The sequence below is a fragment of the Marmota monax genome, unplaced genomic scaffold (assembly GCF_021218885.2).
Source record: "Marmota monax isolate L192 unplaced genomic scaffold, Marmota_monax_Labrador192_F-V1.1 WCK01_AAM20220418_F8-fsc00011, whole genome shotgun sequence".
Lineage (NCBI taxonomy): Eukaryota > Metazoa > Chordata > Mammalia > Rodentia > Sciuridae > Marmota > Marmota monax.
Window position 1 is genome coordinate 22,440,881 of NW_026693082.1, and position 72,089 is coordinate 22,512,969.

At 38.8% G+C, this 72,089-nt stretch overlaps 1 long non-coding RNA gene across 1 annotated transcript; it reads left to right on the forward strand.

The window, feature by feature from the left end:
- Nucleotides 1–21,813: 21,813 nt before the first annotated feature.
- LOC124099075 (uncharacterized) lies at nt 21,814–27,923 on the forward strand. Its single transcript, XR_006853818.2, has 2 exons — nt 21,814–21,945; nt 27,592–27,923. It is a non-coding gene; the product is annotated as an uncharacterized LOC124099075 (long non-coding RNA).
- The last annotated feature ends 44,166 nt before the right edge of the window (nt 27,924–72,089 follow it).

Here is a 72,089-nt window from a genome sequence, read left to right on the forward strand (position 1 = left end):
GAGCAGTTGAGAAAAGAATGAGGTTTCCTGCTTAGGTGACTGTGTAGACCTGGCCGTGCCCAAGATAGAGAATGGAGAAGGAGGAGGAGCTGTTTTAAGAATAAAAAAGGTTATTTTCTATTTTCAGCCTGGTGAGAAGGATGACATTATGAGACGTGCTGATGGAAATACTAGGTATTCAATGAATATTAACTTCTCCCCCATCAAATAAGTTCCCCTTTCCTTCTGAGTTTGGGAAAACTAAATCTTAATTTGTTATTTTTTCCAACTTAAAATTTGTTCATTTACCTAGTTTGAAAACCAATGTCTCTATTAATTCTTTTCAATAATAAAAGAATAAATAGATACACTGATTTTCAGATCATCCCAACTTCTAAAGCTATAGTTAGGATCTAAAGGAGTAGGGATGTAGTAACCTACTTTTTCTAGGTTGTCTGATGTCAATATTCTTTGGTGTTTTTTTAAAGTGAGGAGAATAGATATGGAAACTAAAAGCTCTTTTTTTTTTTTTTTTGGTGCCAGAAACACTGAGTTTACATACAAGCTTTACTCCTAACATGCAATGCCTTTCAGTCACGTTATTGAGATTAAATAAAATCTATAGGTTAAGGGTCGGACACAGTAGATATGTCATAAAGGTTTTTCTTATTATTTTCATCAGCGCTTTCTTCCAATTCTTATAAATTCTAAATTTCACAGAATAGTCAGCATCAGCACTAACAGAAATGTAATGTAACCCACATATGATATTTTAAATTTCTGGTAATCTTTAAAAGCAAAAGAAATAAGTCAAATTGATTTTAAAAGACCCGTATCAAGCAATGAGATTGAAGCTGTAATAAAACCTCCCCAAAAAGAAAAGCCCTGAAAATTTCTAAATCTGAGAAACAAATTCATTCAAGTCAACATACAGAAATTAATAACTTTCCTATACTCCAATAATGAATATGCTGACAAGGAAATCAGGAAAACCACTATAGTCATAATAGCTCAAAAATTACTTGGGAATAAAGCTTAGAAGGTGAAAGACTTCTACAATGAAAGTTATAGAACACTGAAGAAAGAAATTAAAGACCTTAGAAGGTGGAAGAACCATCAATGTTTTTGGATAGGTAGAATTAATATTGTCAAAATGGCCATATTATCAAAAGTGATCTTCAGATTCAATGTAATCTCCATCAAAATGCCAATGGCAGTCCTTACAGAACTAGGGGCAAAAAAGTTCTAAAATTTATACAGAAGAATGAAAGACCCAGAATAGCTATAGCAATGCTGAGCAATAAGTGCTATGTTGGAGGCATCATAATACCCAATCTCAAATTGTATTACAGAGCTATGGTAACAACAAAAAAGAGTATGATATTGGCATTAAAATAGATATGAAGATCAATGGAGTAGAATAAAAGACACAAAGATAAATTCACATAGATACAGTCCTCTGATCCTTGACAAAGGTGCCAAGAACATATATTGGGGAAAAGATAGCCTTTTAAATATGGTCCTGGGAAACCCAGATATCCATAAGTAGAAGAATAAAACTAGATTCTTATCTCTCATCCCGTACAAAAGTCATCTAAAAGTGGATCAACAACCTAAGAATTAGACCAGAAACACTGATATTCCTAGAAGAAAACATAGGATCAACACTCCAACATATTGGTGTGGGCATCAACTTCCTTAATAAAACACCCAAACCCCCAAGATCTAGAATTGAGAATCAATAAGTGGTATGGCTTCAAATTACAAAGCTTCTGCACAGCAAAGGAAACAATTAAAACCATGTAAAGAAAGCCTCCAAAATGGAAGAAAATTTTTGCCAGCTACTCTTCTAACGGGGGCTAAAGTCCAGAATACATAAAGAATTCAAAACCTTAACATGGAAGAAACTAATAACCCAGTCAATAAATGGGCAAAAGGTCTAAAGAGACTTTTCTCAAAAGAAGAAATACAAATGACAAACAAATATGTGAAAAATGTTCAACATCTTTAGCAATCAGGGAAATGCAAATCAAAACTGCATTGAGATTTCATCTCACTCCAGTTAGAATGGCAGTCATCAAGAACACAAATAGCAATAATTGGTGGTGAGGAAGTTGGGGGGAAAGGTACACTTGTACTTTGCTGGGGATGACTGCAAATTAGTGCAACCAGTTTGGAAAGCTGGATGGAAATTATTGGAAAAACTGGGAATGGGACCACCGTTTGACCCACCTATCCTGCTCCTTGGTATTTACTCAGAAGATCTAAAAATCTGCATACTATAATGATACATGCATACTAATGTTTTTAGCAGCACAATTTATAGAAGTTAAGTTATGGAACCAGCTTATGTGTCCATCAACAAATGAATGAATAAACAAAATAGGGTCTATACATACGATGGAGTTTTATTTAGCCATAAAGAAGAATGAAATTATGTCATTTGCAGGTAAATGGGTGAACAACGTAGTGCTGCTATGAAATAAGCCAGATTCAGAAAGCCAAGGGTCAAAATGTATTCTCTCAAATGCAAAAGATAGAGAGAAAGAGAAAAAAAAAAGAAAAAAAATTAAGGTAGGGGGATCTCATGAACATAACGAGGAGAGAGGAGACCAATAAAGAAGAAGCAAATGCTTCCTCCTTTCACTCCAGTCTTTGCCTTAAAAAAATCTGGAGATAGGCTGAATGGGGCCTCAGAATGTCTCTTGAACCAGGAGTCCAAACAACAATTTAAACCACAACTTGAGGGGCCTACAAAAAAAAGTGTTCTGCTTCTTCCCATTGGGGTTTAAAAATATTAATCCTAAAACAAATCCCTAAGCCCCTGAGAACAGCCAAACAGCACTAGTCATGTAACAAATGGGGGAGAAAGAGTCAGTTTTTTTCATTTGCTCCTGCTCAATGCCACTAAGACCCAGCAACTAGATATGAAACTGTTCTTTTTGGAATTGGTTTGGGATGGAGCCAAGGAGAAAGAAAAAAAAATTACATATTGGGTAATATAAGCCAGATATTGGGTAAGATAAACAGTGCTTGGAATAAATGAAAATATATGAAATGATTACTTTTCTCTACAATGTCTAATGGAATCCCTGCCCACATGACAGGGGATTCCTTCTTTGGGTCTCAGGAGAGTGACCAAATGACCGCCCTCAGATCTACTTCAAGTTTGTGAATCTCTTGGAAAAAAAAATTTTATAATTAGATTTTATTTCGAACTTTCCCGGATTTACCATTTTTGAAATACATTTGATTTTTTTTTCTGCCACATTTTTCCTGGGCAACAACTACACAAGTGATAAATGTGAAGCCAATTCTGATGCTGAAAAACTAGAAAGTTAGGATACTCACACCCTAGCTATTGTACTGTAGTTTGGACTTCCTTGAGACTTATTCTGATATGCACTAAAGAAGAGGTGGGGGTAGACAAAGATGGTATTTAATTTAGATTCTATCCAGGCTCCTAGACCAAGTACTTCATTACAATGTTTTCTCACTCTCCAAGAGAATGACGCAGGTCCTCAAATTATAGGGCCCATGGAGAAAGTAAGCTTGGAAAATGTGTGTGGCCTCGAATGCAGTGAGGGTCAATCATAAGCTGAATCTTTCATGCTCAGAGAGTTAGCAGGGACACAGGCTGGCAACAGGGAAGCTGACCAATAGCAAAGAACCCCACATCACCAGACTCTGTCCCCACCCTCTATCCTTCCCACTCATGGACACTTCGGACATCTCCAGAGAGCAGGGAATTCAGCTCTGCCATGCGCATCTTAGGTCAAAGGGAAAAAGCACAGAGTTCCAACGTGTGATTCTCAGCCTGAAAAGAACTAAGTGTCTTCTGATAAACAACACTTGAGTCTTGAGTTTTTTTTTTTTTTTTTTTTTTTTTAACGAAGGCATTAAACTGACTTTCTTTTGAAATGGGCTAGACAGGGTAAACAAGGAGAGATCTTGTTTTCCCTTCATCCTGGAAAAAAACATCTCCCCCTTTCCAACTCGGTACAGTTGACTGAATTGGAAAGGAATCTATTTTCTCTGGAAAGATTTATTTGCCGAACAGTTGTGTTTTTGTATATGTGTATGTGTTGGCAAGAGCCAGTAGATTTTCCAGAACAAGGGTCGTCTTGTTTACAGTTTAAAGGGGCCTAAGAGTTGACGAGGGAATTTAACTTTAGGAAAGCCTTTTGCAAACTTCATTAATGTTTTGTACAAACCCCAAAGCATGTCAGGTTGGCCTGGGGAGTGAGTGTCTAGGACAGAGACTGTGTGGTAACCACACAGAAACACCTCTACTTTATTTACCTTTCTGTATGCAACCTCAGGACATGTGCCAATCTGGGTCTGTTTGGAAGCAACACCTGTGTTTCTGTTTTTCAAGTACAGAAATCCATTTTCCCCAAAGTTACACAATTTTTGAATAAAGATAAGTCTACTTGTAGAATTTTCTCCTTCATCTACAATCACATTTCTTTTACCACCTGGGGACACAGGTTCCAAGATCAAGGGAAGAACAACAAGTAAATTCCTTTCTGGCTGAGTTCTAATCAAAAACTTACAAAAATTGTGTCCCTTTTTCCTGCTTCTTTCTCTACTTAGCTTCACAAAGGACAGACATCCCTTTGGAGATTTTAAAGCAAATATTTTGGACTTTATGAAGAATGATTTTCCCTATTCTACATTTTTCCACATTGTGTGTCAGGCATTAATATAATATAAAATAAAATTCTATGCTTTGGGATATTTTCTTGAGAACATTTCTTTGAAAGGGAATGACCTACTTGTCAATTCAAAAAAATCGAATCCATCTCTTCGAACACCAGAAACAAAATATATGTAAAGCTGAGCTTCTTTCCCCTCACTTTTCTGTTTCCAAATCCCTGCTTGCTCAGCTCCACTGACAGCTCAGCTGGCTTTTGCACAAGTGACTTTTCACTCAGCTGGTCTTTTCCTCGCCAGGTGTGTCTGGCCAATGTAAAGGAAAGGTGTTTTTCCTTTTAGCATGAACATTAAAACTTTTACCACATTTTCCATGGCCCAGTGTCTGTTTTCAAGGAAGCACAGACCAGCATAAAACAGAAGAGTCTGAGATTTCGCCTTTGTAGATGTTGGCTCCCAGCCTCCTAGTGCATTTAATTTAGCAGAAATCCACATAATTAAATGAGGGGGAAACATAATTTTTCTTTGATGGAAGAATGGTTTCCATGAGGAGAGGCTGGCTGATGGCGTCTCCTCTGAAGTGTTGCTGGAGAATTTGACAGCGGCCAGGCACGCCCCTTCAGGCCTAGGCTATGCACATTCCCTGGCCCCGCGACCCTGGGGCTGAATGGCTTTCTTCTTTGAGAACATACATCTACCTAAGGTGTTTTGAACTTTTGCAAAGTCATTCCTAGTGTGCACCATAGTCTATGTATTTGGCAAAATCGGAAACTTCACTAATTCTCTCATGTTCTGTGTTCCCCCAGTTGGGACTGAATTTGGTCTATGTGGGTTCCACACTTGCTTTAAAGTAACCCAGCACTGCAGCTCCAGGATAACCCTGGCATCTTTGGGAAAGAGCCCAAACGTTTCCAGGGCTGGATTCAGACTTTTCCTTCTGTGTCTATTCTTGTGTGTGTGTGTGGTGTGCGCGTGCGCTGCTGGGGATTATACACAGAGCCTTATGCAAACTAAGCACATGCTCTACCATTGAGCTCCATTCCTAGCCCTTTCAAATACTTTCCCCACCTTCAGTGGTGCCACCTAAGCTCAACCTACTTATCCCTCCATCAATATCCTTTCTTTCCCACCCTACAAGGCTGAGAGCTTTCTCAGGTAACCATTTCTCTTGCCTCACTTCCTCTCTCTTCACCTCCAGCAAATGGCTTAAGAGTAATGGACACTTAAAAATGTTTCCTCACCAAGAAGCCGCCAATCTCTGGGATGAAACATCAGTTAAGAGTTAATGAATCCTGGGCTGGGGCTGGGGCTCAGCGGTACAGCACTTGCCTGGCATGTGTGAGGCACTGGGTTTGATTCTCAGTACCACATATACATAAATGAATAAAATACAGATTTACAAAAAAAAAAAAAGAAAAGAAAAGAAAAGAAAAAAAGTTAATGAGTCCTGTATTCTGGGTTTCTGAACAAAAGAGCAGACAGAAACTTTTGCCTTCAAGTGTAAGAGGGAGAGTTAAGGTGTATTAGTCAGCTTTTCACCACTGTGAACAAAATGCCTGACATAAACAACATAGAGGAGGAAACGTTTATTTTGGCTCATAGTCAAAGAGGTCTCAGTTCATGGTTGGCTGACTCCACTGGTTTGGCCTGAGGTGAGGCAGAACATCATGGCACAAGGGTGTAGCAGAGGAAAACTGTTCAGCTTATGGCTGCCTGGAAGTGTGGAGGAATGGGGTGTGAAGAAGGGCCCTGAGGGAAGATTGACCCTTCCAGGACACACACTCAGTGACACTTCCTCTAACTAGGTCCCACATCCAGCACTCCATTCTGCTGACCATGGATCCACCCATCTATATAATAGATTAATTAATTCCAATGAGGTCAGAGCCCTCAGGATCCCACTGTGGCCTAAAAGCCCCACCTCTGTACCTTGCTGCACTGGGGACCATGCTTTCAACATGGCTATTCCAGACTCAAACCATAACAGGTGCTGGGTTAGAATTGTCTAGGTTGGTTGTTCACATCACTCATTTGGTTTGTAGACAAACTTAATGCAATAAAAATGAGGTGAAAATAGACTAAGCAGCTGGGTTCAGAATTTCTCCCCACTTGATGAGCCAGCAGGATGTGAAGAGTAGAGAAGGAAAAGCCTCAGGAAAGTTAGGGAAAGAAAACATGGTACTGAATTGCTATGAAAGAGTACTACTTCATTAGTAGGGATGGAGTAGAAGTGCTGGGGAGAGAGTGAACTACCTGGTACAAGTCCCAGTTGCTGAAAAACAAAATTACATGACATCAAAGTTTCATAATTTGTTGGCATTGGTATGATGTAAACCCTTTGTTTATTTAAGTCTTCATCAAAGGAAATAAATACATACAAATTACAATAAAGCAAATACAAAGATTCTGTGTGTGTGTGTGTGTGTGTCAGAGAGAGAGAGAGAGAGAGAATATCAAGGGAAGGCACTCAATTTTTGACACTCAAATCCATATTTTAGAGAAAGTCCACAGTGAACAATGAGGTGATACCCATATTTATACACGGAGTCAATATTTCAGTGGAAAGAATTGAAATTTCACCAGGAATATTGAAAGGCACACCTTCCTTCTCCACCCAGAATCCAGGTGGCAGACAGGATGGTTACAAGCTTCCCCATGGAAATGTGAAGCAGTTCATTTGCAACTCAAAGGACAAATTTTGTTTTTCTCAAATACCTTGGTTAAATTACGAGCACATTTAGCAAAGTTGGGGAAGGTGATTGGCAGCCATTTGTCTGACTTGGTTTGTGTCTACTATCATGACCTGAGCAGAGACCAAAACAAAAGAATTTTTAAACCTCTGTCCCGCACCTTGGCTATGTTGAAAGTGATCTTGGTCTCTTATGCAAAAACTTATGGATCATACACAAATGGGATCCCCCCAAAATATTAATGTGATGAACACAAATATAACAAAAGCCATAAAAGCACATGAATCCAGGCTCTGGAACCAACTTCAAGAATTTGGCCACAATTACTTGTATAAGTTCCTTAACCTCTCTGTGCCTCACTTTCCTCTTCTGTACAATGGGGATAATCATAGTTGCTAGCTCATTAGGTCCTTGAGAAGATTGAATTAGTGTGCAGGCAACACATGGAATAGAGCTGGCATACTCAGAATATGAATTATTATGTTATTGCCTCACTACAAGAAGTTGGGAAGGAGACTATGCTAGGAAATCCGTATACATCATCCTCCCAACAATGAAATTTAATTAGTTAATTTGTGTGCAATCCTCCCAACAATTAATTTCATAGCAATTATCAAACCTTTTTTCTCTACTGAAGACCAAGGAAAACAATTAAATTGCTTAAGGTCACACAACTGTTGTAGAAGCAAATGCCTTTGTGGGCACTGGTTATATAAGTTTACAGAACAAACTTATAAATACTGTTTAGATATTGTGCAGGGAATAGAGCAACATCTTGAATAGCATTTAAATAGAAATGAAAAACCAAACATGACAAATTATGTGAAATGCATTAGTTTAACCACACACACCATTTTAAATGGGAAAGTATAAAATAAAAGGAAATGGTTACAGTTCATCTCTGAACAGAAAGTGCATGTGGTAAGTGGTACGGCTGAGCTAGAGTGTCTACAGAAGGCTGTACCTCTCAGATTTTGTTCTGCTGCTGCTTGAATTTTGAGACAATTTAAGAATGTATTTAGCCAACATCTCAAATATTAGATATAATCAATTTGTTGAAGAGAATTTTCTTTTCTCCTTAAAGCTATGTCTAAAGCAAAAGTTACTCTTCTCCCATGAGGCAGTCTGGACAGCCAGGTTTATTGGAAGTCAGCTTTCATGCCCTTTCTGTAGCTTGGAGATTGTTATTTATCATAATTCTGGGGTATGCTGAGGTCAAGAGAGGATCCTTCTTCCCCGAATGTCCCTATTGTCAGTTAGATGCTTGGCCTCCATGAACCCTTCCAATTTCCACAATCAACTTCTGAGGGTGGTTCTCCCATCCTCTTTTTGGAGATCAGGAAACTGAGGAAGAGAGAGGTTATTGACTTGTTCATGTTCTCCTGTTAAATGTGCTCCAACCTTCTACCTTAGGACTATTTAACTCCAAAATATATTTTCCTGTTGGTTGAAGATAGACCCAGATTAAATAAAATTCCAGGTCAGGGCAAATTGTTGTAAAACTTCAATCATTCATTCAAATGTGTGTTTAAAAAAAAAAGGCTATTAGTCACTCTGGCAATTATTTGGAGATACCTAACTTCAACCTCTGGGGCATAGGGCACAGGGAGTAGAAAAGATTGGCTTCAAGAACCAACCAGGACCTGCAATAAAATCAGACAATTTCTTATGGATTGACTCAAAATTCTTTGATATTAGTCAAAGAAATCCAAAGGCCCTAATTTCTTAAATCAGTGATTCTCTTACTTTTCCCATGTGAAATAAAGGGCATGCTTTGTGCTAATGCATTATACATCTCCAAGGGTATACTCAAGATTCTGATAAATTTACTATGCCTGCACTCCTTTCTCTTTCAAGAAGATCTTTCAGAATACACATGGATCCTGAATGGTTATTAGAGTCGTAACTTTGAATTCATGTTCATTTGTATAAAATAGTACATTGCTAACTTCAGTGCTTCCACCATTATTGATAATAAACTACCTGCAAGATACCAGAGAGCTTCTATGTGTGGGAAACCTAGATGAAGCAGGTGGGGTGGGTACATATTTTCACATACTCACAAAACAGAAGGTCTGCATCTTTCTCTTCATCTTCCATTTTGTGGTGATTATTTCTTGTACTCCACTTCCTGAGAAGGAACTCACCTCGGGTTATCCAGGCTGGGCCTCTCCTCTCTGGCACACTTCACTGTTTGTCTTGTTACCTTTTCTCCATCCTTAGTTCAAGGAGTCAATCCATTGCTTCTGGATGATTATTGTGTTAACTTGTTTTCCTGAATCTTTTCTCTTTCCTTTGTAGTCTTTGCATTCCATTGCTGCCAGATGAGTCTCCTCAAAATATAGTACAAGTCCCAGTATTGTCACAAAACCTTAAATAGCTACATAGACCCGATACAAACTCCTTACCCTTGCCCCTAATAAACTTTGCTGTCTGATCCCAACAAGTGCTCCAATCTTTTCTACTCCCTGGACCCTATGCCCCAGCCCAAATACAACAGATGACTGGTACCCATGGGTCCCTTTGCTCATCCAAACTCACCTTATTAAAATGCTGCCCACTCCTCAAGGTTCTTTTCATCCCTCACCTCAAAAACCTCCCTCTCAGTTCTCTAAATCAGAGGTAATCATTCTTTCTGTTTTTTATTCTAATTTCTATCATTATCTCTAGTTTTTGGTCTTTTGCTTCTCCCCTCCCCACACCATAAGTGTACACATGTACACACTTTTTTTTATTTGTTTTAATCAGTTACACATGACAGCAGAATGCTCTTTGATTCATTGTACACAAATGGAGCACAATTTTTCACTTCTCTGGTTGTACATGAAGTAGGGTCACATCATTCATGCAATCATACATGTACCTAGGGTAATGATGTCCGTCTCATTCCACCATCCTTCCTACCCCCATATCCCCATCCCTCCCCTCCTTCCCCTCCCTCCTCTTTGCCCTATCCAAAGTTCCTCCACTCGTCCCATGCCCCCCATTATGGATTAGTATCCACTTATCATATATACACAATTGTGTATACACAATTATACAATTTTTCTTGACAGGATGGATGATGTCCATATATACCCATCAGATGTTAAAAATACTGTAGGTTGAGAATGCATTGACTACACCTGACCTTTCCAACATCCTAGCTTGGCCACACAGCACACTGTAGAGGCTCGGTTGTTCCCTAGCTGATCTCCTGACTGACTGGGAACTGGCTCCCTGAGGCTACCCAGAATCTGGAAAAAGAATGGGCTGCATTTCACTCACCCAGGAAAAGACCCAAATTCACCATTCAAAATATGGTTTCTACTGAATGCAATCACTTCCTCATCACTGTAAAGTGGAAAAGTTGTAAGTGGTACCATGGTAATTCAGAGACTGTAGTTTCCTTGTTATTTGAGACCTATGTCCTCTTCAGTCTGTCTGCTGAAGTGATCTTGAATATGTAGTTAAGGACAATGATGAAAAGGGTGAAGGAGAAAGAAAAGATGTGTGGAGATGGCTTCTCCAGTTGTCATGGTGAGACAGCTCTAGTTATTAGAAAGATTTTCTCTGTATTCATCTGAAAACTGCTCCCTTGAAATTCAGTTCCCTAAATGTTTATCCAATTGACTACTATTTGCAAATTGTATCATTTTAGGCCCAAAGTGCTTATAGCCTACCATGCCTGCCTTCCCCACTCCATCAGAGGAATCAGCTTCGTCTCACATCCTGAGAAGGAAGAGGCCTTTCCTGAGCTTATCCACTCTTAGCACCTTCTCCAAGCTTCTTTCAGCTATATGTTGAGCACTGCTCCCAGGTAAATTACTTCAAAGGGTCTTTCCTCATTCATCTCTGGGTTATAAGATGTATGGGGGAAGGGTATAAAAAAGGTTGTTGAGAGATTTACTGGATTTGTTATCATTCTGTGTAGTAAACCCCTGAGGCTGACAGACTCATTTTTCCATCCACATTAGAATATATCTAAGCCTCATAATTAAATCTTCAAATATTTGATGATTTCTACCCTATTTCTCTTAAATCTTTTTTTTTTGGAAAGATTTAGTTTCTTTGGAAACAAAGATAGGGGGATTGGCAAAGGATCTTAATTGAAATACCAGGAGTTGGGCTTAAGGTATTTAGAAAGAGGGAGTCACATATGTATTTAAAACTGAGTGGATATTATGACGGTTCATTATTACCAGGTTGGGAGACATTTGTTACTCAGAGCGTCTTTAGTGGTACTTCTGAACCTACCTTTGGTCTCATACGTTAGTCATGTGGATTAGGCTTTGTGGTGTGCAGTAACTATGAAATGCATTCATTACCTGACTTGGAACATGGACCAGGCAAATCTACCAATGTCTTCATTTCCATTCCTGTTGCCAATACCCTTATGAACTCTCTTCTGGACCATGCAATGAATGACCTCCCAACTGGAATCCTTGTCTCCAATTGCTCCCCTGATCAAACCCAGCCACACAAAGCAGTGAGGGAAATCTTGCTAAAAATGTATTTCTGATCATGTTCTTGCCCCAACAGTCTTATTTTCTTAAACCTCCAATGACTCTACCAACCTCCTCCCTGAAGGCCCTCCTATAACTCCATATAGAGTTGATCACACATACCCAGTCTTTACCTATTATTTATGATACAGATTTGTAGAGTAGTACTTTAAACACCTTACCTCTTTACATCTCTTCCCCACTTCCAAGACTATAGTTTTATTTTTGCAGCCCTCAAGCCTACCTACTGTTGTGCCTAGTAACCAGTAAGTGTCTAATATCTGGTTTTGGATATTAAAATAGGATCAAGCCCAGCCTCCTCTGTAAAACACTGGAGGCCTTCCATAATCTTGGCCTGCCCCTCTCTCCAGTAGTCTCTTCATGGCTGTTATTCTCTTGTAAACCATAAGACAAACCCGTTCCTTCACAGTGTTTGAATTTTTCCACCTTCATGTCTCTTTCCAGTCTGTTGCTTCCATCTAGATGGCCTTTCCTCTTTCTCTGCTTGTTGAAATCCTGCTCATGTTTACAGAGACAATCCAGACATCTCTTGTCCATGGAGGCTGCCCATGTTCTGGTAACACCTGATCTTTCTTTGACAGCATTGACTGGATAGTATTTCATAACCTTATTTGATTTCATTTCCACCTTCTTTGCATACACTGGCTTCTCTCTCCCCAGAACAGGTTTTGGGATGGGGAGTTAGCCAGAGACATGCTAAGAAAATGTTGTATAGTGCAAAAATATGGCTATGTGCCTTTTTACTCTAGGACTCTGCTGACTGTGCTGAGCACACAGTTCTCTCCCAGGTGTGTAGATATTAGTCCCAAGTCAGTACTCAAAAACAGAGCCCAGAATAGACACTTGGGGCATGGTTAGAACAGGGTCAGGTCAAGGTCTTTCCCTGGGGGAGCAGTGAGCCAGTATACATAGCCTAGAGCTTCCCAGTTCATGTTTCCCACAGGGGTGGATTAAAGGTATGAAGAAAGATTCCTCTCACACTTTAGGGTGGCTGGGCCAAGCTTGGAGCCATACAAATCCCCAGGACCAATGGTCTCTGGCTGTTATGCAAATGTGCCTTACAGATACCATAGGTGAGTCCTGTCAGGAAAAAGGTTGGGGATAACTGATTTCCATCAAATTGGGGCAGATCCACAAATATGGGCAAACACACACACACACACACACACACACACACACAGGAATAGGAAATGGTCCATTTGAATACAATGTCCTATCTGTGGACACAGCAGTGAAATCCAGGAACCTAGAGTCAAGAGCTGTATCCTAAACTCATTCTTCATATCTGTGTAACTTGGAGCAAATATTTAAACTTTCTGGGCTTCTGTTCCTCCTGGATTTTTTTTTTTCTTTTTCTTTTTGTTTCTTGTTTCTTTTCTTTTTTCTTTTTTTTTTTTTTTTAAAGCTGGCTTCATTTGGAGCAAGGCAAAAACCATGATTTGAGGTTTCTATCCCCTTCCTCTACTTTGGCCAGAATGGCTCCCTTCAGTCTCCCTTCAGTCTTTTCTGTGTAGCAGGGGACCAGATATGCCTCCCCTAGGACAGAATTCAACCACTGTCAAGTGTCTGGAGGCATCTGAAAGCTACTGGACTAAGTGACATCAATGCTCACATCCTCAGTCTATGAAGACCTGTTTTCCATCACTCTGTGCAAAGTGAGTAAATTAGTATACTTTCGGCCAAAACTTTTTCATTCTTAAAATAGACTGCTTTTCTGGCCTGGTAACTTGATCACTTGGTTTTCTGACAAAGTACAGGCTCTGGGTGAAGTAAAAGCTTTAATGACAGGAGTGCTAAATTCATCCAGTCGAAGGCAAATACTATGACTCCTCCTAGAAAAAGAACATGAACGTCTTCGGGGCATGAAATGCCATGGATGTCATCTGCAGGTGGCTTATTACTCCCCCTCCTGATTAATAGGACTGTGACTAATTTTAGAAAAGATAAAATACGTAGGGTTTGTGCCATTCATTTTTCAACTCGGCAAATAATTGCATATGGTAACCATAATGCTGCTTGTTCACAAACTGTCTAGGTTAGACTTATGGATCACATGATCTCTACTAATAATTTTTAACTCTTTCATTCTGCGGATGAAGCACCTTCTCTCTGCCAGCACCCTGCTCCTCCAAGCTGGGTTGGTAAGGATTCATAATTGACTCAGCTTACTCAAAACAGAGAATTGGGTCAAAACAACCTCCTGAAATCTCTTCCTTGGCCTGATAAATGGAATCTGAGTGACAGAAAGCAGTTAGCAGTAAGCAAAGTAGGTGGGCCCCGAATGGATCACAAGATCTGGAGTCGAAACTTCTAGCTCAGCAGTGAGTCTGGCTTGGATATTAAATATTAGGAGAATCTGAGTTTGTGTTTTCTCCTCTGTTTTTGTGTAACTGTGGCTTATCGCAGTTTAAAGTTCTCATTGTCAGACTGGATCTCCGCCATTACAGAATCCTTCTTGCTTACTCAGAGGCCAGTCCTGGAGGCAGTACTGTCTTGGTGAATGAAGTTCACTTTTAGTTACAAGGCACCTCCTTCAGCATTCACAGGTGTGATTTATTCAGTTATTTGCACACACTGGCTTCTCTCTCTCCCCACAGAACTGGAAAGAAGGGTCTTGTTTATACAAGGTGGTTGTAAAATGAATCCGGTCCTACAAGGCCTCTTCTTTTGCCATGGGAAGGACTCCTGGGCACGCTCTGCAGCATATGAACACACACTTTCGTCAATACCTGGCATACCTTCTCCATTTATAGTCTGCAAACTGTCTTCCCTTATTGTGACCTACTAATGCTTCTTTCTTCGCTTAAAAGCTTGGTTGGGTTTCTGGAATCTTCTATTAATCTCCAGCTGGGACACGGTCAACTTGTGTTTAAACACAACCTCTTTCAAAGCTTTCACTGACTCCCCCCACCCCCCGTATAAATACACTTTCCTTCCTGTCAGCCCCTATGCCATTTATCCACAACCTCTCTCTTGCATTTTTCACTTTTAATCTTGTGATACAGCATTTTTTAGAGAGTCCTCAGTGCTCCTATATAGATAGACCATCCTTAAGACAAAACTCTGAAATCTGAAATGTTTCAAGATCTGAAACTCTTTGAGTACTGATGTGACATTACAAGTGGAAAATTCCACACTATGGAACTGTTTCATGCACAAAATTATTAGAAAATTTGTATAAGATTATCTTTACACTATAATGTATGAGGGGCATATGAAACATAAATATCATGTTAGAATTGGGTTTCATCCCCAATACCTCATTATATATATGCAAATAGTTCAAAATCCAGAAAAATCTGAAATCTGAAACACTTTGGGTTCCAAGCATTTCAAATAAGGGATACTCAACTGTATTAATATGAACTCCAAGACGGCAAGATCTCCTTATTCCCATCAGGTCAAGGACTACCTGGAGGACTTCCAGGTACTTGCCTCATGCACAAAATCTCAAAAAAAAAAAAAAAAACAGTCAAGATAAATAACATTTTAATATATTCTTAAAAACTAAGTGCAAAAATTTATGAAGAACAAAACATGAACATTTCAATAAAGATAGAATGAGCATTTTTTCCTTTTACTTTCCTTTTCATTTTTAATGTTTTTTCCTTTTTATCTCAGGTTCTAATATGGCCTGGCATAGTTATTGATTCTAATTTTATTAGAAATTTTGATCCCTTTTTTATCACAGATTTTTGGTTTGCATTAATTTTGATTTCTTTAAATACTGCCTTCAGGTGTTATCTTAATTCCCGAGTGTTTTTTGTGTTTCCTTAAATGATGTCCCTGAGATGAGCACCTCAACCTAGGCCTGGCTCTGATCGCCATAGCAACTAACAAGGGACTTTACCCGTTGTTATCCACTCAACTAATACTTCATGGAATAAATGAATGAATGCCAGCAGAGATTTTAGATACTTTTCTTTCTTTTTCTAAAGGTAAAATGACACCTAACACAGATCCCAGCATGTCCCACAATGTTTGGACAGGCAACAGTGAAGGGAGTTTTAGCAGTCTCAAGTGGCCCCGAGGGTATAAGTCAGCACTGCTCTGCCAGTTAAAATAACTGAGCCTGAGCCTCTTTAACTGTCACAGAGCATCCTCACCCAGTCTTGTTTTTAATTCATAAGCAAATAATTCTCAAGAAGCTGAAGAGCTATGGAGGCAAAGAATCTGCTTTCTCTTCCTTCTTGTGAATCGTAAGGTCCTAAGAACAAAAACAACCCCTTCAGAAGCTCAGAAGCCTGGGAGCCAGGGTTCTGCTGATGGGATTCTCCAAGGAGCATGGATGCTTCCAGGGAGGGGTGGAGGTCAAGGGCTGGAAGACCAAGTGTGAGGAAGACCAAGTGTGAAGACCCAGCATGACAGAAAGCAAATGTTCATTTCTGTACATTAGCACAGACATATAGGATAGATTCCTTTTCTCAGAGAAAAAAGAAATTGATCACATAGGTCATCTGTGACTAATACATGCCCCAAAGACTACAGTTGATTCCTCAGTGTATTCATCAATTTTTACTTTTAAAGACAAAAATGATTATTCATGAAATCCTTTCACAAAGCATCTCTAGAAAATAGAGTCTGTAATAACAAAATAATTTCTATGTCTTGGTACAGGGCCCAAGAAAATAATGTCTTTGATTTGGTTACAGGAATTCTATTCAGCAAACAATAACGTTAAAGTGTTTTCTCTGGGTTCTATCCACCTACTAGTCCTAAGTGGAAAAAATAGATTTTATTTTGTTATCATTACTATGATTTATATTTTGTCTTGTCATCAAAAATGGTTAGCCTTTATCTCTCCTGTGCTGGCTGATGATTGGCTCACAGCGGCCTGGTTCCTTTTGACCTTTTAAAAGTTAGCTAAATTAACTTTTAAAAAGAGTCTAAATAACATACTCTCCAAGTCCAGAATAGAGAAGAAATGGTTCTTAGAAATATCTTCCTGTGTCTCGGATAGTCTTCAAATCACTTATTTTCCACTTTGGTTCTTTGCTGTTTCACTGTGAAGTGACTGAATTTCTGCTATACCTCTGGAAATCTGGGGATCGGAGATCTAATGATGATCTAGTTGTATGCTTATGTTAACAAATTATGTTTAGACCTTTCTGGAGTGTTTTTAAGTGAGCCTCCATAACTTGTTGGTCTGTATTCCACACTTGGTGGAAACTCTGTGGCCTACTGTGTGCTAGCCACATGCAATATTCCCATAGTATCCTCTTCAACACTTAGAAGAGTCCACATGGAGAGCAGGTATTGTTAGGCTCATTCAGAAGGAATAAAGAGCAAAACTCAAGGAGATTGTTAGTTGTCCAGGGTTAGAAGACTAGGGGTGAGGCCATGGTTGGCCCACATCTCTTGCCTCCGCTGCTTACTGCTTGTCATTGACTGGGTATTGCCACAGCCTGCTGTCATCTTAGAAGGGAAATTCTGCACTATTTCTTCTCCAAGAGATACACAGGATGTGCTGTTTCAATCCAATGTGTCACGTGGTTAATTCGAAATAAATCAGTCCAAAGAAGTCTCAGGCATTACTTTAACCTATTTGAAGAGACAAGCACTATCTATTCAGCCACCCATACTCTGTACACGCCTTCTCTTAGTTCTATATTTATCAGGGACACTGCTTTCTTCTCAAAACTCCCCCTAATTTCCAGAGAAGCTTATCAGTAATAAGTTCTAAATCACCGTAGAGGAATTGGTATAAGAAAGAGAATGATTTGATTCTACGAGAAAGGAAATGCACCAAAGTCCACATGTTGAAGTCAGTGTACACATTTGCATAGTTGTGTAGGTTGGGGTTGGGGAGAGTGTGTGTAACAGAAATTAACTAATGTTGAAAATATATATCCTAATTAATAAGGAACATAATTTTGGTAAACAAGCAAACAAGTAGTCATGGCTACAACCATAATAAATAAAATGACTCAAATTTTAAAAGGTTCAAGGAAGTAAAGAAAAATAGTACATCATAGTAGTTAATTGCCTGAATTGATAGTCCAGTCCACTGTGAGCTGCAAGGAATTTGTTAGTTTGGTCACTTAAAAACAAACAATAAAAACAAACAAACAATACAAACAAGTAACTCTTATGTTATGGTTTGTCTCTAAAATGTCCCCCAAAAGCTCAGGTGTTGAAGGCTTGGTCTACAATGCAACAATGTTCAGAGGTGAGGTCCTGGGGAAGTGATTGGCTCATGAGGACTCTGACCTTGCCAGTGGATTAATCCATTGATGGATTCATAGCTTAATGGATTATTGGGAGGTGGTGGGAGCTGCAGGAGGTAGGGCCTAATTGGAGGATGTAAGTCACTGAAAATGTGCTTTTGAGGGGCATATTTTGTCCCTGTCCCCTTCCTCTCTTTCTCTGTTTCTAGCTGCCATGACGGGAGAAGCTTTGCTCTGTCACACCCTTTCTACCATGATGTTCTGCTTCACCATAGGCTCAGAAACAATGGCTCCAAGTGACCATGGACTGAACCTCTGAAACCATGAGCCAAAATAAATCTTTCCTCCTTTTAAGTTGTTTTTCTCAGGTATTTTGTCACAGCTACAGAAAGCTGACTAATACACTTTGTGTGTTCTGTATTTTCATCTATGAAATGGGCATGATAATAGCAGGAATGAATAATGTTGTGAAGATTAAAAGAAAAAGTGCATGTGAAGTGCCCAACACTTCATAAAAGAGGTGTTCATATCAAAGAATGAAATATCTATAACATTTTTTTAGCTCCTGGTAATAGAATACTTTATTTCTTAGATTCAAGAAGTTGGGAAAGAGTTAATCACAGCAGAATTGTCTTCAAGTTTAAAGATAGAGCAAATAATTTAATAAATAAAAAATAAGTATGACCTCAATAACTAAGGAACATGAGACCTACTAAGCACGAGAAAGAGGACATCTAACCAATAAATAGTCATTGTAATGCAGTTGATAGCTGAACTTTGGAGCATCTATGTTCTTTTAACAATGATTAGGCTTTAAGATCCTGTTCAGTGGATCTGCACTAATCATAGAAGACACACGAGCAAAACTAGAAAAAAACAGCAGCTATCCCTTGTAAAGGAAATTTAATTAAAGTGGAAAGGCCTCTAATAATGTATCCATTGTGCTCTTCACTTAGATTGGAGAGTCAGAGAATTGTGTAAATTCTATAGGCCAGTAGGCTGGTGCAGAAACAGCTAGACACTGTGAGCCCGTTTGGATCCATTAGCCAAGAGAACCTGTGGCTGAGTGAATTGATATCAACTTCTCCAAAGCCACAGTGCTTTCTTCAGATCTGCACTATGCTGGGTAGCAAATGGGATGGGAAGAACGTAGGGTCCTTTCTATGAAGTTAGACACTACACTGAGGATGCAATAAACTCTTTAGAAATAATTCATGAAGGTGAGAAATCGAGCCCCACTCTTTTATGTTCTGAAATATTAACAAGGACCCTACCTCTTGAGAGAGTGAGTAAAATCTATGGCACATCTTCAGCCTATAGTATTTTCTTGCAAAGATGAGAGAACCTAAATTTGGGGAAGGTGGTAGACAGCTCCACAGGGAGACATTATAATGTGATCTGGGCCTGGATGGCTGCCTGATTTTAAATATGGCTTCAATATACCAGCTCCAACATGGTGCCAAGCACATTCCCGTTCCTATATCTCTCAGTTTCCCTATTTACAAAATGAAAGTAATGACAGTGTCTGCCTCATAAAGTTGTCATGTGTGGCATGCTGTAGGTCCTAAATAATTGTCAGCTGTCATGCCCCCTCCCTTTTTTTTTTTTACATAGTTATTTTTTATTTGTAGTTGCTGAAGATTGAACCTAGGGCCTTGCACTTGCTAGGCGAGTGCTCTACCACTGAGCCACAACCCCAGCTGTCATGCCTCTTTTGAGTTTCAGCTCTTCAATCGTCTAGCAAAATATTATTTAGAAAAAAATGACAATTACCATCAAATGCACATTTTATGCAGATAAAATATCTAATAGTATACATTATTGCAAATTATAGGGACTTCACCCATGATGGTGGACCTCACATAATATGGATAACTCTGCAATTCCTGATTGCTATGTGAAGAGGCAGCAGGCACATTCCTCTTCATCTCTGAGTCATATTCTCTTCCTTGGTGAAGTCCATGGCTTTTCCTTGTCTTTGGTAAGTGCTTTTGGGATTCATTTTAAATGCACTCACTGCCTTCATGTAGAGAATACAGATGGATGGTGGTTGCCAATGGGGTCTCTCCTTCACGGAGCTTAAATTCTGGTTAGGCAACGGGCAACAACCAAGATCAAGAAGGATTTGCATAGGAGGGACTCAGGAATCAGGAGCTCTTAGGGAGAGGAAGGAAAGACTTCCCTAGGGAGTAAGGATGAAGCTGAAGGCTTCTTGAGTATTACCTTCACTGGAAAAAATGTACAGGCAGGTGGTAGATACAGTCCCAAGAGCAGAAGAGAAAAGAAGGTGGGAGTTAAGGAGAGGGATGCACGCTACCCACCTGTAGCAAGATGAGGTGGAAAGGTGGATAGCAGCCAGAGCTGATCGAGACTTGAAAGTCACATTACAAGGTAATGGGGAGTCATTTGAAGGGTTTCAAGCTGGGGAGTGGAGCCATCCAAATGATATTAGGAAGGATTATTCTGGCAGCTCTGTGGGGATCCTAGTAAGAGGTGGTGGTCTCCACACAGGTGCTCATGCATTGTCTCCTAGAGATTCAGCACCAGTCTTGGGTGGTTTGGATGTAAAGAAGTAGAAAAATGAGAGATATTTAAATATTTGGCTTAAAACTAAAGCTAGTCCTCCCCACCCACTAAACCAGTAGCCTATCCTGCAAACCACACTCAGAACATACTTAGTTTGGAAAAAGAAGTGAAGTGATATCTCAAGTGCAGTGTGGGGGTTGTCAACTGATGTTAGTTATCTGCACTAATCTTCTCAGCCCATTGCTTCCCGAACTGAAGGACTGTTTGACCTCCTTTCACCCTAATTAAGCTTATCATTGAAGGGACCCACAGTGGCCAGGAATAGCTCCAAACCAATCCCTCTAGCCAAACAATCAGCAAACAAAGATAACTTTAAAGAGTGTCAAGCCCAGTTTTATGACTTTCCTTGGCACCAAGGTCATTGCCTCCTTGGCCTAAACCACCAGACTCAATAGCCCAGACGGCTTGTTAGTTGACCTGCTGGGACCAAATATGACTCATCTATTTACTGCAGAGCAAAGGTAACTGGGGATGCAAAAGCTGAGCACTACCTCCCATGAGGCCACCAGTACTGGAAATGAGGGCACTGAGCTTCAACGGGAAATGTTTCCACAGATGCAGACCCAGGATGGCTGAAGGATTACAGACAAGAAGGCACACCAGGAGGACATGAGTGAGCGCACGCACATCCTTTAAAAATCTGGGGTCCTCAGAGCTGACTTTCAAGTCACTGTCATTATCATCTCACTGAGCAGCCTAGAGACTAGCTCCTTATTTATAATTTGGATATCTCAGCCACATAAGAGGAATTCCTTTTTTGGAAGAAGTAAGATTAAGGGCCTCAGTAATATAATAATAACATTGGCATCATTTACTAACAGAACTTTATGTTCTGAAAGCAATATGTCTTCCAGGTTCTGTACATTATCTCTAAGATCACAACTTAGAGTGTAGTTATGAGTCACCTGGGGATCTGTAAGAAACTGATGCGGGGGCTCACAGTCCAAAGACTCTGATTTAACCAATCTGGTTGGGCCCCAGGCATTGGCATTTTGAGGATCCCAAGGGACTTCTGATGTGCAGCCTGGGCCAAGAGCCATAGCTTTCATCACCACGACAGCCTGCAAGGTAGGGACTCAAGATGAGGGAAATAGGGCCAGAGAGAGCAAACAACTTGCCTAAGAGCAAGATCAAGGACTTTGACCTTCAGTTTGTTTGGTCACCAAACTCTGCTCCCAAGTTACCGCACAAATTATTTAGTGAATTCTTGATTAAAGTGTAAACAAGAGAGAACTCTCAGAGAAGACAAGGGAACCCAGGGCAGGAGCAGCAGCAGCAATCACTCCATGGGGACCTCGGAACTCTGAGAAAAAAGCTTCATCACCACCCTGGCATAGCCATGCAGGGTGGAGGTGGCTGCAGGTGAGAGGTCCCAAAGGAGAATAGCCTGAGGGGCAAATAACCTGGCTTTGAGGTTGCAGCATTTCCTGGACTCCATCCAAGCCCCAGGGACTGGCACAGAAGAGCTACCTGGCAGAAAGTTGAACAGGGCAGGGCCAGGCAGCCTTACAACACTCTGCGTTGTCATAGGGCTGCAGGGAGATGAACTTTCTCTGCTGAGTCTGCTGAGTGCTGACAGGTTTCCCAAGCTACCTTTGAACTCTACTTCTCAAATATTGGGTTAACTCAAGAAGGTCACTCGAGTTGATATACTATGGGATGTGAAGGAAGCATCCTCAGATCCTTGTTTCTGTAATCATGAGCACCTTGAAATCAATATCAAGTGGGATTCTGAAGCAGGGCTTCCTTCCCTCCCTGCTAAGAAGCCTCCAGCGTAGGGCCCTCAGCTCTCAGCCTCTTAGAAAGAAGCATGGAGCTGACAAGTCAAGGAGCCGACCTCCTTCCAAGTCTCCTGCTTCACAGGTGAACCAATCTCCCAAAGTATTTCTGGAATCATTGCCTTCAGTGGCTGTGAAAGCATCAATCCCTGAGGAGTAAGGAGAGGAGGGGAGATGTTTCTGGAATCTGGGGTGGGAGGTGTTTGGTTCTCCCCGCATGGCTTGAACTGGTCACTTCTATTCGTTCATTCATTTACTCAACACTTTCAAAGGGTTTATAGCACTGGGGAGTCTTAGAGGAGTAAGGGTTCTGACCTCCATTAGCTCACAGGTCAGCAGGTGAGAAGCTGTCTACAGAGCACACAGAACAAAGGAGGAAAGTGCTGGTACCTAGGAGCACAGGGAGGTGCCTAGGAGCACAGGAAGTGGGAGGTAGTTTTCCTGGAGGGTCCCTGACTTGAGACTCACCAAATGTCTAGCAGCTGTCGGAGTGAAGTGGAAGCTGGGGAACAAGGTTTTCCAAGTGCAAGGGACAACCTCAGCTAAGGAGTGAGATTCAGTCCCTTGTCTCAACAAAGGGTGTTTCTGGCTGAGCTCCAGAAACTCTTCTTTCTCTCCATGTCAGAGGCTTGGACTTCCTTCTCTATATTCAGGCCAAAGGGCTCATTCTGAGCACAACTGAATTCCAAACTCAGAATTTTTTTTCCCCCATAGCAGAAACATGCGATTCTGAAATCCTGCCAAACACACCAAAGAGCTCTTCCCAAGAAGGCATGAGCCGGGTAGAGACAGCTGCAGAGTGGGAGGAGAGTGGTGTTTTGAACCAGAAAACAAGAGTCGAAAGAGGCCAATAATTCACAAAGCACAGGCACTGCATAAAGGTGTCTTTTCCACTTGATGAGGATTGTGTTTCATAATATTAAATGTCACAACCAGACAAGCAAGTAGACTTTGGAGGAAGGCACAGCTGGATTTCAGACCTGGCTCTACCATTTAAGATCTTGGGCCACTTATGGCAGATTTCTTATTTCCCAGTTTCTATATATAATATAGGGCTGAGCATATCCTTAAATCCACTTTGGTGACAATTAGGTGAGATAACAGTGATAAAGCTTGGCACAGAAAGTGTTTCAGCAAAGGGTAGCTGAGCTTCATGGTTCTCCTGAGCACTGGTTCTTGGTCTAAAGAAAATAATATAAGGGCTCAGTCCTCAAGTGGGCCAGTTAATATGTTTCCCCTCCCTTACCCTTCTCAGAAATGTCTGAGATGAGCCTCAATGCTGGGGGAGACTGTAGAGCAAGTCAAAATAAACCCATTACCACTTCTCAAAAAAGAGCTCCAGTGGGCATGGTGGTGCTTGCCTGTAATCCCAGCAACTCGGGAGCTGAGAAAGGAGGATCCCAAGTTCAAGGCCAGCCTCAGCAACTTAATGAGGCCCTAAGCAACTTAGTGATACCCTGTCATAAAATAAGAAAATTTAAAAAAAAGAGCTGTGGATGTGGCTCAGTGGTAAAGCACCCTTGGGTTCAATTCCCAGTACCCACCCACCTCCCAAAAGAAAAACCCTCCAATCACATGCTGACTGTGAACCATTCTATGACATAATTAATTCCAAAATGTGACATCTATTTGGGATCAAAGTGATACTATCTCTTCCTTGGCAATTTTTGCAAAGAGCAGAAACCACTAGGATAAAGGAAACCTCAGATGTATCAGCATGAGCCACTCTGCAGTGGCTACATTTTCTGAGACTTTCTTTACTTTTGGAATTTCCTTATTTCCCTCTCATCTTTACGTGTGTGTCTGGAATATGGGAACCTGGCTTCTAGTCATCTAATACTTAACATTTCTTCTACTCCTTCCTTAATTCCATCACTGTTCTGGGCCAGTGTTTGAGGAACTCTCAGAACAGTCCTGGACAAGGGTTCAAGAATCACTGTCTTTGAACCAGCAGAAAGTACTGATTGGTAGGATTGTAAATCCACAGGAAACATGCATTGAGGTCTCACAGGGAGACTGTCTCCATCCAGGACAGCATGGGTCACCATCAGGCCAGGTCTTCTCAGTGCCTCTCTGACCTCACACCTATGTCTCTGTGTGATCGGGGTGGAGTGTTGAGGTGTGGTCTTCCTAGGTTTGCTGTAATCACAAACAGGGTAGCTTTGAAAAACAAACCCACTGTCTAACAGTTCTAGAGGCTAGAAGTCCAAGATCTAGGTGTCAACAGAGTCGTGCTCTCTTTGAAGATTCTGGGGCTGGGAGTCAGGCAAGGGCAGAGTCAGGGAAAAGCCTTCCTATCTCGTTCCATTTTCTGGTGGCTACTGACAACCCTTGATGTCCCTGGGCTTGTAGATGTGTGGCTCTAATCTCTGTTCCCATCTTCACATGAACTTCTCCCTGTGTGTCCATCTTCCTGAATGTCCCTCCTTTATAAGGATGCCTCATTGGATTAGGATGCCTCTGCTTCTAATATGATCTCATCTTACTGAGGCTAGAGTTATTAATCCAAATAAGGTCACCTTCACAGGTGCCTGGAGTTAGGACATCAGTGTATCTCTTTGGGGGACACAACTCAACCCACCACAGTCAGTGTGCTCCTGATAACTGTCTTCCAGCACTCTCCTTCTAGCTCAAAGATATGGTCAGAGAGCATGAGATCTGGGTTTCCATGGCCCCCAGGACCATCTCTGGGAGGTAAAGAGTAGGGCTAACTCTTTGAACTGTTTTCATGAAAGCACAGGGAAAGGAGCTTTCCCAAAACAAACTTTTGGGGAGAGGGTCCCTCATGGGAACTGCCTGTACTTCTGACCTGAACCTCCTGTTTCCAGGCCTGGACCAGGAATCCCCTTCAAGTTTTTTAGTCCAGTAACCCAATCCTTGCCCTCAGAAATGTCTACCTTCCCCCCAAAGTGGATGATCCATCTTTAGATCATTTCCTGCATCTGAAATAACCCAACAGATGCCACAGAGCCATCCTGAAGCACTTCAGCTGTGTGCTCTTGGCCATTTTTCTCTCCTGTTTGCACTGAATGGGGAGCAATAGTGAAAGAGGCAGGTCTTCAGTCTTCATTTCTGTGCAGAGGGAGCCGTGGCCAGTGCTCTTACCACGGCACTTTATGTCTCTGTGACCACAACCTTCACCTTGCCCATTTTGGAATAATATACTTAGCAACAATGGGAACATTTTGCTTTGTTCTGCCTGTGCTGAACCTGTTTACTTTGCAAGAGAAATCATACTGGTTGTCATAGTTATGCTCTTTGCTCCCTGAGTTGAATAGGACCAGTTTTGATGTTATCTTATATCCTTTATAATTAATTATATTATATTCTGGATCTCAGATGGTGGGTGGTGGAGCAGGTTTGCCAATGCATTCCATTACAATGCTTTTAAAATAAACCCTCCGAATTAAAACCATGTTATTATCTCCTTTTACTTTTAAATAGATTTTCAAATGTTCATCAAGTTAAAAAAGAAACATATTTAAACCCTCATGGTCTTTCATTTAATGATGTTGGGAAAGAATCCGGAAGAAGGAGAAGTCACAGAAATATCTTAGGAGATATTTGCTCATATGCAAAACCCTCTGTTAGTTCCACTGTGGCCAGGTGAGGTGAAGCCTTATCAGTTCATACCAGGACAAGCTATAAGAACTTGGGACTTGTTCCCCAGCCTCCAACTTCTTTCCCCTGCAGCCTGTGCTGTCTAGACATCTCAGTCATCGTGTGATGTGTCCACTCAAAGTTTCTCAATACCTCCTCACTGATGGCAGGGTAAATTCCATCCTCCTCAATCAGATATTCAACATATCCTGCCATCAGACTCCTCCTGGCTTTCCAGATGGGCTTAGTCATCGTCTCATTGTCCAGCGACAATACCAAAATACCTTTACTTCATGCCTAGAGTTATGGCTCCCTCTGAATTCTCCCTCTTAGAAATCATTCCCCTCCTGGTGTCTGTCCAAATCCAACCCAGGTCCTCTTTCTAGTGTATATGAAAGCACAGTCTCTGCACCTGTCTATCTAGCTTGGTGAGCCATAATTTTATGCTTCATTTCCACTTACCAATACGTGAACAGAGATGAATATATTTCTAGGCAAGATGGAACCCCCTTCCTCACATGTTCTTCTCCTTTTCATTGGCAGCTCCACCACCCTTCAGCTGCTCGGAACCAGAGACTTTTTGGCTCCCTTTCTTTACAAACCCAGGAAGGACTTGGTATCACTGAGACACTGTTCTCTTTGCAATAATCTGTGTGGATATTGTCTCCCACGTTGTGCACCTATTTTCCAAACCAATTTCCTTGAACAAGCAAGGAGGTAGGGGACACTGATGTCTATTGTATACCTACCAAGCTCCTCATGCAAGCATCTTCAGCCATACTGAAATGTATCTGCAAGCCCCTCCGGAAGTGTTTTGGTCCAAACTTTCAAATGAGGGAACTGAAGCTCAGACAGGGTTAATGACTTTCCCTGGGACAGTTTGATGCCCGATATGGTGCCAAAGAGAGAGAGAAAAAATGTTGTGGGATGGAGCTCGTTAGAACAGGCTTCACAGATGCAGTGGCTGTGAGCCAAACCTTGGCTGGGTGGGCAGGAGGCGAGGAGGGAGCACTGCGTGTGAGCAGCATCACAAAGATTTCAGACTCAACGCGACAATGTGAGCATTTATGGCTTCCAGAGATCGTCCCTGATTTCCTTTAAGAATGCAGTATTAAAGTTAATTGCCTGGTTTGGAACATGCAAACACTGAAATGTGCTAGAACGATCAAAGTTCAGAGGTAAATGAACTTTTATGGCAGCAGGTTGAGAATGGAATAAATGCTGATGAGGAGCAGGGGATTTATATATTAACTGCAGGTCAAAAGAGGACTCTCACCCAAGGTAGCTGAATCTGGCAAACACACAATCCCAGATGGTTTCACACAGGGGGATAAAAATGAATGAGCCAATGTAGATTCATCGATGGTAACAAATGTACCACGGCGGGGAGGGGGCGCGTGCGAACGCTCTGTACTTTCTACCCTATTTTTCTGCAAATCTACAACTGCTCTAAAATATAAGGTTGACTTTAAATAAATAAATTAAATTTTTTAAAAAATGTTTAAACAACGAGGCCAGGTGCTGAAACTGACCACCGTGGCATGAGAAGAGAGGAATGTGTTACCCCCTCTTGGTGTGTTGGGGTATACTCACCCTGCTCAGCTAATGTGTTGCCCTTTTATTTTTCCAGTTTGCTCATCAATGAAATGCTCATGAACACTGAAGACCTCAAGAAGTGAGACATGGACTAGAGAAAGAAGAAAATGAAAAGGAGGAACGGAAGGATACTTTAGTAGACGACATATTGAAAAATGAAAAGCAGGCTGCATGTGGAATTTGCAAAACCATAAGGATTATGTGTCTAGGAAGAGTTTTATAGAACATTTAATATATGGTTTTCCTTGGGAATTACTCCTCTCATTTTCTGTTCTCTCTTCTCTAAAAATGAGATAGTAATACCTGCCACATATGGTGATGGTAAGGATTAGATTACATCAAGCATATAAAATACTTAGACCAAGAGCCTACATTCATTCACTAAAAATATTTATTGAGTGACTAATATGTGCTAGTTACCAAGGACTCAATGGTGAGCAAAACAGATTCCTGCTAGCTCATTGAGCTTAAAATCTAAGGGAGAGAGAGGTATAAAAATAAAGAAATGTAAAAAGAAAACATAAAAATAATTAATTGCAAACAGTGAAGAATTCTATAAAAGGAAAAATCAGTGCTATGAGAAAATAACAGGGCTTCTGAGTAAGGAAGCACATGCCTGTAATCCCTGCAGCTTGAGAGGTTGAGGCATAAGGATTGAGAGTTTAAAGCCAGCCTCAGCAACTTAGCAAGGCCATAAGCAACTCAGTGAGACCTTGTCTCTGAATAAAATATAGAAAGGGCTGGGGATGTGGCTCAGTTGTTGAGTTCTCCTGGGTTCAACCCCTGGTACCAAAAACAAAACAAAACAACAACAACAACAAAAACCTCACTAACAAACAACAAAGATAAGCATTTCTTTGCAACTTTTATTAATTTACATCAGACAAATCCTTCCACAAAGACCAATTGAGAAAAAATGGATAATATGTATTTTTAAAACAAATGTTTGAAGGAACACTAAAACTACCAAGGCAATAAGGGCATTAGTAAAAAGATTCTAAAAGAAGAAAATACCAAGAGATAAGATCAAAATGCAATTTTACTTTCTCCTTGAAGTATTTACCAGCTCATAAACACCAGGAGATGGTTTTCGGACATCATGGGACAATATTGGACTCACGGACTGATAAGGAGAAGGAGCATTGAGAAATACCCTAGGTTTTCAACTTGGGGCCCTAAGCGAAAAAAACTGGAAGTATAAAGGAAAACTGGGTGTAGATCAGCTCTCACACAAACTAAACAGTTGACGTTCCATTGGATTAGGGTGATTTGCCTAGCCTAACTGTCTGGCATTATAATTTTTGAAGAAAGAACATCATTTGGAGCTCTAAACAATCTTTTATTTTTTATAGAATAAGGTCCAGCATTCAATTAAAATACTATAGTCTATTAAGACAACAGAAAAATGACCAAAAAATCACTTAAAAACAACATATGCTGATCCATGGAGGATACTGATACTACACAGATATTGGATTTATCACACACTTTAAATACTATATTAAATAACCAAAGATGATAACAAGATGGAGACTGAAATAGAGAATTAAAATCCATGAAAAAGAATAGAGAGAAATTCTAGGACTGAAACATATAATAAATAAAACTTAAATTCAATAATGAACCAGAATGTAATTTGTTAGAAATATCTATAATGACAGAATGGCAATCCTCAAGAATACAAACAACACTAAATGTTGGTGAGGATATGGAGAGACAGTACATTCAAACGTGGCTGGTGGGACTACAAATTGGTATAACCACCAATGGAAAGCAGTATGGAGAGTCCTCAGAAAACTTGAAATAGAACCACCATTTGACCCAGTTATCCCACTCCTTGGCATATACCCCAAAGACTTAAAAATCAGCATACTATAGTACCATGGCCACATCAATGTTCATAGCAGCTCAATTTACAATAGCCAAGCTATGGAACCAACCTAGATTCCCTTCAACAGATGCATACATAAAGAAAATGTGGTATATATACACAATGGAATATTACTCAGCCTTAGGAAGAATGAAATTATGATATTTGCTGGTAAATGGATGGAGCTGGAGAATATCATGCTAAGTGAAATAAGCCAATCCTAAAAAATCAAAGGCCAGATGTTTTCTCTGATATGTGGATACTAATTCACAATAAGGTAGAGGGGTGCTAGGGAAGAACAGAGGTACTTTTAATTAGAGGGAAGTTAAGAGAGAGGAGGAAGGATAGTAGAATGAATTGGACATTCTTACTCTGTGCATATATGATTACACAACTGGTGTTATTCTATATCATGTACAACCAGAAGAATGAGAAGTTTTTCTCCATTTGTGTATGATGTGTCAAAATACATTCTACTGTCATGTATAAGTAATTTGAACAAATAAGAAAAAAAGAAATATCCGAAATAATAGAAAAGAATGTAAGTTGTTAGAAATATCCAGAAAGAACCATAGAGAAAAAAGGGATACACACACATATGCATATATACACACAAGAATATAATAAATAAATTTTCTATATTAAAAATAATATATAATTATATATAATAAATAAAAAATATATAATAAATTATATGTGAAAAATAAAAGATAAAGTCAAAGTGTCCCAATGTTTTCTCATTATATAAGAATTATATGTAATATAGAGTAAATATTATATGTGTATTTATAGCTTCAGAATGAGGAGAAAGAGAATAAATAACAGAAACAATATTTTAAGAGACAGTCCCTGAACTACTGAAAGACATCAAGCCACAGATACAAGAAACCCTGTGAATCCAATGATAGACAAAGTGAACTTCAGCAAAACCCACCATTATATAAAGCTGTTATAAAAGAAAGGCAAAGACAATGTTACAAGCAGTTAGAAGGAAAAGTACATATATTATCTTCTAAGAGAAAAACAGGTTGAGTTCTTAACAAAAATTATGGACACCAAAGATAGTGAAATAGCATCTTAAGATGAAAAACACCCCTGTCAAATGAAGACTATAGAAACTGTGATTCAAAATATAGAAGTTAAAATTTGCTGATTTTAAAATTATCTTTATTTTTTGTCTTTTTATTATAAAATAAAAACCAGGTACTTAAAATACCCAAAACAAATATATAGCTTAACAAATTATTTTAAGGCAAACACTCACGAAATTACCATAAGGACATAGAACTTCTTCAGCCACTCAGAAACATTTTCTTGTGTGCTAGCCAGATCATAATATGCTGTCTGCTCCAAAAGTAACCTTTACCCTTTTATTGTGCATTTATTATAATGTCTTTCTTGTTTTATGCTTTTATCACCCAGTTATACATTCCCAGACACTATAGTTTAATCTTGCCCATTAAAAAATGTAAGTGAGTCTCCTACAGCTCCCTCCATTCCTTACTTCTCCTTGGGCTAAAGGTTAAAGATCCTGGGTTGTTTGAGCTGTCAAATTTCCAAAGTGTGGATTTTGTTAATTTCATAATGTGGCAGGTTTCAATAAGTCCTCTCTTTCTCTGTGTTTCTTGCAAATTTTCAGCTGGACCTAGAGCTGTAAACACTGTATTTTCTGAAAGAATTTATTACCCAATATATACTAAATGAAATACACAAGGGAAATCTTCAGGCAGAAGAAAAGTAATGCCAATGACAGGAAAATATTGTAGGAAAGAAAGAACTGCAAAGGACAGACACACATGTAAGTAAGTCTAAATAAATCTTGACTGCAAATATCAATGCTAGTATTTTATTGTAATTTGAATATATGTAGAATTAAAATACATGAGGGCAATAGTAAAAATCAGAAAGACGTAAAAAATGAGCACGTTCAAATGTCTTCTCATTGTACAGGAATTGATAAAAATCGATAAAATAATAATTTATACTATACTTTACGAAATCCAGGATTCATGCTGAATCTCTAAAGTAGTCTCTGAAAAGAATGCCCCAAATTGTTATAGCTGACCAGGTGCAAAAAAAAAAATGAAGTAGAAAAATATACTTGATTAACTCAAAAGAAGGTAAGGGGCGGGGAAAGAACATGGGATGGCTCAAATGAATGGTAGAAAAAAATTTCAAAAAACCAAAATGTTTAAGCAGTTATATTAAGTGTAAGAATTTTTAAAAGATTTATATTGACAGACTGTATTAAAACACACAAGATGCCACACTATGTTTACAAACAATCCAACGCTGTTCCAAGAGAAGTATCTTAAATTCAAGAACACAGAAAGAATAAAGAGTGAAAAGAGATAGATACACCATACAAAATCTAAGCAGAAGAAAAGTTGTCAGAGTCACTATAGAATTGGAGTAAAGAATAAGTTAGGAAGGGACCCTTTATAATGATAAAAGAAATCAGTCCACTAGGATGATAGAGTGTTTTAAATTTGTGGTGTGTGATAAGGCAGCTTATGTATATATAAAGAGAAAGTGATAGAATTAGGGAGGCAAATCCAGAGTCACAGTGGAAGCATGATCCATATTTCTCACCAAAACTGACAGAACAAGCAAAAAGCAAATAAACAAATGCAATGATGAGAAAAGTCAGATATGGCTCTGCTTCTATTGAACTTGCATTAAAGGACACAGGTAGTAATTAAATAAGCACATGAAAAGAAGGCAGTTTTCTGACAGTGAGCATGACCTGGGCTGATGGAATCAAGAAAGTCTTTTCCCAGAGAGTGACCCTTGCTCTTACCTCTAAGGGATGAATAGGAATCAATTAGGTTAGTGGAAGGGGACATGCACACCAAAGAGCTTTAGACAAGGGGCAACACGGCATCTACAAAGATTCTGTGGTAGAAAGAAGCACATGAGTTTGAAGAACTGGAAGATCGTCCAAGGGATGGAAGCCCAGTGTACGAAGGAAAATAATTCAAAACCAAATCAGAGAGGTGGGCAAGGCCAAAACATTCAGAATTGTGTAAGCCATGTTTTAGATCCTGGACTTTATCTAGAGATAATGGAAAGCCAATAAAGCAGGTTTATATTGTCATTTGGGTTTATGTTTGGAAAAGATTATTCCAGCTGTATCGTGAGAATGGATCATAGAAGGTCAGAGTCAACAGGGGAGATTATACAACCTAGCAGTTTTTAACCACTGTTGAGAGATGAAGGAAAATGGTGGTGACGGTGGAGTCAGAGAGGAGTAAGTTAGCTATTAATATCTACAGTATTAAGATATTCAGGAGAAGTTAAATCAACAGGACTTGGTAAAAAAAAAAATTCCACATGTGACTGAGGACAAGGGGATGAACAAGGATATTGTTTTAGTTCCTTTCCTGTGCAAATGGGTTCGACAGTGATGCTCTTCTCTAAGATAGGAAATCCAGAGCAGATTTTTGAAGGAAGATCATAAATTCATAAAGGAAGATCTGTTGGGATTGAGGATTGTTCCTGTTGGAGATTATTCTACAGGACATCTTCACAAGGCTCTTAATGGACTTTCTCTTTGTTGTGTTTCATTGGTTTTATTTTGTTTTACCCTCTTAAGTCTAACATTTCAAAAGTGCAATTGCAAGCCCCGACTGGGGACATTTATCATGTTGCCACATCAAAATATTGATGCTTGCCTAATTTAAGCCTTCCCGGGGAATAATACAAACAGGAGAGAAGATGGAAAATTTGTTGATATCCCCAGGAGTGCTTGCAGGATGCTGGACACTGACCCCAGTCAGAGTCTAAATGTGCAAAGGCACTTTCCTGGCTCTGGTTGTCAAAGGCCATGTAAGGTGACAGATTGCTTTTCTGGAAGGTGCTGCAGGAGAATGGGCAGCCAAATTCAGGAAAATTGGCTCTTAATACATATGCCATTTCAGAAAAGCACTAATGAGCTCTCTCTTCATTGAAAATTAAATCTGTCAAGGATATGAATCAGATGTCATCCAAAAGGAGAGACCAATCTACTCTTCCACAGCAATTTCCTGTTAGAACTTCAGGATGGGAGATACCATTTCCTCTGTTCCAGGGTGGGTGAGTTCCTGTTAGAAGGTAATTTTGAAATTCTTGTCGTGAGAAAGAACACAGTGAAGATGACAACCTGTTGCAGGGTCGATTCACATCCAAAAAAAAAAGGGAAACATATATTTCTGGATCATATATTCAAGACAATTTCTCTTTTGGGGGGAAGGTATTGCCCTATAACCTTCTAAGGATGTACGAGGCTCCACTTCTTTGTTCTTGTGTACCCTTTAATGCTTTTAGGGGTTAACTTAAAAGAAGAAACTTAATTTCTTTTGGCTTTTCTTTTTCTTTATGTCCTAGGGATTGAACTCAGGGGCACCCAACCACTGATCCATACCCCCAGCCCTGTTTTGTATTTCATTTAGAGACAGGGTCTCACTGAGTTGCTTAGCACCTTGCTTTTGCTGAGGCTGGCTTTGAACTCCTATCCTCCTGCCTCAGACCTCCTGAGCTGCTGGGATTACAGGTGTGCGCCACCACACCTGGCTTAATTTCTATCTATCAAGATAAGGTCTGATAGGAAATTTGGCTATGGTATCTGATTTAAATGAAGCTTGTAATCTTATACATGCTTTAAATTATGTGTTCTTCTCTGAGATAACTTGAATTTTAAATTGTTATTACAGTGTATGGCAAAAGTTTCAACATTTGGGGAACTGAAAAGATCTGTTTCCTTACTTGGAATAGAATCCTGAGTTTTCTAAGTATACAAAGAAGATAGAGACAAATGATTTGCAACAATTTAATAAACTATAACCATAATTCCATTGTTGAAGGAGGAAAGGTGATAGATATTCAGGAACTTATTATTTATAGGGTCTTCTGTATTCTTATGATTTGTCTAAAGATCATTATGTTAGAAATGTATAAAAATCACAAGCTGTATCTCTGTAGCCTGGAACCAAGTCGGTCAATGAACCTTGACTTTGCTTAATACCAGTACTGGTCAATACAAAGGCAATACCAAATTCTTCAGTGAGGATGCCTTTAAGCCATTATGCAGTCACAGCTCAGTGACTGGGGATCTTGACCTATTTTAATCCCCCACCTCATTCATTATCCATAAAGAAACAAGAGCCTAGAGGGAAGTGTGTTCTGCTATGACTACACAATTTAGATCTCAGAATTCATTTCCTTTGAGTTTTCTTCAGAAACAAGAACCAAAATGGAGAGAACATCTTCATTCTAACAGACTGGTTTGGTATATTACCAAATATATCAGATGATAGTACTGGGACTCAGATGATAGTACTGGGATGAACTGTCCTGCATAAAGACCTCTCCATGGGCTCCTGGCTTTGGGCATGCTTTGACCATTTTTATTTCCATTTTGGATCCCTGCAGACTCTGTTATTAGGAGGAAGTAATCAGGTTCTTGGGCAATTGCAGAGTGGAATTATGGGAAATGGGAGGAGGATCTCATCTCAGAGGATGCTGAACTTGCTCCTTGCCTTGGACCCCAGCCATATGCTGATAACTGAGCACTAAACCTGTCATCTTAGTTTTAATACTCTGATTCTGTTGACACAATCATTTGGTAAAATAACCTCAGTTTTCCTTTCTGAAAAATGAATTTAAGGTTGGCAAAACCCTGCTTTTAAGGGAAAATAGCTTTAAGCCAATTGCTAAAGGCTGTGACGTATGGCTTAGTGTATTATTATTTTATAATGGAGAATTTGACCTACCTATCAGCTGCCTATAGTGTTGCTGGTAATGTATTATTAATGACTTCTAAAAACTCCAGCTCTGGAGAAGCTGCATCGTTACCGCATTACATTTTGCTTTTGGTTAATGGACAGCTATATTTCACTGTCATTTTTATGAATAACAAGAGAGCACAGATGAAAAGTTTTAGCAAATATAGGACAATAGAAGGCACTGTCACTTATTATTAATTGGATGATCAGATTCAGCCTTATTAGAGCCAGGAATTTTCTGGGCACAGTCTGCAACCCATACACCTCCCTTTCACTCGTGCTTTCACCCACTCAGAAGCAAGGACCAGGAAACACTGTATTTAGTTAGCATTTTCATGCTTAGGAAATTAAAGACTCCAAATCATCACTCTTTTGCTTTCCATGTAAGCAACAACAAAAAAGGTGGCAGAATCTCTGGCAGTAGGAGGGGCTTCTGTTCACTTCAATCCAACTTCATGAATTGGAATGAGGAAACCTTTTTAATACATCAAAGAGGTCTTTTCCTTCAAGAAGGTTTTTAAAAATCATGTCTCATAGAGTTCTCCATTTGGCAGATAACTCTTAAACCTGCTCTCCCATAATCTAGAATAATCTAAATCAAGCTCAGCTGCACATACAGATGTTCCTTGATTAATGATGGTATTATTTTCTGCTGTCAGTAGAAAACATCGTAAGTTGGAAATGCATTTAACATACCTAACCTGCCATCATAGCTTAGCAACCCAGTCGATGTAGAGCACCTGTTGTTTACCATCGGGATCACATGGTTGACTAGAAGCTGCTACTTGCTGCTCCTACCAAGCTTCACGTGAGAATATTGCATATTGCCAGCCCAGGAAAAGATTAAAACAAAAAGTACACTTTCGATGATATGGGTATCACTTTAGCACCATCAAAGTAAAAAAATTCGAAGTCAAACTTTGGTAAGTTGAGGATTGCCCTATAGGAGTCAAATTGTGCAAACTGGCAATGTTACAAAGGAAGCTATTCCTTCTAAATCCCAAAGCCTCAATATGTGTCTTTAGCTTTTAATTTTTTCTCTTCCTCCTTTGTTATCTATAGCAAAAATATCCCGGGGTTAATGGCATCTGAAGGTGCTAATGGTCAACAGCAACAAGGACATCAGAGATGTTGGCCTGCCCTTTGTTTAATTGATGCTGTGAGAGCAAACTTACAAGTTTGAATGGTGTTTTTTCAAAAGGATAAAGAGGGCTCTTAGCCCTTAAGACAGATCTCTGCAAACTTGGTGCAATCGGCAGATGTAGATGGTAAAAGAAGGAGATATTTAGCATGGCATATACACTCATTATTTGATGGCTTAGAGCTAATGAATTGCATATTTCATTTTGCTATCTTCTGACCCCATTGGGTTTTCCTTCGTGCAGACCAAACATGTGCAACAAATACATTTTTATACAATTACTGATGGCGGTGCATATTTTCCTGATCAGCAGGGTCCTTGGTTGGATGGTAACAGCAGGAACAAGGACATAAGGGTCTTGTTCTTGTCTCCTCTTATTTTCCATGACTGCCCCTTTGTTGTTTGGCTTTAGATTATTTGATGCCAGGAAATAGCTCTAGACGTATCATATTTTCCATCCATTAATCAATTCTAATCCAAAGAAGTATTCTGTATACTGAGACATCCACAGGGAAGGTCTTTCGCCTTCACTTACAAAACAAGTCAGTATTTATATATAGAATCTGTGCTAGACAAATTAAAGGTCAAAAAGAGAATGTACTATCCATTAGGCTTCATGACAACCTGGCTATAAAAACTCACCATTTGTTCAGAGTCCATAAATGGATGATGTGGTGTCTGTTAGATGTATTATGGTCTAGGAAGTATTTTTTCTAAAAGGTGTTTCACGGAAGAGAAGTCTCTGGGGATGCTTGAGAGAAAGGATTCTGAAGTTCAGCAAGTTTCAGGAGTCTTCCATACAAGATTTCCCTGTTTGAGGCTCACAATGCATAATTAAATTGTACCATTCTGACAACCCAACTATTAAAAAAACAAAACATAGTATTATATTTTAAAAAACAAACAATAAGCATTTTAATAACTTTTTGATCACAGGCCCTTTTGGGGAATAATTCCTAGCATTAACTGAAAGTAGCTAGTGAAACAAGTGATCTATGAATAACAGTTTGGGAGATCAGTATTTTTAATTAAAAAAAAAGTTTTCAACCTGAAGTCAACTATTGATTTTTAGTACACTGCAAACCACTGTCACTTCATGCTGTACTCCACTATGTGTCAATAACTTCCTCTTTTAAACAAAATAGTGAAGCTAGTGAAAATTGATGAAGTTTTAATGATAGGTCAGGCACTGCACTAAACACTTTACTTGACTTGTCTCATTTATCCCTTCAAACTTGTACTTATTTTTTAAAAAGCTCAAGTAGTGCTCTAATACATTCTCAATGCAAAAAGTAAACAAAAAGGACAAAAATTATTTCATTTAGGTGTATAAACCTCTAGATCTTTTTCTATGCATAATTTGCAACATTATACACATTTTTTTACATAAACAAAATTATATTTGCATACTATTGTGAAACTGAAGTGGCATTCCCTTTCTCCACTGAAAAGTCTTAACTCGGCCTCTCCAGAAATCTTCAACATGGCTGATTTTAGGACTTTCAGCAAAAGAGTCTCTGCAAAAGAGTTCAATGTAGATAAACTTCCTATTTTCATGTCGCCCTGTTTACTTGAACACCGGCTGGGAAGATACCAGCACTCCAGGTGCTGGACACCCCCTTACTAGTTTTTCACAAACATATCCAGTATAGTACTTTGAAGAAATGTGCAAACAAGGCCTCTGGCCTTGAGCTGGGCTTCACAGAGATGTCTACATTTTTAAGATAAGTTACAAATGGGCTCCATGATAACAGCTGGCAGGGGGAGGAAATAAAGGGGAGAAGAAACTCTCCCCTTCTCAGGTGTTGTCCTTGAAGAGTTAACTTGTCCAGAACAGTGAAAGAAAAAGCTGCTTTTATGTGAACTTCTGCAGACTGTGAACTTCTGAGCCCCTCCCTTTACATGCTGGGTATAAAACTCTGAAACTCCCTGAGTTCAGGGGATTGATTGATTACAGCAAAAGCTGTGCCCTCTGAACCTGGCTGCAGCCAAATAAAACTGTTTCCTGCTATCTTCGGTGCCTTGCCTTGTTTGTCCCTACAACAAAACTAGCTTTTTCATTTACAAGTATTTTTAAATATATTTCTGGGTCAGCATGTTTTATCTACCATATTGCCTTCACTTACAAAACAAATACTTTTTCTAAAGGTTTTTCACGGAGGAAAAGAAGTCTTTTTCTTTGGCATTTTCATGACTTCATGGCATTTTATGGTGTATACATATCAGAAAATTTTTATTGGTAGATGTTCAGCTTATTTTCAAAATTCTCACCAATGTAAGAAAATTTTTGTTTGTTTCTGGCAATATGACTTATAGTAACTACAAATGATAATTGAAACAATCAGAATCCTGGAGTAAACAGTCCATCAACTGGTGCATAAGATGGGAACCCTCAGAAGTCAGAAATAAGGTGAAAGCAGAAATCCTGTGGAGCAAGACGTTACAAATGCTTTTCTTCTTTCTGAGATTTTCTGCTGAACCCTGAAAAAATTGGAGCTAATGTTTGGTGAAACAGGATTCAGGAAGCAAATCTTAAATTCCACATGAGGCATTGAAGCCAAAAGAAAACGCCCAATATAAAGCTGCTACCAAAGGGCTATACCTTCAATATAAGAGTAAAAAGTAATAAAACCACCACCCAGATGGACAGCAAATAAATTTTCCTTGCTGGACTTATATGCTGGGAATTCCAAACCACAAACCTGACTTCTTATGTGTTTTCAATCTCATTCATTGTTTTTGTGTCTCAAAAATATTAAGAATGTAAAGTGTCCCTAAGTTAGTGGTGTCTCTATGTATATCGTATAAATAAATCAAATCCAAATGTTTTTGGAATTTTAAATCAGGCCCCAAAGAATATCCACCAATAATGTTGTAAGAAAAATAATCAACCAACAGTCAAAATTTTATAAAACCCATAAGGAACTAAAATACCATGAATGACAACCAGAAGAAACAGGAGATAAGATTATCAGACTTGCAAAGATTTCATATATTAGAATCACCAGACACTAAAGACAAAACAACTGTATCTTTGAGACATAAAGGAAGAGCTTGATACTATCAACAGAATAGGTAATTGTAAAAGAAGAAACAAATGTATTTGTAAAAGAATCACTAGAAAACTTTTAAAACTTCTAGAAGTTATAAATATGCAAATTAAAATTAATAAGTCATTATAAACAGCAAATAAGACAGATATAACTAAATAGAGAATCAGTTTAAAGATACAGCTAAAGAAACTATACAGAATACAGTCCAGAGAGATTAAGGAAACATCAAAAGGGGTTAAAGACGTGGAGGGAGGATAGAGTAGGAATGTCTAATATACATTAAATGCTGATATGCCTTAATGAAAGTCTTAGAAATAAAATAATGGGGGAAAGACAATATTTAACGAGATAATAATGGCTGAGACTTTTCCCCAATTGTTGAAAGATCCTAATCCTCCAAGAAATCTCCTGTCCAAGAAAGTCAGCAAGTCAAAAGTATGATAAACAAGAGAAATCACACCTCAACATATCACAATGAAGCAAAACGCCAAAGAAAAAGACTTAAAAAAATTAGCAAGAAGACACAGCCACCTATAAAGAAAAGACAATTCAAATGGTGGCTAACTTCTCTAACAATTAATTAAGTCCAAATAACAATGGTTTTAATAATTTCTTTATGCTGAGAGAATATAAATGTCCACTTAGAATCTTACTGTAAGAAAAAAATCTTTCAAGAATGAGGTTGATATAAAGTTATTTTTATCCCTTAGCTTAGCCACTTTTACTATGTGTCCTTACCTTGTCATAGAATGGCTGCATCACCCTGACACTCGACTCTGTGTTATAGGTAGGAGAAAGAGAAATGGTGACATACAAAAAAATACGCAGTTAGGTCTGATCCTCTTTTCTTGGAAGTCTCCTTCATACTCCCACTTATATCTCATGGCCAGAACTTTTCACATAGCTCACTTCTCTGCAAAGGAGTCTGAGACATATTACCTCCTGCACCCCATCAAAATTTGTTCAAAAAAATAGGTGAATAGCAGATAAGCTACAATTAATTATTTCTATCACAATTAAGAAAAAACATGGTCTCTGTCCTCAAAGGAATCATAGTCCAGTGTGAGAGATAGTCCTTTAAAAAAGTTAAATGTAGAATTCCAGGCACATATTTCTATAGATCATCTTTATATACTAAATGGAAAAGTTTTGCTATCATCTTTGGGGGTCTTTGTTGATTCATTGTACAATGAGTAAGCCATTGTACAATCTTCTAACTTTAAGAAGCAGTTTCATGCTAGGAATTATACCAGGTCAGGAGTAGTAAGAAGAATCAGACGTGGTTCCCACTCTGCAAAGGCTTATGACCATATGGACGCTGTCAGGCAGAAAGAAAAACACTAGTGCAAGAAATTATCACAACACAGACAGAGGAAAATAAATAAAAATAAATAAAATAAATAAAAATTTGGGTTGCATTGCATCTTCCAAAACTTGTTCATTAAATTTGTTATCCCAGAACCTCAGGGTGTAGCATTATTTGGCTATAGGGTCTTTGCAGAGGTAAATGAGTTATTAGTCATTAGAGTGAGCCCTAAACCAATATGCCTGGGGTCCTGATAAGAAGGGGAAATTTGGATTCAGACATGTATAGAGGGAATGTAGCATAAAGGGAAAGGGGGAAGAGGGCTGTTTACAAACCAAAAATATTCCCTTCCTCACAGCTCTCAGAAGGAAACAACCTGCTGACACTGATTTTGGACTTGTAGTCTCCAGAACTGTGAGACAACCAGTCCATGGCAGTTGTTATGGAAGCTCTAGTGATTTAATACAGAGGAAGTGGTAAATTCACCCCGAGGCATAAATAGTGAAAATGTTTTACAAAAGCCTTCACAGATTCTGATGGTTGAGTTGTAGGATGAGTAGACAATCCCCAAGCAGAGTTAAAGGAGGAGACAATAAGAATTTCAGTCCAAAGAAGGTTATGAGCAGAGATTCAGAAGTGAGATAAAGCATGAATTCTTGGTCTGTTTGGACTGCCACCAAAGAATACTTAAACAGTGGTATATATACACAATGGGCTATCACTCAACATCAAAACTTCTTGCTGCTTTGGGGACTGAGTTTGAGGACTTCATGTTACTGAATTAGAATCAGTAACAGATTTACAATAACAGCTCAAGGAGTTTTTAAAAGTGCAAATTGAAGTAACATTAAAAGAAAATAAATTATGGTATTTGCAGGTAAATGGATGGAGTTGGAAAATATCATGCTAAGCAAAATAAGCCAATCCCTAAAAACCAAAGGCCAAATGTTCTGTCTCATAAGAGGATGCTGGTTCATATGGATCAGCATTCTCTTATGAGGGGGAGGGGTCATGGGAAGAATGGAGGAACTTTGGATTGGGGAGAAGGAAGGTGGGGAAGGCAGGGGGCATGAGGGTAGGTAAGATGGTGGAATGAGATGAACATCATTACCTTAGGTACATGTATGATGGCACAAATGGTATGACTCTGCATCGTGTACAATGAAAAGTTGTGCTCCATTTGTGTACAATGAAATGAAATACATTCTGTTGTCATTGATAACTAATTAGAAAAAAAATTTTAATTAAGAAATATTTTAAAAATATCATAGTCAGGATGGCTTAGAAACCATGTAAGTTCATTGCTCACAGCTCTAGACTGGGAAGTTCCAGGTCAAGGCACTGGCAGATCTGGTATCTGGTGGGGACTCATTCCCTAGTTCATCAGCATCTATTTTCTCATTGTGTCCTCATAGGGCAGAAGGGAAGATGTGTTCCCTTTTATAAGGGTACTAATCCCATGAGGAGACCTCCTGACTTGATCACTCCCTGGAGTCATCAATTAGGAAACCTCCAAATGGCGTCACGTTGAAGATTAGATTTCAACACACAAAGTTTAGGAGGACACAAACATTCATTTTATAGCATGTGGCATGACTTGAGAAAGCACTAGAGCAGAGCATAGGGATTGAAGTAAGTAAGTAAGATGATCTGAGATAAGAAACTGGAGTGGTAGGATGCCCAGATTAGGAACTTTTGATGCCATAACAGAGTATTTCCTTAAAAAATAAATGCGTAGTAAAATAGTCTTGGGAATTTGTTTCATATTGGATTTGACTCTGTTTCTGACTCTTTGGGGTTGAGGAACTCTGCAAACTCAGGGAATTCTTGACATTGTGTAGGTCCTAGGAGTCTATTTCTGAGCCTCTTGATCAATTAAAACTGATGTTCGGGGCTGGAGTGGTGGCTCAGTGGTAGACTGCTTGCCTATCATGCATGAGGCACTGGGTTTGATCCTTGGCACCACATAAAAACAAACTAATGTATCCACCTAAAACTAAAGATACATAAATAAATAAATATTAAAAACTGATGCTCAGACAAAATTTGCTCCTTCCCATTCTCTAGTGCTTTCTGCACAGGACTCAGTATACTTGTAGGCACCTTGTGTTGAACAAATAGTTACTGATGAATACATGGAGTTGTACACTCAATGTAGAATGAAGCCAAATGTGGCTTGACACACTTCCATGAAGTCAAGATCAGAGTCCTTCTAATACAAATGTGTTCTCTTGGCTCCACTGAGATAGTGGAAGATGTGAGTCTTGAAGGTGTGAAATCATTTGATATTGGAGATTATATTGTCTGAGAATAGGTTGAAATATATAACTGCTGCAGTTACATCTTTCCAAATAATTGTGATATGCATGTACCTTTCTAATTTGAAATTTCTGTTCTGTAGACAGGTTTCACTACTCGATTTAACTAGATCAAGTATATGCAGGAAATAGTAAAGGAGCAGAACAGATTGGTCTTACATGTTCAAACCCAGAAATAGAGAACTGCAATGTTTTAAAGTATAAACTTTTTCAATTAAACTCATTTCCTCCTGCTCAATAAAATCCATCTAAATTGAATTTGATAATGGTACTTCATAATTGTAATAAATGACTGTAAATAAGCTATCTATTTTGTAATTTCCACAACATGAAATATAATGAACTTAGCATAACTTTCATTACAATATTTGTCACATATTGAATTAAGATTTTCAAGAGTCAGAAGCTACTTTATTACTAGTTTTGTTATGCCTGTATTATAAAGCAACAGTCTACCTTCTATGTAGATAGCAAATTTAAAAATCAAATAAAATGATATATTGCAATTCTTTATTGCTATAATGCAAGATGTAGGCGGTATTATATCTGAGGGAATTTTAAATGGCATACCAACACAGATTCCGTTAATGAAATCTGCTATCTAGTCATTGGGAGGTTCACATAAATCCTTTATCATTTAGAATGCTGTGTATTCTAAGCTATAATATAAGAACAGGTGAAGAAGATTCCTACACCAAAAATTAAGCACATTGAGATGAAAGCAATAATACTTCAGTAGTCTTAATTATAGCAAAATAAACATTTTTTGCTTGAAAAGATTAGGTAACTTGCTCACAGCTCTAGACTGGGAAGTTACAGGTCAAGGCACTGGCAGATCTGTTATCTGATGGGGACTCACTTGGAAGATGACGTTTATAGCTTATCTACCAAGGAGATTTAACATTAACTTTACTTATGCAGAGATGATTTTTAAAAATTCAGTGCATTTCTGGAAGAGGAGAAACAGTCAAGTGACTACAAGCTCTTTAGAAGAATAGTGATATTAATTGGATATGAAAATTGGTATCACTGGACATCAAAACTTCTTGCTGCTTTGCGGACTGAGTTTGAGGACATCATACTAATTCTTGTATTAATTAGAATCAGTAACAGGTTTACAAACACAAAGACAATAACAGCTCAAGGAGTTTTCAAAAATGAAAATTGAAGTAAGCATTTACAGATTTTATTTACTTGCTGAAGAAGTCCTGTTTGTCATAAATAATTGCAGGTCACTCTAAATATTACACATCTGTCTTACTATCTCAAAATTAAGAAATGACTGGACAACCAGAATGTCAGTAGGGAAGAGAGACATTCTTAGGCCCTACAGTGTGGCAAAAATTCCCTTATCCCCAACATGCAGCATTCCTACAAATATTTTGATTATTTACTCCTATCATAAATACATAATACGTATATTAATTTATTATTATATATTGTGAATTAATATAATGTGTATCTATTATGTTCAAATGGTTTTTAAAAACAAAATGTAGGTAAAATAAATCATACTTATTTAATAAGTGCATATTTTCTTAATGGAATTTGAAATCTATTTACTCTCATATTATAGATATTATTATTGGATATACCTCTGTATCAGTTAGTCTTTGCTATGTAATGGAACATCCCAAAACCTAGTCTTAAAAGAATTATCATTTATTGGTTTACAGTTCTATGAGTCAGCAACTGGGTTGGGCTCATCCACATGGTTCATATGCTCTTCTCATCCCCACTCCTTCATGTGATTCCAGTCAACTGGCAGCCCAACTGGGGCAAGATGGTCCAGGATGGTCTAAGATGGAAACTGGCAGCCCAGGTGCCACATGGCTATAGCTGGAGTGACAAGTTCGAGTCCATAATTACTTTTTTAAAAGTCAATAAAATTTAATTTTTAGAGACTTTCATTTTACAGAAAAAATTGAGTGGAAATCAGAGTTGTCAAATACCCACCTCTGTCTCTTTATACACAGTTTCCTCTATATGAACATCTTGCATTCACAGACATTTGTTACCACTGATGAACATTGTCACTAACTGAAGTCCATTGTTTACTTTGTGGGATTACTCTGTGTTGTGCAGTTTTACTGGTTTTGCCTAATGCATGATGTCCTGTGCTCACCATGAATTACAGTATTTTACAGTCTAGATCCGCTGCCCTAAAAATATACTGGGTCCCACTTATTTATCCCAATCTCCCTCCCCACAACCCTCATAGCCACGATCTTACTGTCTTTAGAGTTTTGCTTTTTCTAGAATGTCATATAGATGAAATCATACCCTATATAACATTTTCAAACTGGCTTTTGTTTAGCAATATATATTTAAGGTTCTTCCATGTTTTATCATGACTGACCAATCTTTTCATGGCTGAACAATAGTCCTTCCCATGACATACAGAAAGTTACTATGAACATTCATGTGCATATTTATGTGTCTACCCAAGTTTTCAACTCATTTGGATGAATAGCAAGGTGTGTGATTGCTAGATCATATGGTAAGATTGTGCTTAGCCAAACTGTCTTCCCAAGTGATATACTGTTTTGTGTTCCCAGCAGCAATGGATGAGAGTTCCGGTTGCTCCACATTCTTGCCAGCACTTTATATTGTTAGTGTGTTGGATTTTAGTCATTTTCACAGGTTTGTTATATCTCATTATTGTTTGGATGTATGTAAGTATATTTTCAAGCTATTTGCATCATATTTGCTAGTGATCCCTTTGCCAAACAAGTCATATAACCAAGGCCTAAATCAGAGTGGGATGGACACCCAGAGGAAATCAGGCACAAATTTTATAGGCAATAAAATTTTATTTTGTATTTGTTCTCATTGTTGTTGTTTATGATGATGAAGATGATGGTGAGTTCTAGGTCCTCCTTTTCCTGAAACCATTTATCATCTTGTCTTGAAAATGGTAGTGCTGGGGTTCTCAGGCATGGTGGCACATACCTGTCATCCCAGCAGCTCGAAGGCTGAGACAGGAGGATCACGAGTTCAAAGCCAGCCTCAGCAATAGCAAGGCACTAAGCAACTCAGTGAGACCCTGTCTCTAGATAAAATACAAAATAGGGCTGGGGATGTGGCTCAGTGGTCGAGTGCCCCTGAGTTCAATTCCCAGTACCAAAAAAAGAAGAGAGAGAGAGAGAGAGAGAGAGAGAGAGAGAGAGAGAGAGAGAGAGAGAGAGAAGGACTGGGGATGTAGCTCAGTGGTAGAGCACTTGCCTAGCATCTGCTAGACCCTTGGTTTGAACCTCAGCACTGTCAAACAAACAAACAAACCAAAGGTAATAAATGTATGAGAAGCTGAGAATAATTAAAGCAGTTCTTTACTCAGTTGCTTGTAGTTGTTTTACATTTTGTTTTTGTAGTTTGTGATACAGTGATTCCTAATTCTGGATTATAATGCAGTTGGATTCATTGCTTAGCTTTTAATGATCATCAAGCAAAGATCTATCTTACAAAGATCTAATTGGAAGTTGTTGTTTATAAAACATTATTCTGATTCTTGTCTTGATCACAATAATGTGAAGATTCCTTTTGTTGAAATTTGGCTGTTTGACTTCCACCTTCCCTAGTACCAATCCATTTTTCTCACAATTTAGAAGGTACTATGCTTTTTTTGATTATTAAAAAATCTATTTAAAAGTCCACTGAAACTCTCTGTGAAAGATTTTTTTTTAGCAAAGTTAAAGTTTTCTCCAGTTTTTATAATGGCACAGATAAGATAGCTTTAATGGGTCATTTATATTGTTTTTAACATTAATATCACATAATAAGAGGAAGCATTTCCAAATATTTTTAAAGAATCCTCTTTATAATACACATTCTTTCCAAAACATTTCTTACTCACCATTAAAATAAGTATGTTAATGATTTTTTTCCCAGGTACTAGGGATTGAAATCACAGCCTCCCATACACTAGTCAAGTCCTCTACCACTGAGCTACATCCCCAGTCCGAGAATATTAATAATTTAAAAATATCCGCTAGCTTACTATCAGCTTACTTGTCATGGTAGAAATGATAAGTGATTTTGCACTACTCATGTTTTATATAAGAAAGTAGCTTATTTTAAAATTTAGCAGCTGTTTTAAGTACCTTGGCAGGGAACCTCTGCATGGGCTCAGGCACATGTAAACTGCAGAATGTCAGAATTGCTAAAAATGAACTAACACTAGAAGGTGCTACCATTAGCACCTCTGCTCTGTGCACCCCCGAGGGCTCTGGTTACACACTTGGACCAAGTGAGGAAACCGATGTCAAACCATATGTAAATGATGAATTCTACTCCCTTATTTATTATTCAAGATAAATAAATAGAAGCCTGTTATGTTCACCTCCTGGGATGCCTGCCCTGCTCCAGAGATCACTGACTTCAAGGTGCATGTGAAATGAGTCTTCAAGGAGGAATTGTGATATCATTACCCAATGGCTTCTTCAGTCTCAGAGTACGTGGGACTTCTGCCATATTTGACTTGAAATCCAGTTCTCCAGGTATCTATGTCATGAAGCTTAAAGTCTCAAGTTATTTCTCAGACCAGTTCTGCTGCAGTCTGGCTGGGCACAATTCATGAACCACTTATCAAGCAGAAAGGAACTTTATTTTTAGAACACACATGGCACCACAGGAGCTCTTCAGGAATTCCCTCAGAGCCCAACTGCCACGACCGGCTTCCCACAAGCCTCTCAACACCCCCCCTCCTGCTCTTGAGGACAATTGGCTGGGTCACGTGGGCGGAGCCAAAAGAGTCCCCAATGAGCAGCTCTGTGGTCTGAAAGGGCAGGGAAACAGCCCAATGAGCATCACCACAGAGGAGCCAATCAGCTGGCAGCTGGAAGTTTGCTGGGGCCCCTTCGGCTGTGGCTCTCAACACAGTTCTCCAGGCATCTATGTCATGATGCTTAAGGTCTCAAGTTATTTCTCAGACTTATTTAGTACTAGGAATTGAACCTCAGGGGTGCTTTACCACTAAGCCACATCCCCAGCCCTTTTTATTTTTTATTTTGAGGCAGGATCTTACTGCATGGTGTAGGGCCTCTCTGAGTGGCTGAGGTTGGCCTCGAACCTGCATCCTCCTGCCTCAGCCTCTCCAGTTGTTCAGATTTATTTTTAAGTCTATACTTTAACTTTTAATCCATAATCTAAAGGAAATGCAATAATATTTTGGCCAAATAATAAATTAAGTAGTTTTTTATGAGTTGAACTTCAAAATGAACCTATATCATGATGATTCTTGAGTGTCACAAAAGTTATACACACAACCTTGATCATTGTCTAGCCATATCCTTAGCCCCCAGGCCCTGAATGGAGGGGTGACGTATAGTGAGACAGCCAGGAAATCAAACCTATTTTCCAACTGGAAGTCCCAATAACTATGGAGGAGGGTCCTAGGCCTTTCCTTTCCATTCACCTGCCTTATCCTGAAAATGATAGTAAATAGATGAGATGGTATAAAGAACAAAAGTAGTTCTATTGGAGGGTTCAGCTGATAGGTATAAAGTTTCTTGGGCCAGATGGCTCTATGTTATGGAGGGTCATCCTGTAGAATGTTAGTAGCATCCCTAGCCTCTACCACCCACTAAATGCCAGTAATTGTTTGGTTATAATTACCAAATATCTCTGGAGGGACAAACTCACCCAGTCAGAACCATTGGTGGAAAGGTTAAAGAATCAAGAGAGGGGTTGGATGGTTTGCAGCTTCTTTCTTTGTACCGCCCAAGAGGCCTGGATATTTAGGGATTTTCCATGAGGATTCTTCCTCTTTCCTTTCCGAGTCCCCAATCTGTCTTTCTGGTTTCTTTTGATCACTTTCCTTTCTCAGCATTCTTATTTTCCCTATTGCCTTGGATATAATGCTGGTCCTATGAGGTGGATTGATTCCCAAGTCCACTCATAACTTAACCAATTTTACAGCTTCCACTGCTCAAGAACATCAAGGCCACACTCCATTCTTCTGATTCTACTGGCTCTGCAGAGTGGAGGAGGGAATTCGTTCCTGGGTGTTTGTGGACCCAAGGGTGGGATGGGGGTGGGGAAAGGATCTGACCACCTCTCACCTTGCTCATGATGCTAACAAGTAAGTGCCACCTTTACCTATTGTTAGACTTAAAAATAAATCTTGCCTGGTTCACTGCACTAAACTGCTACTACTCTCCTTGCTCCACCTTCGTAGCCAGTCCATCACCTATTAATCAGCTCAGAAGTCAGGTAGGCCCTTTTTAAACATGAATCAGATCACGCCACTCCATTGCTCAAAACCCCCAAAGACTCTTCATTTTGCTGGGAATGAAATCCAACCTTCCTACGATAGCCTGAGGGTCCGGCATGATCTGGTCCTTGTGTCTGCCTCTGATCTCAGCTCCTACGGCTTGGCCCTTCCACTCTGCTCCAACCACACAAAACTCCTGGGGTTTCCTCGACATAGAGGAATGCTCTGAATGGACCAAGTGAGGAAACCAATGTCAATCCATATGTAAATGATGAATTCTACTCCCTTATTTATTATTCAAGATAAATAAATAGAAGCCTGTTATGTTCACCTACTTTTCTCACCTCCTTCAGGACTCTGCTCTGATCCAGTATTAGCTTGTCCATGAGCCTTATTCTCACCCTAGTTAGGATCCCTAACTCATACCTCCCTCACCCTGGTCACACCTCCTTTTCCCTGAAAGAACTTTCCCAGGCTGCCTCATCTGCACTCCTCTTATTTCCCACAGTGTTTACAAATAGCCTTCATATATTACTTATTTTTTACATGCTGCCGTTTAGATGTGATTTGTCCCCTCCAAAACTCATGTGGGAATTTGGTCCCCAATGTAGCAGTATTCAGAGGTAAGACCTTTGGAAGCTGATTGGGCCATGAGGACTCTGACATTTATTGATTAATAGATAAAAGGGTGAGTGGGGTCTTGCAGGAGTAGCTTTGTTATGAGAGTGCTCTGTGTGTGTGTGTCTCACTCTGAAACACTTGCTCTGCCTCACTAGAAAATGCCTCCTCCATTTTGTGACATGGCAAAAATATCCCTCACCAGATACTGGAGTCATGCTCTTGGACTTCCCCAGCCTCCAGAGCAGTGAGCCACATAAACCTTTCTTCTTTATAAATTACCCTGTTCATGGTATCCCATTTTATATATATGGAAATGGACTAAGACATTATATATTTATTATATTTTGCTTTTGTCTGTTCTGTTCAACAATGTATCATCTAGAATGTTCCCTGGTACATAGTAGGCATTCTGAAGATATTACTCCATTAATGAGTGAGTGAAGGTTGAATTCTATTCTTGTTAGAAATGTGGTAAAGAACAGAAAGGTTGGGCTAGGGTTGTGGCTCAGTGATAGAGGACTTGCCCTAGCATGTGTGAGGCACTGGGTTCCATCCTTAGCACTACCTAAAATATAAATGAATAACATAAAGTTATATATATATAGAACAGAGAGGTTCTCCTTCATAGACTTTGACTCAACCTCTCCTACAATATTGTAGACATGGCACTATTGAAAGTTAGGGTCAGATAAATCTTTGTTGCATAGTATCCAGCATAATTTCCATATTCTTTCTACAAGCATAATTTTAATCTTTCCCCTCTGTCCCCCTCACACTGATACTGCAAGGCGTTTATCTCCTCCCTATGCTAGTATGCATACGAAGCCCCCCATCCCAACTTTTCTGGAAGCTGGCTGGATATGGGCGATAGTCTCATTTCACTCCCCAACAATACATTTGAAATCTTCTAGATCATAATCTTTTGAAAATTAGATCTTGACCGATTTTAAGATGCAAGTTATGACAGAAAAACAAAAAACTTTGGCTTGAGAATTGTATAGTCTCTCTTAATAATTTCTTTGAAATTTCTCTTTTTTCTTAAGAAGAATTAAAGTGAAAGAAATGAAGAAAATAAGCATAAGGTCTAAGAGGCATGGGAGAAAACTTCTTTCTCCTTGTGTTGATTTAGTTCCTTGTGTTTGAATCTAGTCCCCCTATACAATGTCAGTTAATGTCCTAAAATATCCACAGAGTACAGGCTATCAGCTCCTATCTCAGATTTTAGAGTTAACAGAAGCTTAATTTCTCTCTAGATAGCCCACTAAATGACTATAGCTCCATCTTAGACTAAATTATAACTTAGGCACTTTCACTTACAAGAAAATTAAAAGTGTACCAATTTTCCCTGCCAATCTATAATATTTGGTAATACTCTCAGGGGCTAAAATTCACCTAATGATTCCTTATGTTGAAATAAATTGTTATGTAGAAATTCAAGTAAATGATTCAAGTACTTGTGAAAATAAATAATTTTAGAAAATGTTCTACTCCTTTGGAATCTCTACCTGAGGGCAAGGAGATAATTTATTTCTTTTTGTAATATCACATCTATAGAATTCCTGGAGCAAAATGGGTATTCAATAGATACTAGTTGAATGAATAAAATAATTCATTTATTTGATTAAAAAGGCCCCCAAAGAACATTTGACTTGAATACAGTTTGTTAGCCTAAATTGAAAAGTAATAAAAATGCTTGTCTTTAAAAATATCCCTTGAATTTGAAACTCTTTGGCAACATACTTGGAGATTTTAAAGGTTCATAACCTCTAACCCAGTAATTACACTTCTGGCATTCAACCCTGAGAATGTAGTAATAAAAACTTAACTTAATGTAATTTAAAATAGCAAAATGCTTTATACAACCTAAAATGATCAACAGAAGGCACTTTAAGTAGCCACTGGCAGATATTGACAAAATATAATGCAGATTTTTAAAACCATATTTATAAATAATGTTATAGCATGAAAAATTCCCATAATATTGAGTTTAAAAGCACTATTTTAAGTTATATATACAACATAAATGCAATGTTACTAGAAATAAATGTAACTTGGTGTTATCTATGGTTGTGTGTGGGCCCTATAATTGAGGCATTTTTTTCTTTTGACTTTTGTTCCCCTACATTCTTTTTATCATAGTGCATATTCAAAACTGCCATCATCTCTTTCTGGGACCATTGGAACAGCCCCCTAACTGATCCCTCTACTTTACCAATGTATGGCTTTTTTATATCTAAATATTTTCCAGAATGGTCTCTAAATTAGATAAGTTGGACCCTTCTTCATAAGCTGACTTCCTATTGCAAATACAATAAAACCCCAAATCCTTAATTGATTGACAATAGTTTTCTTGATCTGATCCGTTTTATAGGGTCTATATTTTGGAGGTACACATTTAAAGTCACTTCTCATTTCTTCTAAAGCTCATCATCTTCCTGAAAAACAATTTGAAAATTTTTTATGCTAAATTACCTCTAAATCGTATTGCATACTCACAGCTTACTTGATTGGATCATTTCATCAACTTTTCCTAATAGGTTGTGTGGGTACTTCACCCACCCACATAAATATAGGTCCAATAAAACAAATCACCCAAAAATGTTGCCCTCTGAGGTAGGAGTAGTTCAGCAGTTTTTTCCTTACTGATTGTACCTGAGGAGGGTGCTTTAGTGGCAAAAACCCTGTTTGTTCAAGAGGAATGAAATCAATTTCTCTAGGGGAAGAGAATTGCATTAACATTCATTGAGTTCCTGTGTGGTAGATAATTAATATTTGTTATCTCACTTAAGTCTGGAAGTGTTAGTAGATTTGTGATAAAAAGAAAACAAACAAAGATTGCCAAAGAATAATCTGTAATAAAACTGAACCTTTGTTTAATTCCAGCTCAGTTGGTCTCCTGGGTGGAAATTTAAAGGACTAGATTAGTGCTAATAAAAATTAATGCAAACCACACTGGGTAATCTTTAATTTCTAATAGACACAATTAAAAAGTAACAAGTATAAAAATGAAAGAGAGGTGAAATTAATTTTAATCATTAAGATATTTCATTTAAATCCATGTATCCAAAGTGTCATTGTTTTAATATATAATCAATAGTGAAATATTGATTAGATAATTTACATGTTTTGGCTAAGCCTTCAAAATCTAATGTACATTTTATATGCAAAGAACATCTCAAGTTGAGCTAGTCACACTTTAAGTGCTCAATGGCCATATAAAGGCTAGTGGCCACCACACCGAACAGAACAGGCCTTAAAACTAACCAAATAAGAGAGTTGAAGTTCCTTTCTCTTGGTTAATTAGGTAAATTGTAAACACTTATCTAGAATTGGTAGTCTTTAGTTTTTACCACACCAGTGCTGGGAAATTTGGTTTCAAAGAGTCTCAAATGGTTTGCCCAAGTAGTCAATCAGTGGATGAGCTTAGCTGCATGCACACAAAAAAGATTTATTTTTGTTATCCAAACAAATCTGCAGTACACCACAGATGACAACATGAGATTTTAATTGCTTCATCAGCCACTCTGACCTTTAGTTAGGATGTCCATAAAATTCATTATCCAAACCAGGACACTTTGGAGAGAGAAAATAGGTACTATTATCAATGACCCTGGGACAACAGGCATAATAGGAGATTGTCTCTACTGGCAAATCAGAACATGCGGTCACTCTAACCCAAAAGTTACTGTCAATAGGCCCACATATCTGCAGCATCTATGTAACTCAATGAAGAAGAGTCAGTTCCCATGGGAAGCTGTGCACAAAGCCCTAAATTCCTCCTATAGATTTTAGGTCTCGTCCCCAAAGCCGTGCATTATGAAAGGTCTTTTGCTTCCATGTCTAATAACATTGCTTTGAAGCAATTTGCAAGCTTCCTGTTTTGCAATTTTCCACTTTGGGTCTTGTTGGAATTGGGGGTTTAATGAGAAATGGCTGTTGTCAGCTAAATGGAGCTTCTTCTTGGCAGGGAAGGAAGTTGGAGGACCAGTAAACAAAGCTTGCATGTGGGTGGCCAGGAGATGCTTTTTTTTAAATTTAATTTTTATTTTTCTTTCTTTCTTTCTTTTTTTTTTTTTTTGGTTCCTCGTTTTGTTTGTTTGTTTCTTTTTTTCTTATAGACAAAAAAGAAGTATAGCAATCAGCAGTGACAGCCACAGGAAATGTTTCATGGGAAGGAACAGATGGCTCCAAGCCACCTTCATTTCTGAGTGAGAGGGAGATTGCCTGTGGGCCTGGAAAATTGAAGGTTTGGAAACTAATTTTGTTTGACTCTTTAATCTTTTTCAAACATAGGCCCCAGAATGGAAGATTAAAGGATTTCACTTTTGCTGCTCAGTAAACTCAGCTCAGAAAGGTAAAGGAGAATGGCTACGGGTAAAACCAGAGAACTTGAACACCAGGAAAGACCTTTATTAGCCTGGGGATAGTTGGGTAAATTTCTAAATTAGGATTTTGTTGTTATTATCTTCTTTTATGTGAAGACTGGAGTGTTTTACAAGATTGGAAGATACTGGGTCACCATACAAAGTTGTGTTTTATGTAGAAACTATAGTCAGAATTCTTATATCAAATAGACAGAAAGTAGCATTTAGAGAGAGGTTCATAATTTTCTTTCACCATCATATTATTTGTTTTTATTAATCCATTGGTCCTCTATTTCCATTTCTTACTTTTTTTTTGAATAGTCAAGTTTTTTCAATTGTTATTTTATTTCTCCTGTTAGCATATTAGTTGTCATTCCAGTGGTCAATTTAGATAAAATAATATGTACACTAGACTTATAACTGTCTATAATAAATTAGTATTTTAACACCTCCTGGACAATGCAAGGATCTTAGAGTATTTTAAATCCATTTACTTCGTATGTCCTTCTGTGTTATTGTTACCATATACTTAAATTCTACATATATTATAAACTCCATATGATATTATGCTTATATTATTTTGTTTTATAGTTAATCTGTTTACTCCCATGTTTACCCTTTCCAGAAATCTTCCCATGTTTGTGTATTTCTGTTAAAATAATGTTTTTACTTCCTGAAGTAAATATTATGGCATAGTGTTGTGGTTAATTAATTTTTTACATTTCTGTTTTTATGAAAATATTCCTATTTTCTCCTTAGTTCTTGAAAAATATTTTCAACCAATGTAGAATTTTAGAGTGGCATTTATTTTATTTCAGCACTTTTCAGATACTACTGTATTATCTTTTGATTGGCATTATGTATGTTGAGAATTTGTCCATTTATAATTGTTACTTTGAAAAGAATGAGTCTTTCAGCTGTTTTCTGGTTTTGTTTTTTTTTTTTTGCTTGTTTTTGTTTTAGCTTACAGCAGTTTTAACATATTGTACCTGTGGTGGTTTTCGTTGTATTAAATATTTGTTGAGTTCTTAGAGTTTCTTGAATGTTTGAGTTGACATGTTTTATTGGAAATTCTCATTCATTATCTGTTAAAACATTGTTTTATCACTTTTCTATTTCCATAAGCCTGAACACAAATGCTCTTTGTGTGTGTTTTACATACTCTTACACTCTGTAGTTTTCATCCTTTTTTTCTTCATTTTTCAGTCTGAATTTCCTTGCACTTTGCTTATCTTCCAGTTCATTAATTCTCTCTTCTGCTCTGTCTAATCTTCTCTTACGTATGCCAGTTATTAATCTAAGAGACTCTATTATTCAGTTCTAAAATTTCTATTAGATTATTTAAGAATTCCAGTTTCGTGGTGAAATTCTCAAGGAAATCATTTTTTATAAAAAATGTTGATCATACTGGATTTGATGTGTCTTTCTGATAGCACCCAAATTAGATTTACCTATGAATTCATTTCTATTATTTGCATTTTATTTCTTGATTTTCACTCATTTGTTCCTGTCTCCATCATGTTCAGTGATTCATAATTGAATAATAAGTATTACCTAGGAAAAATCATAGTAGCTCTAGTGATATACCTTCTTCTGTAAAATTTATCTTTCTTCTTGCTGGCCATTAGATTAAGGGCATATAACCTGATTCAATGGGAAATTGACAGAAGTCAAGGCTGACTGTTCATTTTTGTAAGGACTTATGTTTTCCCAGTTTATTTTTACCCTTAGTATGCAGCTGTTTGTGGGAATCAACTTAAACAGCAGAATGTTTACCATTGCCTCTGTTACTTGGTTGGTCTTTGGACTCCAATTTGTATCCCCTAGAACCAGGATATCCACAAATGTTCGCTAGGTTTTTTTCACCTCTTGGGAGTTTTCCTGTTTGCCTCCTAATCCTTTTACTGTGCACTTTTGCAATAGCAAAATGTTTCAAGGGAGAAAGCAACATAGAATGTCAATTTGCTTCACTCTGTTTCCTTGCTCTCCATATTTAGCTCCTAACTCCTTTCTCACTTGATTGTTCTTTGATCCCTACAAAGTACTGTATTTTAGTGTTTATTCATTTTTTGCTGATGTTATCAGAGGGAGTATTGATTGGCTATAAGTTACTCTCTGATTCATAAAAATGTAGATGAATTGTATTTTTAAATTTCCCTTAATTTTAAATATAACTTACATGAAAAAAGATTCTTTAAATAGCAAAGAATCATTATATTTATGCCAAGTTAAAAAAATCAATCTAAAGTTAGGACAACTTGTACTTGACAACCATATTTTTGATAGATGACGTCAATGTAGTCATGCTAGAAACCAGGCAATAAGATCACAAGAGATCACACTACCAGTAAGCTGTTAGATTGAAACAAACAAAAAAGCTCCGAAATGTCAGTGTGGGTGTGGGTAGGACAAAAAGAAGCATTAGGAGATCATTTATTTTTAGAAAATATCTTTGTCATTCTAAACTTATAACCATTTATCAGGTAGCACTATGATCTTTCAGTGTAATTTGGTAAGATGAATTGTTGATTGAGAGTCAAGTGATATGAGTCATTCTGTGTCCACTGAAGTTTGAAAATAAAGTGGCAGAACTGAGTAGCCCCTTCTTCTCAGCTATTGAAAAATCAGAGGAGCATCAGTTATGGTGAGAAACAACACAGCCTTAATTAATTTTTGTGCTTCTAATCACTGGTGACAGAGCTAAGAACTAAGCCTACGTTGAAATTTCATTGTTCAAAATGGTAAATGGAATACAAATCATAATTACAAAAACTACCCTCAGTTCAATTTCCTTCTTTCCCAGCCTTACAGTTTTTAATTGTTTCATTTCCCTGTGAGAAATTACTAATAGCTCTTGGTATGGTTATTATGAATTCTTTTAATGAAATCATTATCTGACTCTTTGCTGGTTTCACATGACTCTTCTACTATAAAAATTGAAAGTTCATTCTGAAAGAATGAGGCAGATTGTCTTCCATGTAAATTATTACATGACAATAAGTAACTAAACACACAGTATTATCCCGGAGGTTTGGAGAAAGAAAAAGAATACCAATTATCTCTTGATAATCAATTTATGTCTGTTATTTTACTAGGAAATTTCTAATCTGTGCAACAGCATTATGAAGTAGGTATTATTATTCTCATTTTACAAATGAAGAAGCAGAGACTCAGGTCACATAGTTAAGAAATGACAGAACCTGGTACTTTGAACTCCGGTCAGTATGATTCCAGGATTCTTGCTCATTACCTTACTTCCTCTTTGGATTTCTTCCATACTTCTTCAACTGACTGCAGAGACACATAATTGCTTACATTATCTTCAGTTTCTCAGGCTGCTACTGCTTAGTCTCTTCCAGTGGCTCCTCTACTTTTCTTGAATTTTTAATTTGAGGGCACACTGGGACAAGTCCCCAGAATCCTGTTAGCCAGATGGACTCCTTTGATAATCTCACCCAGACGATGTTTTACATAACATCTACTTATTTCATCATGTCTAAGATGCTACAATAGGCCGAATAATAGGATCCAAAAATATCCAAATCCTCATCTTTGAAATCTGAATTCATATATATGGACAAAATACTTTTGCAAATATGATTAAGTTTAGGATCTTGAGATGGGAAGACTGTCCAGGATATTCAGGTGGGCCCTAATGCAATCACAAGTGTCCTTATATAAAGGAAGCAAAGGGAAATTTGACTGTAGGGACATAGGGCAATGTGATGATTGAAGCAAGATGCTATATGCCACTGACTTTGAAGATAGAAGAAGGAGCCACAAGCCAAGGACTGCAAGAATTGCAGCACTAAGAGTTGGAAAAGGCAAGGAAAATGGATTCTCATCTAGAGCCTCTGAAGGGAGTGTGGTTTTGGTTTATAACCATTGAGACCATTTGGAAGTCTGTCCTCCAGAACTGTAAGAGAATAAATCTGTGTTGTTGAAGCTATCAAGTTTGTGGCAAGTTGTCACAGCAACCACAGGTAACTGAGATGACACATCTTTCTCTTCATGTTTTAACATCTCTGAGATCAGGATACACTAAACAATCACAATATTCTAGAATTCCTGTTAGCCAGGTGGAAATTGTGACCTAGTTGTTGCCTGTGAATTGAAAATTGAAATTGGGGGCTGTTTCTGGTGACATAACTATGCAGCACAAACCCTTGGCATTTCAGTAAACTACTTGAAGACTATTCGGGAAAGGAATAAGAGTTCTAGATGTTTTCTGAAAACCTGTCATTGATGTTTTCAGGGTAAGGTCATAAAATTACAGTCTTGCAGAATGAATGTCAACAACTTCAAATAAATCCTGGAGAAAACAGAGAAGCATTTTTTAAAAGAAATGGTGCATCACCAATGCTTTTGATGACTCAGAGGAGACTGCTAACTGGAAAAACGTTAACAGTGACTATGAGTTAAAAAGTAAATCATCAATAAGCAAATGAAAACATTCAACATCACTAATTATCAGGGAATCTCAAGTCAAAACCACAGTGAAATATGACCTCATAGCCAATAAAATGACCACAATGAAAAAAAAAAGTAACAAACAAGTCTTGGCAAAAACATAGACTGAAATTCTTATGTACAGGTGGTAGAAATGAGAAATGGTGCCCCTTCTATGGAAAACATTATGAAGGTAATAATCATTCTTACCTTAAAATAATTCTATTTCTTAAAAATAGAATTATCATATGATCCAACAACCCTACTTCTGGGCATATAACCAAAGGAATTGAGAACATAATTGTGAAGAGATAATGGCATACCCAAATACTCACTGCAGCATTTTTTTTAAACAAAAGACAAGAAGGAAAAGTAACCTAAATGTCCAATGATGTATAAATGAAATAGAAAATGTGGGGATGCATGTAAAAACCTATTATTCAGCCTTTAAAAAGGAGAAATCCTGTCACATACTACAACATGGATAAAACTTGAGAACACGATGCTACATGAAATAAAATGGTTATGAAAAGAGAAATGCTGCATAATCCCTCTAGTACAAGGTACCTACCTAGAGTGTTCAGATTCATATTGAGTAGAAGGGTGGTTACCAGGGCATGAAAACAAAGGGAGATGAACAGCTATTATTTAATAGGTAAAGAGTTTCAGGTTTATGAGATGAAAAGACTTCTGGAGATTGGATGCACATCAATGTGAATATGAATAATATTACTGAACTTTACACTTAATTTTTTTTTCCATAAATCAGTTGGCTGGGATGTAGCTCAGTGGTAGAGTGCTGGCCCAGCAGGCATAACACCCTGGGTTTGAGCCCTACCATTGCAGAAAATAAAAGGAAAGAAAAAGTAAGTCCAGAAAAGTTTGGATTAGAACTTCCTTACCCAATCTCTTATGCATATATGGACTTTGCCTTTTATGTATGCAGGAGGATTATATGATAAAAGTCTATATTGAAAAGTAATCTAAAGGAGTTCTTCTAGTACATTTAAAACAATTCTAATAAGAAGGCATAATGCTGATTTAGCTAGTAAAATTTAAAATTTAGCAAATCCATGCTCATGGCTACAAAATGTAATCTCTGAAACCCCAAATCCCACTGAATTCTAGGTTTGAATGAGTAAGAGCCTACCAATATCTTCAGTAGGATGCTCCATGAAATCTCAGATTTAATACATCCTTAAACAGTTCTTCATTTCTCACTGATTTCTTCTGCTCCCCCCACCCACCATCTCAGCAAAAGGAAACTGCAGTCACCCAGTTCTTTGGGTCCAAACCTTGAAATTAACCTTCCCTCTCTTTCCCATGTTCTCATTCCATAAGCAAATCCTGTTGAGTCTGCCTAAAACATTTCCCTAAGTCTGATCCTGTTGGGGACCGCAAAACAAGTCAAGATGGCGCGTGGCAGTTTGCTAGGAGGAGTGGTTTGTTAGGCAATGCCAGCCTTTAAGATGGTGAGGATTCCTTATTGGCTGACTGCTGTATCTAGATGATGCTAATTGAGTCAAGCTGTGTGTAATCAGTTAGGTATATATACCTCTGCTGTCCCACAATAAAGCGGCTCCTGCTAACTTGGGTGCCCGCTACCTTCAGTTCCCGCTGAGTTCCCTTGCAATAAAGGAGTTCCCGCTTCAACTTCAAGTTGCTTGTTACCTCCCGGTTATTCTACCCAGCCAAACTGCGGCATGATCCCATCTTGCCATCTTCGCTGCTGCCCAGCCTAGTCACCAACACTCTGGTCTCAGGAGGCCACCCTGCATTCAACTCTTCCTGTATCAACTAGGGTCATTCTGGGAAAGTATGAGCAAGACTGTGTCTCCTGCTCCTTAAAACATTCCCATGGCTTCTTGTAGTTGTTCATTGCGATAAAATACACATAATTTACCATCTTAGCCATTTTTAAGTATACAGTTTAATGCTATTAAATATATTCACACTGACATGCAACCAATCCCCAGAACTCTTTTCATTTGGTAGAACTGGAGAATTTCACACCCATTTAAACAATTCCCCATTGCCCCTTCCTCCCCTCTCCCTGGTAACCACCCTTCTACTGGAATGAATCTGACTACTCTAGGCAGGGTGGGATCGTGTAGCATTTGTCACTTGGTTTATTTCATGTACCATCATATCTTCAAGTTTCATCCATGTTGTCCATGTTGGTCCATGACAGGATTTCCTTCCTCTTTAAGGCTGAAGGGTGCCCCATTGTGTATATACCACATTTGCTTATCCACCCTTCTGTTGACACTTGGGTTGCTTCTCCCATGGCTTTTCATTGTGGTTGAGATAAAGCCTGACAGTGGCTTGCAGAGCTCTCCGTGGCCTGGCCCTGGCCCCTCCCTTGGCCTCCTTTCCTATTAAGCCTCTACTCACTTCATCCCAGCCACACTGTCCTTCAGCAATCTGTGCTGTCTCCTCCTCCCCCGGGGCTCCAGGACTCCTTTGGGATTGGTCCAAGTGGCTCCTCCTTCACATTTTTTTAGGGCTGAACTCACATGTCCCCTTCTGACTGTGGACTTCCTTGACCCTCCCACCTGAAACAACACAGCTTCAGCCTCTCCCACCACATTATGGCAGCTCATTTTCATCCATACCGTTTACTGCCTGATGTTATTTACATTTTTGTGAATGCCTTTATTATCTGTTTCCCAGACATAATAAAACTCCAGGAGAGCAGGATTTTTTTTCCCCCTCATTCAATGTTGAATCCTCAGTGACTAAAACAAGGAATGGCACATAGGAGAAATTCAATAAAAAATGTTCTAAAATATTGAATGGAGGAAAACATCGAGTGTAGTGGTTTAAAGAATTTTTCTTAATCAGTAGATTTTATTTCTTTATTTCCAGAAAAGTGATCAGAAAGGAGACTTCCCATACAATCCCTCTCCTCCTCCCAGCTTCCTTTATTATTAACATTTTACATTAGTGTGGGATATTTGCTACCACTGATGAACCCATGGCCATACATGATTATTAAGTAGAGTGCAATTCACTCTTTGTGTTGTACAAACGTGTAATGACACGTGTCCAACATTATAGTATCATACAGAATGGTTTCACTTCCCTAAAATCCCTGTGCTCCCCCTATTCACCCCTCTTCCCTTTCTTCCAACCCCTAGCAACCACTGACTGTTTTAATTTTGTCTGACCAGATGACTGGACTCTTTCCAGGACAGAAGAGACAAAGCCCATGCTCTAGTCTCTTGTTGCTCTTGATACACTACCTTCATGTTCAATGTTCTTACTTTTCAAAGCTACTAAGAAACAGCAGTGCACTTCTTGAGTTAAAAAAAAAGAAAAAGAGAAGAAGGAAAAACCACTTCACCTAATAATGTTCCATCCTGTACTGCTTTCAGAACGATTGCTTGGTGCCTAATTATCACTCAGCTGTGGTCTCTGATGCTGACGTCTAAAAACTGTGATTAATACGGGGGCTCACTGGGAAAAGGTTTCTCACATGGATTCATTTCCTCTTCCTAGGGTTCTCTCCACTGCCACTTTTCTTTCTCTCCTTATCTTCATTTTCGAACAGGCTAGAGTTATTGAGATTTTTCAGTCTGTTTCTACGCAAAGCCAGTTTAATTAGGAAATAGGCAAAAGCAAATTAATTTTCCTAGGCTGTGCTTGAGTGATTCCAAATGGTAGATGCTCTAATATTGAAATTGGAATTGGGGTGAGGGAGTGGGGAATGTGGAGAGCTTTCTTTGGGGGTGGGGCCGAGAAACTTCTATGTGGCTAACTTGCCTTTGTTGGCAAAGAATGGGCTCTCTGTCCTAGTTTCCTCTGCACTACCTGGAAAGGTGATGGAAACATGACAGGTGGGAGTCAATCTCTGTGGCATTACACATGGCTCCTTCTTCTTTAGGACCACCAGGCTTTAGATCATTTCATTAGCCCTCAATACTAGGACATCCCCTGAAAGAAACCTGTTAGTTATAAAATCACGGTTATTGCCAAATTCAGACAAGTCTTCTCCGTGCTAAGGAAGATCATGTACTCAAGAGAAGAGATATATTTATGTTCATCGGATAAACCCAGTTCATAAGAACAGTTTGTCCCCCCAAATTGCTCGCCATGTCCCAAATACATATGCATACCATATGTTTGCCTAGCATTAGTGTTGGCATTTCTTTCTCCATCCTCTTCCTCTGTGATGTCTTCTCTGTGGCCCCAGGGTAGGCTACTCCCTTTGTTCAATTAACCCAATAGCTTTTTTTTTATTTATGCAGAAATACAATACTGTACTCTTCATTCCTCCACTAGTGACAAGTTCTTTCTTAAAACGCAAGAAGTTCATGCAGAGTTCCATGATGCATAGTTAACTGCTCTAGGGATTGTTGGTTGAAAGAATGACCTTGAATCTTTCAGACTGAGTATCAGGACTCCTGGCTGGAGAGCAAGACTGGTGGACTCTCTGGCCACTCCAGCATGTCTAGAGGATTGGTGGGTTAAGCCACTAACAGGGGATTTTGGAGAACCCAGAACTAGTCTCTCTGGCCTCCAGGGCTCTACACATGCTCTGCACATGTCCTGCCTGAAACTTTATCTCTGCTGTTGTTTTTTTTTTTAACATTTATTTTTTAGTTGTAGGTGGACACAATACCTTTATCTTATTTTTATGTGGTATTGATGATCCAATCCAGTGCCTCACGCATGCTAGGCGAATGCTATACCACTGAGCCACAAACCCAGCCCCTGTCTCTGCTTTTCTACTGAGATAATTTCATTTATATTTCAGAGTTTAAAATTTTAAAATCACTTCCATAGGAAGCCTTCACAAGCCACCCATACTGATAACACACCCTGTTCTTTCTTCCCCAAGTCCCCTAATTTCTACCAGTACCTGCATCATGCTTGGCTACTTGTTCAATGTCTGTCTCATGTGCTTGGTTGTAAACTTTCTAAGGTCAAGATCTGTCTCTGTTATGTTTACCTCAACTTTAGGCTCAGTTCCTACACATAGTAGAGACTCAAAAATTTTTAAAGGAACAAATAAACATATGTAACTGCCTACTCAATGCTTTTCTTCAGTGCCTCAAAAGCAAATCAAATTTTAATATGTTGCAAATTTGTGACTTCCCCTCTGATGCCTGCTTTTAATCTTCCTGATCTTAATGTATATCATCATCCATCCAGTTGCTCAAACCAGAATCTTGGTAGTTGATCTTGATTCTTGTCCCTGACCACACCTCCGTATTGAATCTATCAGCAAAGTCTTCCTGTTCCCAAATGCATCTCCCACTTATGTATATCCTTCTCCAATGTCACTGTCCTACTTTAAACCACCATCATTTATTTTTCACTTGGAGGGCTACAGACAGCTTCCAGATTATTCTCTTGGTTCCCTGTAATCCATTTTCCATAGAGCAGTCAAAATGGTCTTTGCAAAATGTAAAGAAAACTATGCCCTTCATCTACATGTAATGGCTTCTCAGACACAACCTGCAAAACTCAATCATACCCTGGCTCCTCCTTACTGCACCAAGCCCACCATCTGTCCTTCTGCCTCTCTTTCACTCAGCTCTAGCTGCACTCTCTCCAACTTTATTTCAGGTCATCAAATGTTCCATGCTTTTTTCTTCTGTAGGTCTATCCTCTTTGCTGCAAAGCCCTTCACCCAGCTCTTAAAAGCGTTGTTTTCCTTCTCACCCTTTTGGTCTCAATTTAAATAACATTTCCTGAACCACTGAATCAGCTTTTATTTCTGATCACTGTGCCTTGGTCTTCTTTTTCTGTTATGGTTTGGATGTGAGGTGTCCCCCAGAAGCTCATGTGTGAAACAATGCAAGGTTTAGAGGAGAAATTACTGGGTTATGACAGCATTAACCCATCATTGAATTAATTACCTGATTGGATCATTTTAGTGGTAATTTTTTGGGGAGGGTGTGGCTGAAGGAGGTGGGGTATTGGGGTTGTGGCTTTGAGGTATATATTTGTATTAGAAAGTGGAGAGCTCTCTCTCTCTCTCTGCTTCTTGATCATCATGTGAGCCACTTCTGTCTGCCATACTCTTCTGCCATGATGTTCTGCCTCACCTCAAGCTGCGAAAAATGAAGCCAGCTCTCCATGGACAGAGATCTCTTAAACTGTCATCTCTAAATAAACTTTCTCTCCCCTACAGTTGTTCTGGTCAGATCTTTTAGTCACAGCAGCAAAAACAAAAACAAAACAAAAAACCTGACTAACAGATCTTCTTAGCATTTTGTGGAAACAGTTATGCACTTATTAATTTGTTCTCCTGTTAGTGGCTTTGTCTGCACACTGAAATGTGAATTCCATGATGCTTATTTTGCACATAATTGTATACCACGAACCCATTTTAGTGCTTTGCACATAATAGCCATTGAATAAACACTGTTAGCTGAAAGAACAAATGATTGAGCAAAGCTCAAGGACAATGGGGAGGACATGAGGTGGAAGAATGATTCCAGGGAAGGTACAGGGTCTACGATACCTGGATGTGGTCACCCAGACCTCATTTTTCTCTACTTTGGTCACCACAGCTTCAATGTGAACATCTGCAGCTATCAGCCTGTCTGGTGGAAGGTGGTGGCCAAGCTCTGATGCACAGCAGAGGTTAAGGCAGTGCCTTGGTAGCGTGGACAGACTGCAGTCCCATCATGACTGAGAAGATTACTTGTTTGAACCTTGGGTGCCATATGGGAGGAATTTGGGCTTTGCGAGAACCCATATGGGGAGAATGTGAAGGGATCTAAAGATTCTACAGAGTATATGAAGATGGAGCTAGAAAAATGTCATTTTGGGAGAGGAGTAGCAAGGGACATGTGGGTTTTTTGATTGAGTCTTTTAGGCCTAGTCTCTCAATTGGTAACTTATTTGGAATTTGATTTTTGTCTTCCAGACATCCTGGTAAGTAGTAGAGTAGACAATCTGGTAATCACTTGCATCTAGTGGTAGACAACGAGGACCCTGGGAGGCAGACAAAAGCCCAGCCCCGCTGCTGGGAGGGGTTGTAATTTCATAAAGTCACTTTGGAAGTACATTAAAAAGCAGATACAAAGGATCTCTGAGCCATGTTCCAGCTGTTGTGGAAACCCCTCAGGTATTTCTGTCAAGGAGTACATTAACAGTCTTAATATGGCACAGGTGGCTGCCTTTTATTTTTTTAAAGCAGCCTCACAAGGCAATCCCATTTAAGTGTACATTTGGGCCAAATTCTCATCCTTTATGGCTCTATGGGGACATGAATTCATTAGTGAAAAGGCAGAGTTCTTTAAAAGGAAGAATTGTCTACCAGTTAATGAGTTAACAGAAAGTACTTGGAGTTCTGTATCCTGTTTCCACTCTGTTCACAGTTAAATTATTTCCTTCAGTGGGAGCTGGTTTTCCTCAGGTTGATGTTTCCTTTTGTCATTCTTAACCTGAGTTCTAGGGGGCAGGGAGGACTCATACAATCACAGAGAACCCACATGTATTGGCCTTGCCTGCCACTCAGCCTCTTTGGACTTCCTTGGCCTTCATAGCTGAAGCTACTTAAGCTCACTCGCAGGCTTAGCATTTTCCCATATTCAAGCAGCAGTAAGATCTTTCCAGCACACACCCCAGAATCTCTACACAGTCATGCATACCTCTAGCCCAGCCCTAACCTTGAGCTCCGCATGGTATATAGGCCCTTCCGACATAAATCCAAGTTCTAGTCTCTACCTTATGTGCCAGTTCTGAGAATCAGACATCTCCTTTGACCCTAGTGCCTGAGTTTCTGCTTTGGAAACCATGTATCTTTTTAAATCGTTTTAAACACTTTTTCTTAAAAATTTTTTTTTATTGTGATAAATTTGCAAAATGTAAAATTTACCAGTGTAGGAAATTTAAATGTGCAGGACCATGGCATGAAGTGCATTCACATTTCCATGCATCTTTTTATCTCCAGAAGGCATTCAACATTCCGTATTGGAACTCTGTACCCATGAAACAGGACCTCACCAGTCTCTGTTCCACTTTCCAGCCATTGTCATGGTTTCTTATATGGAGTTTTGCCAGCCTTCTGTTGGCCCACTGTTTTGTTCTCTGGCTGCAGGGACTAGTGAGGAACAGCCATTTTATTTCTCAGCCTTAATATAGAAAGTGAAGTTCATTACTTGCTTACAGAATTTTCATGTTTCTTTCCTGCCTCAACTTCTGTGTATCATTCATCCCTCAGTCTTCCCTGCCTTTCTCTGTCTTGTCATTTCTCTGCTGTGCTTTGATTCTGAGCCCCAACCTTTCCTCTTACCTCCAATTCCCCTTCCCTGTATCTGTGACCTATTTATTTCCATGCCTTCTGATACAGCATTGTCTGCTAGACAATACTTGGCACCTGTCACTGGAACTTTCTCACTGCTCCCTCTAGGTCTCATCCCTCCCAGCATGCCCCTGCTGTTGCTCTCCCCCAAGTTCACCAGCTACCCCTTGAGGATGGGAATGCTACCAGCCAGTGCACAGCCACCTAGGGGCAAAATCCCTTGCTCTGCAATCTTTAGACATTTGAAGATCTCAATCTCTCTAGAAGGACACAGAGTCAAATTAAGAATTATTGCCAGGGGGCATTGAGAATCAGCAGAGCAAAGCACAGGAAAATAGTTGGCACCTCAAATTGAGATGAGTTTTAATTGGCTTAAGTGACCAAATGTAAAATTTCATTTCAGACATATGCTTAAAAAACTGATTTCAAGAGTCATTAATACTATTTCCCCAAGCTTTTCATTTCACTGTCTAAAACATAAATCTCTCTTGAACAACATCCCCAACAAGAGTGGCCCTAATGTTCTTTGCAAAACCCACACACAAAGAACTTGGTACATCTCAAAGTACCCCATTGCTCATGAACTGGTTGAATTGTTAAAGTCTAAGATCTTCTAAAGGGATGCTGATTCTAATGAACAGGATTATTCTTTGCTTCTATTCAAGTCTGAGGTCTGCTCAAAAATTGGTTTCTATACCATTTTCTCAGGGAATATTTTTAGAGATCAGTGAAATATTACCGTAAAATTGAAAATAATGACCCAATTCCTTATATCTTTCAGTAGGAGTAATGCATATTAAGACTTATCTCTCTCAGAAGACAGATGAAGTAGAATTAGATATTCATAATAACTATATGAGTTCTCAAGTACTCCATTTCCCCAGTGAAGCTTTAAAAATAGTACGATATTCTATTCAAATTAGCGTTTGAGTCTTCTCTAATAGCCTAAGACTCTACATATGTGGTCAGGACCAAGGCAAAATAGGGATGAGGACGGGCTCTCAGCATTGGGCAGGTGAAAGAGCAGGTTCAAGCTGAATTGCAAGGTGGAGGCAGAATCAAGTAAAGGTGGAAAGGGCCTGCTCACGAGCTCAGCAGGAATTGGGGCCATAAAACATTCATCAGACTCATGCAAGAAGCAGACAGTGGACGCTTTCAAAGGACACATTTAAAGAAGAAACTAAATGGCTAAAATGAAGACACTTGCTCAGAAGACTTTCATGGTGCATTGGTAGTGGTGTCCATCTGGAAGGCCACTTGGATGTGCTCACTCATCTTATTCTAGATGCCTGGTGTCTGCCAACATGGGCCAAACAATAGGACAAAAGTTTCTCAAGTCATGGCTAGGTATAGAAAAGGCATTCGGTTTTTATCTGGAAGACCAGGATTCAAAGTTCCAGTTCTATTTACTGGATGTGCATTTTGAACAACCCAAGTGCCCTCTCTGAACCTGTTTCTTCTTTAAATAATAACAACAAAACACAGTTAATAAAGGCAGAGATGCCAGGCACGGTGGCACTCGCATGTAATCCCAGCAGCTCAGGAGGCTAAGACAGGAGGATCTCGAGTTCAAAGCCAGCCTCAGCAAAGAGGAGGTGCTAAGCAACTCAGTGAGACTGTCTCTAAATAAAATACAAATTGGGGATGTGGCTCAGTGGTTGAGTGCCCCCGAGTTCAATCCTCAGTACCAAGAAAAAAAGAAAGAAAGAATGAATGAATAAAGGCAAAGAATGAGTTTAAGTGTCTTTGAGCATTGGAGAGAAGTCTACAGTAAATATATATATATATATATATATATATATATATATATATTTTGTATATACAATAATTTTAACTTTTATAGTAATTTTTGCAAAGTTAGACTTTTCTTAAATAAATAAATATTACAGGTTTTAGAAAGTTCAGCCATTTATTCCTTAGGAGAGGTCAGCTGCATAAAGAAAGCAACGTTGGGTAAGTTTGTGTTTTCCTGTACAGATCTGTACAAGTGTCCTGTGTCATGTTTTTACAGCTGTTAATAATGGAAATTCCTGCCAAATATGTATTAATAACGATGCTAATTCTAAACCTTTTCTGACTGCCTCTTTAGCAGTAAGCCATCACATTTGAGATGCACAGAACCTAATTGAGTATCTTTTTCCAGAACTTTCCTTCATGATACCAGTTCAACCCATCCTAACTATGTCAATTCTTCACCCTTAAAGGAGGTGGAACATAACTCCCCACTCTGTTAGTATGTCTGCGCAGCATGCAGACAATGATGTTCTTTATAGAAGTACAACACGGAAAAGGGAATAAAAATACAACTTTCTAGTGTAGAAACCTGCAGAGCATTACCTCAGCGAGGTGATCAAATGTGTCAACACAGTCGACGGGTCGTGTTGACAGCACGTGTTGACAGCACGTATCTTTTGAGAAGATGTGATGAAAATGGCACTTTGCCTCTGTGATCTTCTCTAAAACCCATAACTCCAGACTAATTGTAAGGAAAACATCGGATGAATTGCAACTACGGGACATTCTACAACATTCCTCAAAACTGTCAAGGTCACAGAAAACAAGGAAGGAAGGAAACTATCACAGCCAAGAGGAGCCTGAGAAGACGTAACTACTGAGCATAATGCAGTGTGCTGGGTGGGGTCCTGGGACAGAAAGAATATAAAGTGAATGTGAAGGAAATCTGAATGAAGTGTGGACTTTGATTAATAAACATGTGCCAATATTGGCTCCTCACTTGCAGCAAATGTGCTGTACCAATGTAAGATGTTAGTAACCAGGCAACTGGGTCTGGAGTGTGTGAGGACTCTGGACTGTCTTCGCAAGTTTTATGTAAATCTAAAACTGTCCTGAAAATTAAGTTTTTGTTTTGTTTTTTTTTAAATGAAAATCACCCCTCTTTTCTGAAATAATTTTAAACTAAACAACTCATGTTGTTATTTTCAATCCTAATCCATTATCATGGAGATCCCTTTAGATGTCTCCCTGTTTATCTAAACTTTTGCTCCAACAGTGAGAAGCCTGGCTTTTACTATCTGCCATCCACTTAATTCATTGCTCAATTCTAGTATATGTGTATAGTGATTTCATATTTGTTAACGCATGTCCTTATGGGAAATAACTATAACTATTAAAGTACATGTGTGTAGTTTCTTTTGTCTCTGTTCTCACATACTCTATGCATTTCCTCATTCACTTTGGTCAGCACTTTCCTCCACCTCCCTTAAGGAGACTGTTCCACGCATCTGCAATACAGTTAAGACTCTATTCTGGGCATTCCTCCCTGATATCTCTCGATTCCCTAAACTGTTTTTCAAAGCTTACATAAACTAATTTCTTTGTGCTATTTTAATGGGTTCTATGGGTCTCAACAAATGCATAGTTCTTTTCACAATTATATTCCATTTTATATTTGTATCCTACTATAAGGATTTACTACATATTATTCATGCATCTACCTGCAGATGGGATTTGGATGGTTGCCAGCTTTTTCCTATCATTCACAATTGCAGTGTCATGCAAAAGAGTTTCATCATCCTAAAAATCCCTGGTGCCTTACCTATTCAATACCTCCTCTGTCTCCACCCTGGCTACCATCCCACCAATCATTTTACTACTGTCTCTCTAATTTTGCCATTTCCAGAACATCATATTATTTGAATCATTTAGTATATAGCTCTTCCAGACTGCTTTATGTTGGGGATCGCCCTGTTCAGGAGCTATGCACACACCTTTAAGGGCTGAGTACAGAGGTACTGGACTGGTATTGCACCCTGCAATGCAAGTGAACTTGACCTCTGCTTGGATAAGAGAGGTGCAGCTCTGGGAGTGGGTGTCACCCCATGGGGTTGAATTCTACTCACGTGTTTGTTGTAATCCTACCCTTCTGCCCTTTTTTGGATAGAATGTTTCATGGATTAGCTCCCCCATTAATAAAACTTGGGGTTCGAGGCCTGCTCCCTCCTTTTCTTGCCTGCCTTGCCTCCCTTGTGGGAGCTGGGTCAAAGGGGCCGTCACAGAACCCAAAGAAAAAGGTATTTCTCTGTCTTTGCATGATTATTTCGTGCCAGCCCAGTTCTCCTGGAGTGACCCTGACTGGTTTAGTCGTGTGTCACGGCAGCTTTACTTGCATAGCAGTGTGCACTTAAGATACAACTGTGCCTTTTGAAATAACACATGTGGCTGAATAATACCCACTTTGTTTATATAGTCAATAAGGAAGGTTATCTTGGTTGCTACTGATTTGGGGCTATTATTATAAACATTCATAAACAATTCCTTTTTACCACCTTTCTTTTAACTGAAAGGTTTTTTGCTCCCAGTCCTTGCTCTGGCAACCAGTATAATTTTGGCATTTTTTGGAAATTTTATGTAGATGTAATTATCATAATATTATATTGTGGCTTATTTCATTTAGCATTCATCCCTGTTTCACATATCAGTTAACTTTTTATTGCTATGTAGTATTCCATTATAAGGATTTACTACATATTATTCATGCATTCACCTGCTGATGGGAATTTGGATTGTTGCCAGCATCTGACTATCATGAGATAGGCTGCTATGAGCATGAGAACTCACACGCCAGCATTTGTGAAGACAGGTGCTCCCGTTGCTCTTCAGCAAGTATCTAAGAGTGGAATTGCTGGGATGTGCTAAACATATTCACTGGTATAGATAATTCAGTATAGGCGGTCACATATACAGCTATGATCATGAGTGGGACCCTTACTCCATAAGAATGCTATCACTTGCTGGAAGATCAAGAAGGAAATACAAGTCCAGTACCAAGTACCAAGGAGCAGAGTCATTTGGTTGTAGCTGTTAATTCGGCACATGTGTGTGCCTGGTGGCATTGCCTGTGTATTCCTGACCAGCTCTTTCAAAAGTATCCAATCCTGTCTTTCCAGACTGAGGAGCAACATCCCCTTTGGGGTGTCAATTAGCACCCATTATCTATCATTTCTCAACAGTTTCTAGGAGGAGAACCAAAACTGATGATGAAATAGAAAAAAGAATTGGCAAAGAAATCGATGGCAGTAAAATCCTTGTGTGAGTAAATGAAGCGCATAAAATGGGGAAGACAGAGTTTTGCCTTAATGAGGCTACACACACACACACACACACATTTTTGAAGTTTTTTTTTTAATGCATGTCTATAGATGTAGACGTGGTTT